Source organism: Nicotiana tabacum, chromosome 1, assembly GCF_000715075.1.
Source record: "Nicotiana tabacum cultivar K326 chromosome 1, ASM71507v2, whole genome shotgun sequence".
Classification (NCBI taxonomy): domain Eukaryota; kingdom Viridiplantae; phylum Streptophyta; class Magnoliopsida; order Solanales; family Solanaceae; genus Nicotiana; species Nicotiana tabacum.
Window position 1 is genome coordinate 148,415,566 of NC_134080.1, and position 72,089 is coordinate 148,487,654.

Here is a 72,089-nt window from a genome sequence, read left to right on the forward strand (position 1 = left end):
CAAATGAAAGGTCTTTGAGTCTAGTTTCCAATGCTTCAAACCGTTTGTCATTCGAACACTCATACTAGAAGTTATGACCAAATTACCAAAAGTAGCGCAGAATTTTATACTACCACGGCTCCCCATGTGGCGCACCTGTGTGAAGGTACAGAGAGCATTCAAAAATGTTTTCTAAGCACATTTTTCACAACCGTGGCGCCCCACGCAGCGCGGCTGTGCAAAAAAATCGGGCTTTTGTTATAAAACAACCTCATTTTGCCAAATAAATGCAATGGATCATTTCTTTAGCTAAAATCAGATGTTTTTAGAGTGAGAGAGTGACCTAGAGTGGGAAAGTGTCCCTCATCAATTTTTCTTCAATTCTTGATCAAATCTTGAAAGATTAACAAGGAAAAATACACTAGGTCTTCATCCTTGAGGTAAGATTCTACACCCTAACCCTTAATTTCGAATTTAGCTAAAGATTGGTATTTATCAAGAAAGTTTGTGGGTATTGGAGTTGTTATCTTACAAGCATGAGTTCTTAAAGTATTTGGTGAGGTTTTGAGCTAAGGATGGGATGAGGGATGGTAGGATCTTTCACAAAATAGTTTTAAAAGCATAATGCACACTTAGTGTTTGAAAATATGCTCAAGTGAGCTAGAACTATGATCACCTCTCTATTTTGTGGTTCGATTTGTTATGTTCCTAAGAGATTGACGTTGCTAAGAGTCTCAGAGTATAGTAGGACTTACAGAAAGCTCAATCCAGGTATGTAGGCTAAACTTTCTCTCTCCAAAGTGAATTCCATATTGTTTTTGTAAGTTTAAGTGTGATTTGTCTACCAAAATGGTATAGCCTTGAGTCACGTTTTAAATAAGGGTTAGTATACTAATTGGGTGAGAAGAATTCGATCTGTTTAATGCTCCTAGTTGCTCTTATATGTACTAAATGTCTTGATTGAATGTGTCTACTTGTTGATAAACTGTAAAGATGTATAGAAAGGAATCGAATGAGAAAATGTGAAACAATTATGAAATAAGCCTTGACCTAACCGTTATGAACTACTTCAAAATAATAGAATAGCTTAAAGGTCTTATACCCGAACTATGCCCATAAGTGGCTGTTCTAGATATCACTTTGCCTTATAAATACATTCAATGTAATGCGAGTTATTACACATTCCGATGCTGAAATTGTGCTTTTGTCATGTTGGAAAAAGGGGTAACTCAAGGATAATTGAGGTGATTGTTTGCTTATAACTTAAGTGTGTATTTCAATTGTTGGTTGGCATGTTCCTCTTTTGGAAGAATCCCTTGTGTTTGATGATTCTATTACTATTGAACTCGAAAATATATGATTCCCGAACTGTTTGATACATTTATATTGATTGGTGATCCTTGGAAAATAAAGGAGATGAAAATGTGGAAAACCAAATGCGGCCTTCGTGCCATGAAAAAGATGAACCTTGTGAAAGGGCCAAGGAAATACTGTTATCGAGAGAGATTGAGAACATTACTAAAAACTATAAAAGGTGAAAGGTATTGAGGTAAGCATGGTTGCGTTTATGCTATATTTGTATACTTGTATTTATACTATAATTGTGTACAATATCCAATCAAATCAAAAATGTTTTTGGGAGTATCATTAGCTAAACCGAGGAAGGGTGGGTCATAAGGCTCATACCTGAAACTACACGTACCGGTGTAGGGGTGGATTGTGGTTATTCCCCTTAATTGGGATGAACTTGGTAATATTTGTGAATTGGTAACGCTAACCCGCACGGCATATGGGGGAAGTCAGCCTAGCCGATCGGGCCGTGATCGGACGCCATGCCGCACACATGGTGGTATTGTGCTGGGAATCAAAAACTAGAAATTTAAAACTGGACATTATGATTGTGGTACATGTCTCCAAAGGGACGACCTAGCCGATCGGGTCGTGATTGGACTCCGTGCTAACAAAGACGGTGGTATAACTCATATTGGTGCTAATGATCTCCCAACTAAAAATTGTATATATTATTTTATTTTCGTAAACTAGAAGACTTGCATGTTGCAAATTGGAAGCTTGTATGTTTTTGACTCGACTTACTGTTTCATGTTTCTTTGTTTGTATGGTTATTTTATTCTGGAAAAAGACTTTTAGCCTTACATACTAGTGCTATTCGATGGAGCTAACATCCCTTTTGCCGGGGGCGCTGTATTGTTTAATGATACAGGTGGTTCCACGGCAGGCGGCATCGTCCAGTGATAGAGGTATTCTCTTCCCAGCAGTCTTGGTGAGCCCCACTCCATCCCGGGGTCATTTCATGTATCTTTTGTTCATTTTCTCATCACATTTTGAGGTATAGCCGGAGCTTTATTGCCAGCGTTTCCCTATTACTCTTCTATTGTATTCAGAGGCTCCGTAGACTATTTGTGGGTGGTGGTTGATGTTGGGAGTCCAGACTAGAAATGTTGGTACTTGATAAGCATGTTTCTCATTAAACTTGTAATATTTTGAAAACTATGAATGAAGTCATTAACGGAAATGAAATAAAAGTTTCTAATGGAAGATTGCTTAATGTTTTGATAAAGTGGGTTAACATTCACTCTTTATTCATGAACTAGTTTCGGTAGAATAAAATCTAATAGGCTTGCTCAGTCGGGTTTACTCGGTTGAGAGCCGGTCGCGTTCCACAGTTTTTGGGGCGTGACAGGTTCATTCGACTATTTGGCCCGGTACATTACTTTTCCTATCGAGGTCCCATTTGGGGTGCCTTGGCTTTCTCGAGCAGGTGACCTTTCGAGGGGAGGCCCCCATGTATTCGAGGTGGATTGTAAAAAAAATCTCGAATACTTGTTGAGTCTCCTTTAGGTGCCGTATGGCATTGACTCATTAAAAACCTTGCCGGTAAAACCCTTCTAGGGACAAAATTCGGTCGAAGGAAAAGAGTGCAATGGGTACTCGAGGATGTTCTTGGAATTTTCCATCGGATGCCCTAGCAATAATATCGTTTTAGCATTGATATGTTCCAGTTGCTTGGAAGTTGTTCGCCATCTATGGTACCTAGCTTGTAAGACCCTTTGACGACTTCTCCGAGGACGCGATACGGTTCTTTCCAATTTTGTCCTAGCTTTCCTTCATTAGGGTTTTGGGTGTTAAGGGTGACTTTCCTTAGAACCAAGTCCCCAACTCTGAAATGCCGGAGGTTTGTTCTCCTGGTATAATATCTTTTGATCCTTTGCTTTTGGGCAGCCATCCGGACCAGCGAGGCTTCTCACTTTTCATCTAGTAGTTCGAGGGCTGTTGTCATGGCCTCGTTGTTCGAGATTTCAGTGGTGTGTTGGAATCTGGCGCTCGGCTCCCCAACCTCCACTAGTATCAAAGCCTCGGCGCCGTATACTAGAGAGAAAGGTGTTTCCCCTGTGCTTGATTTTGAAGTTGTTCGATATGCCCACATCACTTCGGGCAATATTTCTCTCCACTTTCCCTTGGCTCTTTCCAGCTTCTTTTTCAAGTTTTGGATGATGGTTTTATTTGTGGACTCAGCCTGGCCGTTTGCACACGAGTGGTAAGCGTCGATAGGATTCTCTTGATTTTGTGATCCTCAAGGAATTGTGCTATATTGCTCCCGATGAACTGCCTCCCGTTATCGCATGTTATCTCGGAAGGAATCCCAAATTGGCATATAATGTGGTCCAATATGAAGTTAATAACTTCCTTTTCTCTTACCTTCTCGAAGGCCTGCGCTTCCACCCATTTTGAGAAATAGTCAGTCATAAATAAAATGAATTTAGCTTTACCTGGTGTCGTCGGTAGGGGCCCGACGATGTCCATCCCTTATTTTATGAATGGGGAGATAAGACCGAATGTAGTTGTTCACCGGGTTGGTGAATCATAGGGGCAAATATCTGGCATTTATCGCATTTTCGGACGAACTCCTTAGTTTCTTTTTTCATGTTATCCCTGTAGTAGCATGCCCTGATTATTTTTCGGACCAAGGAGTCAACGCCGGAGTGATTTTCGCAAATACCCTCGTGGACTTCTCGGAGTACGTAATCTATATCCCCCGACCCTAGACCTTCTAGGGGGCCATCAAAAGTTCTTCTGTACAGAATCTTATTTTCATCGAGCGAGAACCGGGCTGCTTTGGTTTGCAGGGCCCTCGATTCCTTTGGATCCACGGGCAATTTTTCGTCTTTCAGATAATCAATATATTTATTTCTCTAGTCCCATTTTAGGCTGGTGGAATTAATCTCCGCGTGACCTTCCTCGATCACTGATTTAGATAGCTGAATAACAGCCCCAAGGAGTATGTCATCTTCTTCAACAAATGATCCCAGGTTTGCGAGGGCATCGGCCTCGCTATTCTGCTCCCGAGGTACATGGACTAAATTCCATTCTTTGAAGCGACGTAATGCGACTTGGATCTTGTTCAAATACCTCTGCACCCTGTCTTCTTGGACCTCGTAGCTCCCATTCACCTGGTTCACTACCAGGAGTGAATCGCATTTTCCTTCAATGGTCTCGGCTCCTAGGCTTTTGGCCAGTTCTAAACCTGCAATCATAGCTTCGTACTCCGCTTCATTGTTAGTCAATTTGTAGTTTTTTATAGATTGTCTGATCACGCTGCCTGTAGGTGGCTTTAGGACTATACTGAGTCCGAAACCTCTCACATTTGTGGCGCCGTCAGTGAACAGGGTCCGTACCCCGGAAGACGTGCCTGATTTTAGTGAAAGTTCCTTTTCTACCTCGGGCACGAGGGAGGGCGAGAAATCGGCCACGAAGTTCGCCAAGATTTGGGACTTGATGGCCGTTTGAGGTTGATACTCGATATCATACCCTCTGAGTTCGATGGCCTATTTGGCTAATCGTCCCGATAGTTTGGGTTTGTGCAATATGCTCCGGAGAGGGTATGACGTTAGAACGTAGTGGCATTGAAAATAAGGTTTCAACTTTCACGATGCGCTTATTAACGCAAGAGTTAATTTTTCAAGGTGTGGATACCTAGTTTCGGCATCCCCTAAGGTCTGGCTTACATAATAAGTAGGGAATTGCGTATCTTGCTTTTCTCAAACTAGCAAGTCGTTTACCCTTATCTCGGATATGGCTAAGTATTGATATAGTGTTTTATCCTCTTTTGGCGTGTGGAGCAGAGGTGGGCTAGTCAAATATCACTTCAGCTTTTCTAAGGCGCGTTAGCATTCTAGAGTCCATTCGAAGTTGTTTTTCCTTTTGAGCAAGGAGAAGAAGTGATGGCTCCTGTCGGATGATCTTGATATGAATCTAGCCAGAGCCGCTATTCGTCCTGTTAGCCATTGCACGGCCTTTTTACCACCGTGATTTCTTCGATGGCCTTGATTTTGTCGGGGTTAATCTCGATCCCCCTGTTTGATACCATGAAGCCTAAGAATTTTCCCGATCCTACTTCGAAGGAACATTTCTCGGGGTTGAGCTTCATGCTGTAACTCCTGAGGATGTCGAATGTTTTCTGCAAATGAGTTAAATGGTCCTCTGCGCGTAGGGACTTAACTAGCATATCGTCGATATTAACTTCCATGGATTTGCCTATTTGACTCTCAAACATTTTATTAACTAGAAGCTGGTTTGTGGCACCTATGCTTTTTAGTCTGAAAGGAATTACATTGTAACACTAGGTACCATACTTTGTGATGAACGAGGTCTTCTCCCTGTCTTCGGGGTTCATCTGAATTTGATTGTACTCTGAATAGGCATCGAGAAAGGTGAGGGTTACGTGGCCGGCCATAGCCTCGATCAGACGATCGATGTTAGGCAATGGGAACGAATCCTTGGGACACGCCTTACTTAAGTCTTTATAGTCTACGCACATTCTTAGTTGTATACGATGAAATCGGGGAGACCAATTCCCCGTAATTAAGGCATTTCGGGAAGCCATCTCAAGACCTCGAGGTTGTAGGGTCACGGTCGAATTCCCTCCCTCGATGTCCATTTTACGCCCAACCCAATGACGATGCCAGGGATGGGGAGTTCCCAAGGCGAGTAGATAGCGTTGATAGAGCCTGGTGTCACGTCTAGCCGTCCCATCTTCATACCTTTACAATTAACGCATTTTGTACTATGTTGGGCTTCCCTTCCTATGTAAAGGGGATCTTTGCCATTTTGTAAGCCCCCTACTATGGCTCCAACTATTCTACACGAAATATGCAAGAACTCTTTCTTTCTCTCTAACATATTCTCTCTGTATCATTGCTCTCGTTTATTGCCTTCATACTTGTTCTTCATTTATTGCTTGTCATTGGCCATAAAGAGCCTCCCTCAATTATATCGTAACTGTTAGCCCTTTCCCGAATTCCCCCGATATCTCGAGCCCGAGACCAGGCATCGACCTCGAGGCCCCTCATCTGTCAGTCCGAGGCCCGAGTAGCTAACCCCTCGGCTTGGTTATAACTCTACCTTAGTCCCGCATTTCATCTTTTACCTTCACATATCTAGCATCAACTACATAAAAAACTAGCATAAAAATAGATCAAGTATTTTTAGGGTCCCTTCAACAAATTTAATTGTTATTACAATTTTCACGGTAAACAGTTTGGCGCCCACCGTGGGGCTAAAAATAATAGTAATTATTTTCTTACTGGTTTCGTTACACAACGCAAGTTATCTTTCACACTTTTTCTTGTTCAAGATCTTCGATTTCAGGTCAAAATATCTGGCGTGAATAGAGTTGAGAACGACAACCTTGAAGACCACGGAGAAAACGGTGTGGTTGTTCCAATTATTGGCGCGCCGCCACAGAACCTCGATAACGTACCTGGACCGATTCCAGCAGACGCAGGTTCGCAAGACGAACAACAGGTCGACGAAACCTCACACACCGACAGGAGCATACAACATGGCGACCAACGGGAAGCCCAAAAAACCCCAGCTCGGGAAGAACGGGAAGTTAGTCTTCATGTTATTTTTGAAATATTGCAGGCACAACAACTGGCTATCGCTCAGCTGCAAAGCCATCCGAAGACTCCCGGTACAATAGCATCGGAAGCTACTCCCCCGGCCGAACAGGTACCGGAGAGATCGAGCAACAACAGATCAGTAGCCGATCCTACCATCATAAAAATGCTCGAAGACCAAAAGGATCGAGTCGGGCGAGAAAATGATAGAAGCCAACGATAAGAAAGTCGAGACCTACAACTCCAGGGTCGACCAAATCTCGGGCGCACCCCCGGTCCTGAAATTTGTAGATTCGAAGAAGTTCGTGCAACGGTCGTTCCCAGAGGAAGCGGCTCCGAAACTCATTCCAAAGAAGTTCAGAATACCAGAACTCCCAAAATACAACGGGACCTCAGATCCCAACGAACACGTCACTGCCTATACATATTATTACACCCGGTAAGTTTAAACCTTTTATGCCAACTAACTAAATAATTATAGTAGGACAACATTGTATTAGTCTTTATTTAACTCGGGACACTCCAACCACATCACCAAAACAAATATTGATCATCCCGTGGAAGGTCCTACCTAAATGAGGTTATAAGGAGCATTATGTTAAGATAAATTAGGTACAATGTACTCATATTACAAGTTATACATTAATAATATAAATATTACTCTCTCGATTCTTTTTCTGAGCAAAAGTATGGTATTTTCATTAATATCAGCATATCATATCGAGGCCGCTTAGTAAAATGTATAACAAGATTAACAATTCAATCACTCTTACTAAAATCAATCAGAGAACTTTGAAGGCATATGATATGTTTGTTCAACATAAAATTTCAGCTAATAGTTGCATATCATTTTGCTTTGCCAAGATTAAGTAAATCTGCTCTAAAATAAAGAAATAAGAAAACAAGTACTTCGAATAATTAACCAATCCCTCCATTCAATTTAACTAATTTGACGAACAAAACTACCATTCCCTTTAATAGTTTGCAATGAAAATATTTATTTCGTAGCACTATAATAGTTACCTATTAGGAGGGAAAAAAAGGGTTTGAAAAAAAATATATGATTTTATATAGTTATTAATATTACTACTTTCGAATATGTTTTAAATTATACACATAATATGAGAAAAATTTATGAGATTTTCTTTATTGTAAAGATTTGAATTATTTTTTCATAAGAAAAGAAGGTTATCTTTTTTTAAAATCATTTTAAGAATTAAGCATATGAAAATTTGTACTCGTTATATGAGATTAGGAAAATTAGAAGTTGAGAAAATATATATATACATGGGTATTTTAATGAAATAATAATGTCTGTATTTATTTTGTATGATACCACGTGACTATGATAGTAGGGTATATAAAGTGTATTAAAAATAAGTAAAATTTTAAGTAATTTGGGATAATTTTTAATTATGCGGGTAATTGATTAATTACCGAATAACGAGACATTACCTAATTAATTAATAAATTAGTGGATAAAGATTAAAACCACACCCCACCTGGCAGCAAGCCACTGCTAAGGCTTAGTCATATGGGCTTAGGTGGCTATATATCTAAAATAGGACATTAACGTGTAAGATTTATTTTGGTTATAGACTACTTAAAGCAGTAAAAAAAAGACTTCAAGAGAAGACAGATTTCCATGATGTACAACAGTTCCTTTCGATAACAAGAGAATTTTATCAATGGTGGCAAGAATCTTGAAACTCTTCTGATCAATACCATCAACCAAAGTGATCAATAAAATAGGAAGAACCCAATCAAGAAATAGATATTTGTCCATCTGTGTCTTTCATGTAGTCTTCTTTGTTCCAACACATCACGTCCACTTACCATACATACTTTGCTCTTTTCATCGTACCATACGGAACACTTTGACACAAGGCAAGAATACTCATTGATTAACAAAGCATCTAGGCCATATTTTTACATAGACAACTAAAAATGTTTGATATGGAAGTCTTTTAGATGCTTCTGACTTCCACTCGACGTCTAACAAAAGTATTCTGGCTAATGGGAGCAAGGGGAGACAAATATGTCATGTGAAATTTGTATGACAAGAAGGCTCCAAAAGGTTGCTAGGAAAATGATTATAGACAGCTGAGGTTATGCAGAAGCAAGAGTTGTTTGAAAGGGAAGTTGGCTGTGGGTATTTTTTCTATAGGTAGTTCGCAGTGGGTATCTTAATCTAATGTCAGTGTTAGTTTCACTATGCTACCGAGGTCAATATAGAAACCTTTTTCCAAGAATATCATACGGATTTTTTCCTATTCCAGGTATGTTAAAGTTATCCCTTCTTTCTTTTTGGCATGATCTATACGATACAAGCGAAACGAGCTAATGCACAATTTTCATAAATTACTCTATTTGTAGAAATGCTAGAGATGTGTATATTTTTGTTCTCCCATAAGTCTTATTATTCTATCGTTTGTTCATGGGATCTCAAAAATACGTAAGTTGGTAAAGTTTATTTCATGATATTAATCAGAGGCATAATGGTCTTATGACGTACCGAGAGATTTTATTAACATATTTCATATGCATTTCATGCATTTATACATGCACATTGACCCATGACCAGATGGCGTTATATGGCGTTATATACGCGTATATATGTATATATATATATATATGTATATGGGATATGGGAAAGGTTATGGCGTTATATATGCACCACCACCTGATCAGCTGATATACGTTGATGATTTGCCCACAGTGGCCGAGATGATATGATGGGATGTCCTTAGAGGCGTGATGATGTTATGGCATTATATACACGTATATATATGTATATATATATGTATATGGGATATGGGAAATGTTATAGCGTTATATACGCACCACCACCTAATCAGCTGGTATACGTTACGATTTTGCCCACAGTGGCCGAGATGATATGATGGGATGCCCTCAGAGGCTTGATGATGTTATGAACACATATACCTAAGCACGACATGGCATTCATACGTATATGCATGACGTTATAAGTATTTCATGATTTACAAAGTTATCCAGACTTACAGATCAAGTCATTTACTCGATGTTTCTTCCATGTCCTTTATATACTAATTTACATGCCTTACATACTTAGGTACATTATTCGTACTGACGTCCTTTTGTTGGGGACGCTGCATTCATGCCTGCAGGTATAGATAATCAGTTTGACATGCTCTCATAGTAGACGAGATTAGCATTTAGCGAAGGATCGGTAAGACTCCACCTCATTCGGAGTGCAGCCGAGTCTTTGAGTCATCGTGTCAGAATTTTTCTACAGACTTATGGGTAGGTCGGTACCCTATCCCATTTGATATCAAATAATCTTAGAGGCTTTGTAGACAGAGGATCATTTTGTACAGTATGTCAGAGGCCTTATGGACCATATGTATTCATGTTTTAAGAACGATGTTTCATTGATACAAATTTGTGGCCCACTTATAGTTATACATTACGAGTAATGGCTATGTTGGCCCATGATGGTTAGAAAAGATTGAGTTATAGGGTGGTTTGCTCGGGCCAGTACAGCACCGGGTGCCAACCACGCCTCACTAGTTTTGGACGTGACACATGCACAGTGAAAGGCAACGATATAAAAGACGACGAGATCGAGTCCGTCTTACTGAAGAAGTTCGGAGAAACGCTCTAGAAGGGGGCCATGATGTGGTATCACAACCTAGCTCCCAACTCCATAGACTCATTTGCCATGCTAGAAGACTTCTTCATAAAGGCACACACCGGTGCCATCAAAGTAGCAACAAGGAAGTCCGACGTATTCAAGATTAAGCAGAGGGAGAATGAAATGCTGCAAGAATTCGTATCTCGCTTCCAGACGGAATGAATGGAACTAACCCTGGTCTCCGACGACTGGGCGGTACAGGCCTTCACTCAAGGCCTAAATGAACTAAGCTTAGTGGCCTCAAGACAGCTAAACGAGAATCTGATCGAGTATCCCGCCGTAACCTGGGCGGACGTCCACAACCGGTACCAGTCAAATATCAGAGTCGAGGATGACTAGCTGGGAGCCCCCTCGGGCTCAGTGTATTCGAGCAGACTCCTAGCGAAGTAGTTGAAACCCAACAAAGAGAGGTATCAACTGTACCCCGAAGATAGGAGGAATGCCCCGAGATGCAATCCGCCTCGCAATGATCGATTGGTGAACCGAGGAAAGAATTCTCGGCTACTATCAATAGAAGCAGAATCTACGGGGACACGGGGCCAACGGGGGCACCTCGCCTATCAGAATACAACTTCAACGTCGATGTATCGGACATCGTGTTAGCCATCAGCAAAAACAGGGATGCCAAATGGACCAGGCCTATACAGTCAGATCCTTCGCAAAGGAACTATAACTTGATATGCGGGTTTCACAACTCGCACGAGCACAGAACTAAGGATTGCCAGAAACTCCGGGAGGAAGTGACCCGGCTACTCGATAATGGACACCTTCGGGAATTCCTCAGTGACCGAGCTAAGAACCAGTCCCGAGAAAGTGAAACAACCAAAAAGAACAAAGCAGACGAATCCCAACACGTCATCTGCACGATCTTTTAAGACACGCCCCTGGCTGTATTCAAATAAAGGACCACATCGCGTCCGCCGAATAAACGCAAAAACCCAAGAGTGTCGTCGCCACTAAGGTATAATCATCTTCCCCCCCCCCCCTTTTCTATTTTTTACTTTATAACTTTTGCGTAGGCCATCGACCAAAGAAGTCGAGATGCCAATCCAGCTCGAGGACCTCGAGGTTCTGAAGTGTCTGTTGCACTCTTTTCCTTCGACCGAGTTTTTATCCCAAAATAGGTTTTTACCGGCAAGGTTTTTAATGAGGAAACGTCCATTGAGGGCTCTCTTCAGTTCTCCCCCTAAGCTTGCTCAACCTCTTCTAAGAGATCAAAGCCCTTGGCTTGAATCTCCTAGAGAACTTCCCTCCAAGATTTGCACTTCGCATACTCCTTGCTACTGCTTGTACAATTGAGGGCTCTCTTCAGTTCAGCTTTAGCAACGGCAGCATTCTTCAAATAGGCCGTCGCTTTCTGTCCCGCCCTAGTGCTAATCATCATGACCTCGGCCCGGACATTCACCACCTCGACCTTCACCTTTGAAAGATCGGACGAAAGCCTTGCGATCATATCTGCCCATGTAGAATCATTCGCACGAACGGTCTGGATTTGCACCTCAAGAGCAGAAACCATGGCTAGAGCACTCCCTTTGGCCGTAAAATGGGTACTTACATGCGCCTGCAGCTCATTAAATTCGCATTTGGCCCGACCAACCTCGCCCTAGAGCTGTCCCAACTCCTCCGCTTGTTCTCTAACTGAAATATCAAAAATTAATAGGCCGAGATGAAAAGGGGAGTGCAAGCCAGCATGGAATGTAGGGTACCTATTTTTCTAGGCAGATCTCACAGCTCCGGCTTCGGTCCACCTCGCGCTGCAGAGAAACCAGCTCGCTTTCCTTTTCCACACAAAGAAGCTTAAGGGATTTTTCCCTACCCAAAGCCTCCCGCAACGGGGCCTCACAGCGAAGCAGCTCGGATTTGAGCTGGTCAAAGGCCTACGAAAGAAAACTAAAAGAAAAAAGAGAAGATCCCGGGACCGGAACGATCTCACAGCGATCAAAAACTCACCATAAGGCCGAGCCGCTGAGCCTCGCCAAAGGCCGAGCATATATCTGATGGCTTACTACCTTCCAAAAATGGCCGGCCGATCGAATAGCTCCTTCTTAACCGCTGAGAAGGAGTCGCCCCACTGCAATCCCCTTCACACCTCGGGGCTCCTTTTGGTTTATCGCCAATCCTCAATCCCGAGGCCGGCAGTCTCTCCTCCTCTCCCAGAGGACACAGCCTCATTTCAAAAAAGTCTCTGATACCTGAAGCAATTGAGTTAATGAGCCGACAAGAAAAGCACCATTTTCAGGAAACAAAACACTGAACACCTACCACGAAGCTTCGCCTACCATCTCCCTTTGGACAGATCTCGCCGTCGGCGCCTATCATAAATCGAGCAAGCTGCCAGCTTACAAGACCACTCGGCCAAATCAGGGACCTCATTCGGCGACCAATGAGTTGCTAGAAGCATGGAACGGAAAGATGTCATTACGGAGCCCGCCTCCGGTCAAAACGATGATAGTTCAGGTAAGACACTTACGTGTGAAGTTCCATTTCTTAGGAAATGGCAAAAATTCTCCAGGGATGATATCGGTCATTCGAATCCGGAAGAATTGATTCATCCATCCACAGTGCTCGTCCTCTTCACTACCAATGACAGGAGCTCGGGTGGATCATCGATGCAGAGCGATCAAACCTCGGTAGCACAGTGGCCGATATAACCTTACGAGATGGCTGAGGGTGAACTCTATCCTGGCCATATCGGCGAAATATCTCATCGTCTGCACTATCTTCCAAAGGAAGGGGTGAGCATGCACCAAGGTAACCCGATATCTCCGACATAAATCAAGCACAACTCGATCGGGGGAACCCGACGCGAAAATATGCGTGTATACGCTCAAAATCCCCTCAACGTATGTCATGATGCTCTCATCGGGAGAAGGTACTTGTAATACCGCACCTTCTCCCCATCCGCAATCTTTGCTAATCATTTCGAGGTCTTCCTCTCCCACTGATGAGGCGATCCTCGACACGTGCTTTCGGTGACCCGGAACATTGGGTGGCCTCCCCAACGTGATGGCTCTCCTTGAGCCAAGGCACCCTGAGGCCCGCTCACCGGGCACCAGTGATGCATCACTATCACCAATCGAATACGGAGCATAGGAAGAACTCCCCTCTCCCTGGCAGTCGAACGTCGACATAGCGGATGACTACGATAGAATAGGAAGAGAAAGATATGGATCTGAGAAAAAAATTTAAATTGGAGCAATGGAAGAACTAGCACAAAACGCCAGGCTCTGTGGAAGAGATAGTCTCTCAAAACAGCAGAATCACCATTGGAAAGGCAAGTGAATGAATATATAGGGGCAAAGCAGCAACTGCCCACCTACCCAAAAGGCCAATTAATTCTGGTCGAGTTAACATCACCCTTTCCTAGGGAAACATACTGACAAAATCGCCCTGGGCCCCCTTTACTAGATTGAGCAAATGTCGCTACCCCGTAGAATTTGAGAAACTGCGAGGCCTCGGGGGCTCCTCGATATCGCCGACACCAGCCCGTTAGAAGCTGTCGCTTTAACCCCGGGGCATGGCCCGATTTGATGGCCCCGGTCGCTCCAAGAACGAATTTCGAAAGGCTAACGTCAAAAGTTTAAATCTGCAAAAGCAAAGGAACCAAAAAATAGAAAGAAGAAATGTCTCTCTTTTTACATTGCCAAAAAACGTATCCACAAGAGACTTCTTTACAAGATTCATCCCCCGGGGACTGCATACAAAAGGAAAAAGAAAGGATGCAAAACGACTTAGGGACTACTCTTCATCACCACTATCTTCGCCCTCATCTAGGACAATTAAAAGCGCAAATTCTCTCTCCAATTCACGGGCTTCCTCGAGATCAACTAACAGATCGATGCCCCTGGCTCCGATCTCCTCCAGGGTTTCTCTCCTCGCCTCCGCCTTAGTATGTTTTATAGCCCGAGCTAGCTTCTGCTCGGCCGCTATCGATACGTTACGAGCTATTTTGTGCATCGTGGCTGCATCATCTAGATAAGTGGCAGCATTTCTTTCAATCTCGGACTTGGCCGTAGTCAAGGCAGCAATCTCCGTACGAGCATTCTTGAGATGATCATGGGATGACGCCAACTCCTCAGTTGCTACCTTATTTTGTTTCCTCAACCCGAGGATCTTCGCGTTCAGTCGACTAATCCGCGAACCATTTTGCTCGACCAGCATAGAAAAGTAAGCCAATTTGTGTCAGAATATGGGAGCGAAGGTCGGGTACAAGTAGGACAAAATACCTGCGCGGTGAGATCAACCTTTTCTCGAAGCGCTCTCTCCAAAGTAGCTCGGAGCTCTCCTAATTCTTTCTCTCCTCAGGCAGAGTGAGCCTCCGAATCCCACAGCATTGAGGTAAGTTTCTTACACTCCTTTTCACGGTAAAAAAGCTCCTCGCGGAGCCGAAAGAGGGCATGATCATACATATCCTTGCACTGTGGCATAGCAGAAGAGTTAGAAAAACGAAGAATGATGCCCAAGACCAAAAGAAATATACGAAATATAGCCATCACCTTCTACATGAGTCCCTCCGCCGCCTTGACGGCACCTGGAACGTCAAGACCGACGATGTCGCTAACACTGTCAAAGATGTTGGCGAGGGGGCCTCCCCCTTTGAGAGGAATCTCTGCTTTGACGGCGTTCACTTCTTAAGCGTCCCTCAATTACCCTGACGAGACCTGAAAGCAAGAGATGAAATCATTCATGTCATCGATTTCCCCAAAAGGCAACCCCTACTCTTGAAAAGCTCCAGGCCCCGACCTTTTAGGATCAATGGCAGCGGTCCCCCCAACGGAAACTATGCCAAACCCGATCATGCGATCTGAGGCCACACTAACACCCTTCTCAAGGGTCCCCGATCTGCGGGACCGATCCGAGTCAGCCGTTCTAGACTTAGCAGCCTCCGATCGAGGCACCTGTGAGGCTCCCGCGTGCGACCTCGTTCTCTGTGATAACTGGCACTCATCGTCATCCTCATCCTCAGCTCCGGGATTTGCCCCTGAAGTTGAAGCATAGGTCCTAGTAGTGGCTTAATACTCGAGTGACCTGGGTTTCTTTGTCAGAGGAGGATCAGCAGCCGCCTTACCTTCCCTCTTTTTGCTTTTGGGGCTCTAAAGCCTCTGTTTCACCACCAGGGGTGGCCTCATCTCCGTCTTCTCGCCAAGGCTTGCACAAGCACGATAACCATGATTTATTAGCACAAGGGACGCAGTGAGAAACGCAAATCTAAGACATATATAGCAACAGAGCTCTACTATGATTCTTGGCCAACCATCGCTCCTTGGCTAGGTCGATCCAAGACCGAACATGATACGAGAACGTGGTGTCCAACTGTTTGATCCACCCTAGCAAATCCGAAACTGCCTCGGGGTACCAGGCGACGGCTGCGTAAAATGACAAAGAAGTCATCATTCCGAGGGAAAGGGAAGAAAATTACAAAACATGGTTAAGGGAAAATCGCTTATGCTGTATGTTCCATCTCTTCAGGAAAGGCATCCTTCGGGCCGAAATGATGTCTGAGGTCCTTACCCGGATGAACCTGCTCATCCATCCTCGATCCTTCCCCTCGTCGGTGCTCGATAAAAATGATTTTTTAGATCGATTATGGAGCCTGATCAAACCTCGATAAAATCGAGGGCTGTACAACCTAATTAAGTGGCTGAGGCTAAAAGTCTCTCCCACAACCCCTTTAATAAAATGGCGGAGCATCAACACTATTCTCCAGACAGAAGGATAGATCTGACCGAGCATCACTTGATATTTGTCATAAAAATCAAGGATAACCAGATCTATTTCTGGGGGTGGAGGATTTAGAGGAATTATTAGGGCCCAAGGTGAACAGCCTTGTAGTCCGTTATATTTTCATTGGGGCTGGGAATCTCCACGTCTACTACCTCTCTCCATCGGCAGTCTGTCCTCGTCGCTCCTATTTCAGTCACGACACTAATGTATCGGGACATATGTTCATATCAGCCCGGTGTGGATGAAGTGGCATCGATGGTAAAATGTTTTGACATATCAAGCTTGGAGGGAGTGCACAGTTCCAAAGTGGGTATCGCTTTGGCTCTCTCCTTAGATGAGTGACATGAAGTTGCAACATCATTCCACCGAGGAACCGCTCTAGAAGTCCTATCCATAGCAATGGTAAAATTCTCTCTTAGAAAGCAAGATAGAAGAGTGTAAAAGAAGATGGGTATGGACTCGTGAATTTGAAGATGCTCCGAAGATAAGGATTATCAAACAGTCGATATATTTATAGGAACCGCTTGGGCAGCGGAAAGGACGAGCCCATAGTAGTTCGTAGGTTCCTCGATAATTGCATTTGGTGGCGACCCTTGCACGATTTTCTAGGGCATGGCATTTAATGCTCTTACATGTTGACGACATGGCAATGATGTTACCGGAATGACGAATCAAAATCGTTTCCTATTACTTCGTTCTAGGAAATGCGGAGACTATCTTTATACGGTGAAATAGGGGAGCCCAATTCCCCGTCATTAAGGCATTTCGGGAAGCCATCTCGAGACCTCGAGGCTGTAGGGTCACGGTCGAATTCCCTCCCTCGATGTCCATTTTACGCACGACCCAATGACGATGCCGGGGACGGGGAGTTCCCAGGGCGAGTAGATAGCGTTGACAGAGCCTGGTGTTACGTCTAGCCGTCCCATCTTCATACCTTTACAATTAACTCATTTTGTACTATGTTGGAATTCCCCTCCTATATAAAGGGGATCCTTGTCATTTTGTAAGCCCCCTGCTGTGGCTCCAACTATTCTACATGAAATATACAAGAACTCTTTCTTTTCTCTCTAACATATTCTCTCGGTATCATTGCTCACGTTTATTACCTTCATACTTGTTCTTCATTTATTGCTTGTCATTGGCCATAAAGAGCCTCCCTCAATTATATCGTAACTGTTAGCCCTTTCCCGAATTCCCCCAATATCTCGAGCCCGAGCCCAGGCATTGACCTCGAGGCCCCTCATCGGTCAGTCTGAGGCCCGAGTAGCTAACCCCTCGGCTTGGTTATAACTCTACCTTAGTCCCGCATTTCATCTTTTACCTTCACATATCTAGCATCAACTGCATAAACAACTAGCATAAAAATAGATCACGTATTTTTAGGGTCCCATCAACAAATTTAATTGTTATTACCATTTTCCCAGTAAACATTAGCTTATTTCCCTTTTTGGGTACCATTACTACGTTGGCCAGCCATTCGGGGTACTTTACTTCCCTAATGGACCCTATTTTAAGGAGTTTAGTTACCTCATCCTTGATGAATGCATGTTTTACCTCGTACTGGAGTTTTGTTTTTTGCTTCACCAGTTTAAACCTAGGGTCGACACTTGGCCGGTGGGAGGTTATTTCCGGTGGGTTACCTATCATATCTAAGTGGGACCATGCAAAACAATCGATATTATCGATAAGAAATTGAATGAATTTTTTCTTGAGTTCGGGGGTTAATCCCGTTCCCAGGTATACCCTACGATCGGGGAGGTGTTCGATCAAAATAGCTTGATCCAGATCTTTGATTGTCTTCATTGCGTCCGACTCTTCGGGGGAAACAAAAGTTCGAGGAGCGAGGAAATCTTCTTCGTCATCCTCGGGGGTTTGTATGCTCCCAGACACATCTGAGGTTGGGAGTACGGGGGTCGACTTCTCCTAGTAAGCCGCGAACATTTCTTTTGCCGCATGTTGTTCTCCATATATGGTTGTTATGCCATCCTTTGTCGGAAATTTAATCATCTGGTGCAGAGTCGATGGTAGTGCCCTCATGTTGTGTATCCACGACCTACCAAGCAATGCATTATACCTTATGTCTCCATTGATGACTTGAAACTTTGTGTTCTGAACCGTGCCGGACGTGTCGATTGGGAGGGTGATTTCTCCTTTTGTTACTATGCCAGTCTTGTTGAAGCCGTGGAGGACTCGGGAGGCGAGTATGATCTGGTCGAGTAACCTAAGCTGTTCTACTACCCCTGACCTGATTACGTTGGCCGAGCTTCCTGGATCCACGAGCACACGTTTTACTCGAACGTTGTTTAAAAGAAATGAGATTACCAGCGCGTCGTTGTGTGGTTCTGTCAAGGTCTCGAGATCTTAATCGCTGAACGCGAGGGTGTCTTCGGCCACGCAGTCTCAAACCGGCCCTTCTATTGAGGCAAATATTTTTGTCCGATTGATCATGGGCCCTCGGGGAATGTCGATCCCTCCAATAATCATATGAACGACATGCCGAGGGATCTCTTTTTGTGCCCAGGTTGGAACAACCACACCATTTTCTCCCCGATTCTCCAGGTAGTTTTTTTCATCTCTATCTACTAAGTTAGGCATTTCAACCTGAAATTTGAAGATCTTGGACAAGAATAGGTGTGAACGATAACGTGTGTTACATGATGAAACCAGCAAGAAAATAATCACTATTAGTTTTAGCCCCACGATGGGCGCCAAACTGTTTGTCGTGAAAATGGTAATTAACAATTAAATTTGTTTATGGACTCTAAAAATACATGATCTATTTTTATACTAGTTGTTAAGAAGTTGATGCTATGTATGTGAGACTTAGAAATAAAATAAGAGTTAAGGATAGGGCGATAATCAAACCGTTGAGCCAATTATCGGGGCCTCGGTCTCGAGGTCGATTCCAGAGTTTGAGGTTGATTTCGGAGCTTGGCAGGGAGCTATCGAGGGGGGTCAAAATACGGATAATAGTTATAAAAAAATTAACAGAGACTCTTTATGGCCAATGATAAGCAATAAATGATGAACAAATATGAAGATAATAAATGAAAGCAATAATACCAAGAGAATATGTTAGAGAGCAAATAGAATGTTCTTGTATATTTCGTGTGGAGCAACTGAAACAACAAGGTTTACAAAATGATAAGGACCCTCTTTTTATAGGAGGGGAATCCCAACGTAGTACAAAATGCATTGATTACAAAGAAAAGAAGGGGGATGGGACAACTAGCTGATGTCATGATGCGGGCTCAGACTAGCCTCAGTCTAGCCTGACAGACTTTATCGGCTCTAGCTGCACCTCTTGGGAACTCCCCTCTTTTTCAATATAGCCGTTGGTCCACATTGCCCCGAGGCCGAGCCTCGACAGCCCTCGAAGGCGAAACTCGACCCCAGTCTCGAGCCTTGGGAAGTATGTTCGTGGGGCATCATAAAGACGAGGAAATTGGTTCCTCCGATTTCACCGTGCACACAAATCAAATAGAGTTAATCCTTAAATACACCAAAAATAATTTATTCATGTTTGGTCTAGTTTTTGGCGATCGTGAATTTAATGATCTCATAATGACTTGAATTTTGGTAGGTTCATTGGAATTGATCAGTTAAGAAAACTGCTATGCAAAGATTCACATTGTATTTTGATGATTCGGGATCGTTTAGATGAGTTTTTTGGCGGTTTGACAGATTAAAGCGTTATTTAAATACGAAAAGTCATTCTCGATGCCATTTTATTTATGTCTAATCTGGAACATGATGACATATGTTGATTTGTATGAACTGATATATGATAAGAATGTAGGTCATATTTTAATTTCTAAAAGAATGGTTAAAACAGTAATTCCCCAAATTTGATTGTAGTTTTAGAGATCATGATTTTAACGATCTTCAATTGATCTAAAATTTAGTAGGTCTATTGAAAATAACATAGTGAGCAATACTCACTGTAATGCAATAAAAAAACTTTAATTTTAGCATTTCAAGACTTCTTAAATGGGGTTTTGAGCATTTTTTGAATTGCGAAACTTAATCAACATAGAAAATTTTGTGGTTGTGATAGGAATTAAGCCCTGTAGTCTCCACTATATATTTATAGTGAGATAATAAATTTACGCGTCAACTTTAGGTCTTTCTTCTATTATAAACTTACTAAGTATAATTACTAGTTATTGATTTCTTGTATTGACTCTCCATCTGAGTTTACACGTTGAATCAATTTTGTAATTATATGCAACCATGATTAAGTGATGATAGAATCAATTTTGTAATTTTATGGTCTTCCATTATTAATTTCAAGTGAGTAATAAATTTATGCGTCGACTTTAGGTCTTCCTCTATATCGGATAAAGTTATTATAAACTCACTAGGTGAAATACTAGTAAGTGATCATGTAACTACTCTCCATCTGAGTATACATGTTCGATAAATGGAACTAGATCAATTAAAAAATGATTTTCACTTGACTTACATTAACACTATACTCTTCATCTGAGTTGGGTCTGTTTTAATTTATTGGAGTGAATAATATGGCATTACATATGTATATTTCATGAGTAGTTCTTTTCATATCGAAATCTGCTATTTAAGATGCATGAATATATATGTGTAGTGCGTTAAAAATTTTCGTATTAAATGGTTATATACAATTGGCTGAAAATAACAATAACTCTCTAATAGAATTTAAGAGTCCACCAAACACTTTAGAGAACCGGGTTCTCTATCAGGTTCAACAGCACACATGCACACTGCAGTAAGTAAGTGACACGGAGGAATTTTACGTGGAAAATTCCCAGCTCAACAAGATTAAAAACTACGACCTACCCTTGTAGGATTTCAACTTCATAATATTAGATTACAACCTATTGTAACCTAGGAATTAACCTCTTAATCCCTCACTAACTTGTAACTACATTATTACAAACCACTTCGTAATAACTCTATTACAAAGAATTAATCACTCACTAACTTGTAACAACACTATTACAAGTCACTTTGTAATAACTTTATTACAAAGACTTCACAACTCGACTAACTCTAGCCAAGACACAAACACAAGGGTTTATGAACAAAGGATTTTCTACACAATGCTTCTAAGTAAGCTAAGTAGGAATTACAAGTAAGAACTTCAACAAAGATACAACACAACTAAGGACATATACTAAATCAATATAGGGAACTGGTCCGTTGCTATGTTGTTCTTTTTTCTTGATGCCCTTAAGAATCACTTGCAAGGTGGACACACACTGGAGAGAATGCTAGAGAAGTTTTTGAATGTGCAAGTGATTTGTTTACCTTTGCTTGATGTTAATATCTCATTTGTGACATCACTTGGATGATGCAAGCATGTTAGGTGAAGGGCTTTCCCTATAAAATTAACTGTTGCACTGTTTCTGCACTGTAGCGTGTGCCAGCAACAACTTTACAGCTGGAGAAGTTGACTTGTATAGTCACCTCGGGAACTTGTAGGGACCTGTTCCCTCAGTTGTTCCTTCTGCTATTCCACATTCCCCATAAAGTTAACTGCTGCACTGTTTCTATACTATAGGATGTGCCGGCAGTAACTTTACAGTTGGGGAAGTTGACTTGTACAGTCACCTCGGGAACTAGTAGGGACTTGTTCCCTAAGTTGTTCTTTCTGCTGTTTCCTTTGACTCTGAAGATTTGAATTGTGTCCCCAACTGGAAATTTGTTGATCTTAAGTTCTTGATAATGTGTAACATGTTCCTTATCTAGTTCTTAACAGTAAGTTTGTTATATCATCATAACATAACAGTGATAAACATATAACCTATCAATTTTCCTCTTTTTGATGACGACAAACTTATAATTCAAGTTTAACTACTAGAAATTCGGCAAAAATCGACCAACTTTGGTCGGTTTTTTAAAATATTTTAATTTTTAATTTTTTTTTACAAAACCGACCAACTTTGGTTGGTTTTCTTTGGCGCAAAAATGCGGGAAATTATTTTTGAGTCCCGCGAAATTTATTTTTCAAGAAACCGACCAACTTTGGTTGGTTTTTGCAATTAAAATAAATAAAATTAATATTAAAAAAACGACCAACTTTGGTCGGTAAATTCGACTGGTCATTTTAAAACCGACCAACTTTGGTCTGTGATTTTATTTTTTAATAAAACCGACCAACTTTGGTCGGTTATTTTCATGCGAAAATACAATTAAAGAGTATAAATAAAAAATAAGACAATCTTAAAACAAAATGCACCAATAGTCTAGTGGTAGAATAGTATCCAGTCATAGTACACACCTCGGTTCGATTCCCAAATGGTAAATCTTTTGATTACATAATTAAAATACCGACCAACTTTGGTCGGGTTTTTTTTTGTAATTTTTTTTTTTTGAATTTAATTAACCGACCAACTTTGGTCGGTATATTAAAACGACCATCAAAATACCATTCAAGCGTATTTGTTCGCGTTTTGATCAGTAGTTGGCCATAACCGACTAAAGTTGGTCAGTTTTTTTGGTCGGTATTTACCGGATTTCTAGAAGTGTTCCCCTTAAGAACCATAATGACTTTCTTGAGGATGTGTAACAAGTTCCTTATCTGGTTCTTAACAGTAAGTTTGTTAGATCATCAAAACATAACAGAGATACGCATATAACCTATCAATTTCCCCCTTTTTGATGATGATAAAATTATAATTCAAGTTCCCCCTAAGAACTAGAATATCATTCGCAATTCCTGTATTCCCCCTGAATCTGTTCCCCATCTTGTTCCCCCCTATTATTTTTCCCCCTGTTGGCATCATAAATAAAAATCAGTAGCAAGCATTAAGCAAATAGAAGTCCAGCTTAGTTAATTCATGCCACATATGTGCACACAAACATGACTAAAAACAAAACATAAGAGCAATGCATATACAACAAAAGGAGGAGGCTTTCATTAATATCTGGTTTTTTTAAGCAGGGAGTAGTTCCATTGTTTCCAAACACATCCACAAAATAAAAATAGCAAAAATAAAAGTACTAGTCATAAACATCATCAGAACTAAAATAGATGACAGACACTAAGAATTTGACAATTGGGAAAGGGACAATGTTTAGGGAGCACTGGAAGGGAAAGGCCCAGATGAAGAGGCAAGGGTTCTAAGAAGGATGTCCATTCGAGCATTAGCTGACACCTGCTCGATGAAAAGTCTCTTCTTCAGGTCCTCAACCGATTTTCTAAGGTCGGCATTTTCCTTGTTCATACGGGCAACCTCTATGCTTCGAGATCTGCTAGAACCAGGTGACCCTTGAAGCTGACTTAGCTGACCCTCAAGAATGACATTCCTTACCTTCAGCACGAGGGAGCAAGACCTTGTTCACTATTTCATACAATAATTGGTACACTGGAAGGAGGGCCTCTTCTATGCCCGTTCCCTATGTTGAACTGCCGCATCCTTCAAGATAGCATTTCTAAAGTTCGAAGAGAAGGTTTCCTAAAAAGAAGACAAAAGGTTTCCTAAAAAGAAGACAAACCCTCAGTAGGCACTCCCAAAATAGATCCCAGCACAGCAGAGTCCATCACAAAATCAACATTGTTTACCATCATACAAATATGATCGTCCTTAACTATAAATAAGTCGGCATAAAAACTCTGCACCTCTTCCTCATACACTTTGGCATTGTCACCTGTGAACAGGTGTGTCCACTGTTGAAATTCACAAATTTCGGCAAATTGACACATGCCAGCCATATCCAGAATATCATGGGCAAATGTACGGCCCCACAACATTTTATGATTCTTCAATTTCTCCTTCCCAGACCCTTGGGTTACATCAACCTTAACCTTCTTTGAGGAACCAGGTTCTTCACTAGCACCAGCCTTCCTTTTCATTGATTTTCGTGCACTCTTTCCTTTTTCAGCAGATGACACTTTGTCAATGGACTTCCCAACGATACTCTCACTAGACTCTTCAACCAGATTGTCACTAGATTTTTCACCCTCGACACTTCTCACACTCATGTCACTCTCTTTTTCAGCAGATTTTTCACCCTCAACCCTTCTCAACTCCTTTCTAACCACAAAAGACTCCATTTTGGCCTTTGGAACAGAAGGGTTCTTTGAGGACTTACGAACCAAGGAACCAGTTTCCTCTTCGACCTCATCATCAATATTCACAACTTGTGCAGGAGGCACTGCCTTTTTATTGACAACCTTTCCATCTTTCACAAGTTTCCTCTTCTTCTTTTCCTTTTACTTTTCCTTAAAACAGACTCAAATTCTTTGATGTGGATAGTTATGAAAGTGACTGAGGGGGGTTATTAATAGGGGTAAGGAACCGATTAGGGGTGGGTGGCAATTTGGGTAGTTAGGTCGGTTCATAAAGAGGCGAGACGTTTGGGTTCAAACAACAGGAAAGAAAAGAAACTGACAATTGATGATGTGGCACTGTTTCAGTTGTTTAAAAGTTGTGCATGAAAGTACAGAGGAACTACTAACTTGTGTCAGGGGAACCAGGTTCCCCAACAGTTTTTGCAAATGTAAGCCTCATCCTTTGACCAACGTGCAATGCATTAGTTGCTTATTTGCTCTGTAATCGTCATGCGTGTCTACCTGTAACGGTATAGAGATGAGTCGGACTGTGCCAGAAAACACTTTTTTATCTATTTTGCCTGTACATCTCTTTTGTAGACAATCATCAAGGGAACAAGTTCTCAGTTGGGTTTTATCAACCCCAGTGCCAAGCGATTTATTTCAAAATGTTCTATGCGCAAGGCTTTGGTGAATATATCTGCAATCTGACCCTTTGTGTTGCAAAATTTCATGCAAATGAGCCCTTTTTCAACATTGTCTCTGAGGAAGTGATGACGCACATCAATGTGCTTTGTTCTCTTATGGTGAACTGGATTTTTTGCCATGTTCACTTGTATTATCATACAAGAGGGGTACACAGTTAGAGAGAACTCCAAAGTCTTTCAATTGTTGTTTGATCTATAGCAATTGAGCACAGCAAGAAGCAACTGCTATATATTCTGCTTATGCAGTTGAGAGTGCCACCAAGTTTTTTGTACCCCATGAGATTAGATAGGAACCCAGAAAATGTGTCATGCTAGAGGTGCTTTCCCTATCCACCAGATACACAGTATAGTCAGCATCAGCATATACTATTAAGTCAAAGTTATCTTCTGAGGGATAGTAGAGAACTAGATTGTGCATCCCTTTGAGATATCTTAGGGTTGCCTTCAGATGATATTCCTTTGGATTAGATTGAAAACTCTATACATGGCCGCACTCACAGAGGAGCCAGGTTCATCCATGTCCAGGCGAGTAGCTGTGGCAATGAGAGTATCAATGATTTTTTATCTGTCAAATATCTTCAGCAGCTCCTTGATGTATTTCTGTTGACTTGTCATTGTCCCCTTGGGAGTTTCCTTCACTTGTAAACCCAAGAAGAAATTCAATTCACCCATCATGCTCATTTCAAACTCACTTCCCATGAGTTTTGCAAATTCTTCACATAGAGAGTCAATGTTGCTCCAAAGATGATGTCATCAACATAGATCTGCACAATTAGCAGGTTCCTTCCTCGTTTCTTTAGAAAAAGAGTGTTGTCAATTTTCCCTCTTATAAAGCCACTTGAAGGAATTTTGACAACCTTTCATGCCAAGCACGGGGAGCCTTCTTTAACCCATATAAAGCTTTGTCGAGTTTAAAAACGTGCTTCCAAACTTATCAAGTTTGTTTCTGAATACCCACATGGTTCCTATAATAGTTCTGTCAGCAGGTCGTGGAACCAGGTTCCACACATTGTTCCTCTCATATTGATGGAGCTCTTCTTGTGTAGCTGCAATCAATTCTGCATCTTTCAATGCTTCCTTGATATTCTTGGGCTCTATTTGAGAGAAAATGGCTGAGAAGGCAAGTGAGTTTCTTGCCTTTGATCTGGTTTGAATTCCTGAATCAAGAGGAGTGATTATGTTTTGAAGATGGTGTGAGCACTTGTGCTTCCAGTTGGACACATGGATCTCATTAAGAGAGGATCCAGGTTCTTCTGGATTTGATCCATGTGTCATGTTCCTCACCTCAGCAGTTGGAGTTCCATGTACAACATCCACAACTCTATTTTCTACTTCAGATATTGTGATTGAGGGACCAGGTTCTTCTATGTCGGTTGGAGTCTCATCTTTAGTTCTTAGAAACAAGTTCCATGTAAATATGGAGTAGTCATCCACAATGACAAAAATATGTACCTCTTTCCTCCTCTACTTGGCACCCTTATAGGTCCATATAGATCCATATGGAGGAGATCAAGTGGCCTTGAGATGCTAACTTTCTTTTTGGGCTTGAAAGATGATTTGACTTGCTTTCCTTTTACATATGCATCACATACCCTGTGATTCTTGAATCTTGACTTGGGCAGACCACGAACTAGGTCCTTCTTGACCAATTTGTTTAGCAGCGTGAAACTTGCATGACCTAGCCTTCTGTGCCATAGCTCAACATTATCATCAACAACACTCAGACATCTAAGATCCCCATTTTGCAAGGACTCAAAGTTAGGAACATAGATGTTTTTGTATCTTTTGGCCACTAACATCACTTCACCAGTCACAAGATTTGTGACTGTGCATATTTTATATACAAATTCTACTTTTTTTACCCTTGTCATAGATTTGGGAAATACTCAGCAAGCTATACTTCAACCCCTTCACGTAGTACGCATTTTCAATAGAGTTGGAAAGAGACTTTCCGATCCTTCCAACTCACAGAATATATCCCTTATCTCCATTTCCAAAGGACACACTCCCTCCTCGCAGGCCTTTAGTGAAAGAAAATCATTTGTATATTTAGTCTCGTGCTTCGAGCAACTGCTATCTATGTATCATTGTTGGCCGCTCCCTTTCACTATTCCCTACACAAGTAAATCAAGGGTTAGATTTAGGAACCCAAACAAGTTTTGATCTCTTGTAATGAGGAAATGGGTGAATTAGGGCTCTTTTGGTCCAAGAAGGTGTTATACATTTTTATGTGAAGGACCAGGTTCCCTAGCAGTAGTTATATTTTCAGCAAAAACTTTGTTTTTCTATTGATATTGGACTCTGGCTTACAAGTGCCCGGTATTGCCATAGTGAGTGCAAAGCCAATTGTAAGGTGCAGTGACATACTTACTATGAGGGTTGTAGGGAGTCTTTTCCCTTTGGAACACGATTTCCTAACTGTTTCCCCCACTGTTTGTATACATGGTAGTGATAGTATCAGAGGACCAGGTCCACTTAAGTGATTTTTCTATGTCACTCTTCACTTTTCCTAGGTCTTTTTGAAGTTGTCTGTTTTTCTCAAGCTCTGTACACAGACTAGATTACACTAATTTTAACTTATCTTCAATCCTAAGGTGTGCTTCACTTACAACTTCCTTTCCTTTTGAGTGTTCCGAGACCTACTTTCCCTTTTTAGTTCCTTAGTTGTTTCCTTTAGGTCTACAACCACCACTAATAGGTCATCTCTCTCATGCTCAATGTTCGCAACCTCCTTAGTTAAAACCTATTTCTCCTTTCTAAGACACTCAATGGTCTCTTTTAGATTGACCACAACAACCACTATATCATCTCTCTCATGTCCTATGTTTGCAATTTTTTTCCGTTAAGGTATCTTTTTCTTTCTTCAGACTCTCAATGGTTTCCTCTACGTCTACCACCACAACTACTAGATCTTCTCTCGATTGTTCTGCTTCTCACAGTTCCACAGTTAAGGCATCTTTATCATTTATAAGACTATGATACGCATCAATTAAAATATTTTCCAAATACATAAGTTTTTTCAGAGAATAATACTTTAGATTTCCTTAAACATCTAAGAAGTTTACCTCATCATCATCATCTTCTTCATCCTCATGAGATTTTGCCATCAATGCAAATATGGAATCATATTTTACAGCATTGCTTTCACCGGCCATCATGGATGTGTCTGCCTGTTCATCATCACCCTCAGATTCCCTAGAGGAATCTCCCCAGGCATTCAGAGCTTGCTTTACAATATTATCAACGACATCTCTTTTCTTGAACTTTCTGTCGGGGACCGGGTTCCTCTTAACCATCTTGTCAGCATTGTGTTTGTAATGGTCCTAACTGTGGAGAGGACAATCTTTGATGAAATGTCCAGGCTTTTTGCACTTGTGACAACAATCGTATTCTTTAGTGTTTCTGCTAAAGCTGCCCTTCATGGGAATGCCTTCATTTCTACGAACCATTTTCTGAAATCTTGGTGGTCTGTCGATTGATTGACTTTCCTCAAAGTTTGGTGGAGCATCCATGTAGATCCTTTGTAGGTGTTAACCTTTTAGAAAGAAACTGTTCTGATACCAACTGATAAAATTTAAGGGTCCACCAAACTCTATAGAGAACCAAATTCTCTATCAGGTTCAACAGAACACACGCAAGACTGCAGTAAGTAAATGACATAGAGGAATTTTACGTAGAAAATTCCCAGCTCAACGGGATTAAAAACCATGACCGACTCTTGTAGGATTTCAACTTCACTACTGAGCAATCTTTAGATTACAACCTATTGTAACCTAGGAGCTAACCTCTTAGTCCCTCGCTAACATGTAACTACACTATTATAAGCCACTTTGTAATAACTCTATTACAAAGACTTAATCACTCACTAACTTGTAACAATACTATTACAAGACACTTTGTAATAACTCTATTACAAAGACTTCACAACTCGACTAACTCTAGCCAAGACACAAACACAAGGGTTTATGATTTACAAAGAGTTTCCTACACAATGCTTCTAAGTAAGCTAAGTAGGAATTACAAGTAAGAACTTCAACAAAGATACAACACAACTAAGGACATATAATAAATCAATATAGGGAACTGGTTCGTTGCTATGTTGTTCTTTGTTCTTGATGCCTTTGAGAATCACTTGCAAGGTGGACACACACTGGAGAGAATGCTAGATAAGTTCTTGAATGTGCAAGTGATTTGTTTTATGTTTGCTTGATGTTAATATCTCATTTGTGGCATCACTTGGATGATGCAAGCATGTTAGGTGAAGGGCATTCCCCATAAAGAACTGTTGCATTGTTTCTGCACTGTAACGTATGCAGGCAGCAACTTTACAGCTGGGGGAGTTGACTTGTACAGTGACCTCGGGAACTGGTAGGGACCTGTTCCCTCAGCTGTTCCTTCTGCTGTTCCGCAATCCCCATAAAGTTAATTGTTGCATTGTAGCTGTGCAGGCAGCAACTTTACAGTTGGGGGAGTTAACTTGTACAGTCACCTCGGGAACTGGTAGGGACTTGTTCCCTCAGCTATTCCTTATGTTATTCCTTTGACTCTGAAGAGTTGAATTGTGTCCCCAACTGGAAATTTGTTGATCTTAAGTTCTTGAGGATGTGTAACAGGTTCCTCATCTGGTTCTTAACAGTAAGTTTGTTAGATCATCAAAACATAACAGAGATACACATATAACCTATCACTCTCCATCCGAGTTGGTTCTATTTTTGGATTGTATAATTCTTGCATTATATATGTCACGACCCAAAATCTCACCAAGTCGTGATGCCACCTAACCCAACCCGCTAGGTAAGACAAATAGTATAAGTTACAACTTTAATGAGAAATCATCAACAATAATATTAAAGATTGCAAAAGAATTCAATACAGCTATCCCAAGGACTGGTAGTACAAGTCATAAGCCACTAAGATTCAGATTTACAAAGCTGGTACAAATAATAAATACAATATCTGGTTGAATATAAACAAACAGAAGTACAAATCCTACACTACCAAGAATAAGTGATAATGTTTATCTTAAACGCAGGTACATCTCCAATGCTAGTCTTCGTCATCTACAATAGCTCAGCTCAAAGATCTGCATGCAAGGTACAAGAGTATAGTATGATTACAATCGACCTCATATACTCAGTAAGTATCTTGACTAACCTCGGTAAAGTTGTGGCGAGGCTTTTAAGTAAAAACGGATACTCACTTTGTATAACTTGTGCAACTCAATAACATGTATAATACATAGAAGTATCCAAATGAGCAGCAACAAAATAACGAAAACCAAAAATAAAGGCGCATAACTGGGATAAAGATAATGAGCAAGATTGCCAATTGAACAGATCACGCAAATACAACTTACACCAACTCCGCACATAAAGAGACAAATACCAAGAAGTGTGTGCTCAAATGCTCATACATGACAGAGTGCATGTACATATCAATGACCCAATTTCGTATAATTTTTCAATATTGTGTTTATGAAGCCTTACATGGGTCCAACATATCAATGCATGATGATAACTCTCTTTTTACATCAATCAAATACACTTCTAAGTGTCTAACAACTCATTAACAAGTCTCATACATATGTAAAATGCATCAACTAGTATATGTGGATGATATGCATGTGTAAAGCTAACTCCTCACATAGGATTAAACATCACAATTAACCCGAAACCCATCGATTTCTCATAACCTGCGTGTACACCATCAAGAGAGAAATATGAGAGGGCGATCCCAAAGGGATGTATCCATATCCACACGTTACACGGTATAAGACCTTATGCACTACATGACAAAGACCTAGTACTACATCAATAACAACATCACAATATTCGCATGACAAAAACCTCATGCCGCATTAATAACAATATTACAATATCCACACGACAAAGACCTCGTGCTACATCAATAACAATACCACAATATTCGTACGACAAAGACCTCGCGCCACATCAATAACAATACCACAATATCTGCATGCCAAATACCTCGTGCCACAACCTCATTCCATATCCGATAATCATATGTAGGAATGTATGTATATGAATGGGAGATAAGCATATATAATGCACATAGACTGAAAAGTAACCATTCACAAGGTGTTTGCATGTATATGAGGGATGACCCCTTTATAGGATGTATCCTTAAATGCATGTATGACTACGGACCTAACATGCAATACATCAGCAAATAATCATCTTGTCCGAATAAGCAAAAGTCATTTCATAGTCTTTAGTGGGTAAGGAAACTCAAATAGTCATACATCAATTCAAGGCATAACATGTCACGACCCAAAATCTCACCGTAGGGGCCATGATGGCACTTAGTTCCTAAGATTAGGTAAGCCTATCACATTGCATTGTCAATCAGAATATAACAACTTTAGAATTTAATAACAATTGTGAAATATAATAAAACTGCTAAACAAAAATACAATAAGTAACTTTGCAAAACTCGGTAATACTGTGTCATAAGCTCTATATAGAGTGTATACGAAGTCTCAAAAATACATCTCTGTTTGGAGGACATAAACAATGGAAAAAGAAATAGAATGGGGACTCCGAGGCCTGCGAACAAAACAACAGGCATAACTTGAAGTCTCCAACAGCTCGACACCACTCTCTAGTGACCAGCGCAATCTGTGGTTCCTGGATCTGCACAAAGAATGTGCAGAAGCATAGCATGAGTACACTACAGTTGGTACCCAGTAAATATTAAGACTAACCTCGATGGAGTAGTGACGAGGTTCAAGTCAAGACACTCACTAGTCAAATAACCTGTGCAAAATATCAAAGACCGACAACAAGTTGAATAACAAAAGGCATAACTGTAATTTCATCAGAACAAGTGATGACAATTTAGTGCAAATAAGGCTTAATTTCAACAATAAGTCATCAAATAGAATCGCACAAATATGGAACCTCATGCCCATATTGTCAATCATCCTCGCACGACAAAGACCACGTGCCACAACATAAGTCATACCCCCACAACAAAGACCTCGCGTCATATCATAATCCAATGTTTTATCAATTGCCAAGTAACAAGTTTAAGAGGACTTTTCAAGAATCAAACATAGTAAGGCATGATCACACATTTTCTTTTTTACTTTATTCAATTACGCTAGCAATGTAACAACACAACCAAACATGAGATAACAACTCCACAAAGGTAAATCCATCCTGGCAACCAAATCATCAAGTAATTACAGAGGCATAGATTGTCACATTAAAAATCATACAAGCTCACGTAGAAATGCATGACACATATAAGGAAATCAGAAGCACAAACAAGAATACCCCTTCTTCACCACCATACAAACATCATCAAGAAAATGCCCCTAGGCTATCACATATCATCCCCCAAATTGTCACCCTTGTCTCACCGCATGCGCAACGATAAAATAAATGTTTGTCTTATCTCGTCACACGCATATTAACAAATCATCCCACCTTGTCTTGCCACATGTGGAAATCCGGTATAGCCCGCCTTGTCTCGCCACATGTGCAACATCAATAATAACAATAGCACGACCAAAACCTTGTGCCAACACCCAAATAATCATCCCAACAAGTCTACATGTGTTATAATAGTAACTACACAACATGCCGCAATTGTCATCAAGACACAATCTCACGATCTGCCAATGTAGTGCACAAGGACAAAGCAATAAGGGAATATGGATCAGTGTTCAACATATAAACATGAATTCAGCTAACCCAAAATGCAACAAGCTCATAAACGCCCAACTTGGCCAATTTAAGAAATACAATACTAAAACGTGATCTCAAACATGGAGCATAAACTCAAGTAATTATCCAAAGTGAATACACGTAGAGCAGAGACCTCTCAATAAAAACAAAACGATAAGAGCAACCTCAGGTCAAATTTAGTCATAAATCACACATACTTACACACTCGTCACCTCGTGTACACATCGTTCACACATATCATGACTAGCCAACCTCACAAATGCGTTGACCACCTCTCAAATGCAAGATTCTCAAATGCGAACATGATTTCTATTTGCGAGACCTGCAGCAGCCAGAACCAGCAAATCTAAAACTCACTCAAATTACTCCAAAATGTGTCTGAAACTCGCCCGAGCCCCCAGGGCTCAACGCCAAACAGTCACACAAGTCAAAAAATATCATACGAACTCACTCTCTATCTCAAAACACCAAGATAACATCCGGAACCACGAATCGGATACAAAAACACATAGAATTTATAATGAAACTCAAGAACCGCTAAAATCACAACCAGGCGTCTAGTTCCTATCAAACTAATTCGGAATGACATCAAACTTTGCACACCAGTCCCATATGACTAAACGGACCTATTGCAAGTCCTAAAACTAAAAACCGGATAACCACAAAGTCAACCTATGGTCAAACTTAAGAAATTTCTAAACTTCCAAATTGCCAACCTTCGACGAAAAGAGCCAACTCACCCTAGGAATCTCCTAATCCAATTCCGCATATAAGCCTAAGTCCAAAATTATCATACGAACCTATTGGAACTATCAAAATACTATTCCAGATTTGTTTTCACAAAAGTCAAACCTCGATCAACATTTCCAACTTAAGCTTCCAAATTAAGAACTAAATGTTCTGAATCAATCGAAAACTTCCCTGAAACCAAACCAACCATCCCCGAAAGTCACATAACTACAAATAAACATATGGGGAGCTTCAAAGGGGGGAATAGAGCTCAAATACACAAAACAACTAATCGGTTCGTTACATTCATCCCCTCTTAAATAAACGTTCATCCTTGAACGTGCCATGAGTCGCTCCATAGCCATCAAATCACTGTATAAACTCCCCATACACATACCCACGGGGATCCCACATCACCTCAATCACATAAGTCCGTCAACACCATCTCGACAGATGATTATTCCTTCAGCCTTGTTTCTATCACTTAGCGAGTATATATAAATGCATAAACCTGCGATTTATCTAAAAGACTAAAATTGCTACTATCAATTTGAGTATACAGTTTATGTGCAGCTTATTGACAAAGGAAAATTATTTTGACAATAATTTGATTTGCTGTTAATTCAGATTATATGATTAACATTACCAAAAAAAGAAAGAAAGAAGATTATATGATTAACATAATAATAAATGTGCAACACAACAACTAAATATGAAATTGATCGAGAGAATTACGCGGTTGTTTATTAATAAGTCTAATCTCTATGTTTCAGAGACGAGGTTTGGTTAACCGTGTTCTTTTGAGTTATAGCCAAATATAGCTTTAGTTTCTTAAAATTATTTCGGACAGCAATAAAATAACAACAAAAGAAAGATTTTTTTTTTCTTAATAGGAAAGGGAAAGGGGGAAAGGGAAAGGGAAAGGGAAAGGGAAGAGATCTGAAGAATTCTTTTAACAATGTCTGTCTGTCCCCCCTCGCAGTAAAAGTAACCGTGTCTCTCTCCTCTTTACGCTCACATACATTAAAAAAATAAAAAAAATAAAAAAGATTGGTCTATTGGTTTCTTTCTTCTACATTCATTTTCAGCTGCCATTTTACTTTCAAACTAAAGTAGAACGTTTACTAATATTGTACTAGTACTAGCTAAATAGTTGAAAGATTAAAATGAGAGAATCACTCCTGTAATAGAGGAATGCAACAAATAATTTCTACAGGAGTTTTCTTTGCTTCTGCTGACAACAATACATTTCATTCAGTTCCCTAGATTATTTTTCCTTTCTCTCCATTTCTTCTAGGGTTTCTACCCCATCCCTTTACTGCTTCTCCTATAGGGTTTTGTACCAACACCCCTCACTTTACCCTTTTTTTAGGTCATATTCCTTTTTGGCTGATTTTAACTTACACTACTTCAATTTTCCAATTATAGGAGTAAGCAATTGGGAGGTAGAATTTTTGATGCATTGAATATTTATTAGCCGAATCAAGTTGTAGCAGCAGTTACTGCTCTGCTTTACTGAAGACAGATGAATTGAGATCGAAAGCCGAAATGGTAGATCTTTGTGAGGGTGTTATGGCATTGGAAGTTTAAATCGGCCAAGATCGAACATTTTTTTTAAAAACCTTTTGGTTATGTTAGTTGAGAATTGGAGTGGAAAAGACATACCAGTAGTGTTGCAAACATGCATTTTGGTAAACTGGATGATTCTCCCATGTTCCGTAAACAGGTTTGTTCTTCCTCTTCTTTAGCTGATATCTGATATTGTAACTTTAGGCTATAAAAACTAAGAGAATTATCCTGCTTCTTACTCTTTCGCTTTAATTCGGTTATAAGGATCCACTATTATGAAGAATTTGTTTCTTTAGCCACCAAAAATTACAGTTTCGGTTACATGGAAAATGCAGTTTTTCATATTTTTTTTGATTAATTTATCTTTTTTCCCCTTTTAAATCTTAAATGCTACTCCTACGTTTTTTATGAGATAAGTGGCGAGAAGGGCAATTATTTTTCTCTTGATATAGTAATCTCAAATTGAGTTGGCAATTTCTTAGCTGGAGCTTTGATGAGTCGAATACAAAATGGAAATGCAAGTCATATTTCAAAGTGAAAATTGAGTTCTGGTTACTAAATCCTATGATGAATATATCATTGAAGATGGTGAGTTTAGATGAAAGTATGCATTATGTGCTCCAATGAAGTTGTTGTTACATCTTGGTCTACATTTATTTCAAAAAATTTGCCAAGTCGAACCTCACTGTTCTACTCAGAGAGAAAATTTTGGGCTTTAAGTCGATTCTCACAGAGTTTAGCTTTGTATTGTGGAATGATGTTTGGGTGAAACAGCTGCAATGCTTGGAAGAAAGTGCTGAATCCTTAAGAGAAAGAAGCTTGAAGTTCTATAAAGGATGTCGAAAATACACGTGAGTGTTCTTTGACCATTGTTGGCTTAATAAACTATGCTTTGTTCTTTTTCATTTGGTTTCTTATCGAGCATGTCAAGACTATGAGAGCAATCTAATGGATGTGATTTCATCCCAGAGCACATTCCCTTCAATGTAGTGTGGATATCAATAGTTTCAATGTGGTGGTACCACTTTTTGGTCAAATGACTGCTTGATTTTTATTTTTTCTGTTTTGATTTTTGTAGGTTCTTTCTCGTAATGAAGTTCTTATTCAACTTTGAACTTCTAAATTTAGTTGGTTTACCATAACAAAATACAGTTTAAAAAAAAGGAAAAGAAAAAGAGTGTCTTCTGATTTCTTAAAAGAGGTAGCTACCTGGCGTATGCAACAAATAACTTAATGTTTTTCTTAGATTCTTGTTGAAGTGTCCTTCCCGAAATTCTAGTAGTTGAAAACGATTATTTTGTTTGGATGTTCCAGCTAGAAAGACTGTACTTAATGTTGCATAGAGACCACAACTGTTTATTAGATTAGTGCAGGGTTGTTCAGCTGCCTGTCAATGGGCAAGGTAACAGTGAAAGCTTGTTAATTTTGTTATAGGGATCGAGTATTTATATCAGTTCAATGGTTTGTTTTCTATTAGTCTTTTTGGTTGTTTTGGTGATAAATAGGTGTCCAACCTCTTGTTTTATCCTTGGTGAATTTGTAGTGGTTTTCAAGTATCAGTTTTTCTTTTCTAATTTCAGGGAAGGACTTGGAGAGGGATATGATGGAGATATTGCTTTCGCAAGCGCCCTGGAAACCTTTGGTGGGGGGCACAATGATCCCATTAGTGTTGCATTTGGAGGTATGCAAAAAGGTGGTGCATATATTCATATAATGTTCGGCAGTTTAAAGTCTTTATCTTAGAGTAATGGGATTAGCACTCCAAAATAGCTTCTTGCGCACTATTTTATCCATCCAATGGCAATTAGAACTGTTCTAAGTTTTTCTTTTCTCAAGTGCTAATAACAATTGGCAAAACATGAGATGCACTTTTGTGGGTTCATAGATAAAGAGATGTCTCACAGAGAAATGGATACGTGAGAAATTATTGGTGCGGGAAATATATATTTACAAGCCTCACCCTTCCCCTTAGAAAAGCAGTCCAGCAACCTTTATAACTGTCTCAATGGTCCACCATTTCATGACTTATAAGAAAAAATTGTGATCCTCTACATTATTTGTAGTCTCTATTCTCTAGGCTTTATTTTTATCTTATTTTTTGTTTCTATGCCTCTCTGCCTTCTTAAAGGTAGGGGTAAGGTCTGCGTACACACTACCCTCCCCAGACCCCACTTGCTGGATTACACTGGGTTTGTTGTTGTTGTATTTTTTGTTTCTTTGGTATCTGTCTATTTGGTATTGCCATTTGAGTGTGCTGAGAATGAGTCATGAACGTTGGTTTAACGTGGTACTTGTTTATGTATTCTGGAGTTTGGATCCCATCTCCAATTAGTTACATGCCAAGTTTGACAAGAATATCTTGGGGATTCAGAAATTTCCTGGACCTTTTTTGCTTGTTTTACTAAACTGAATTTACTGTAGTGTTTAGTGATCAGAATTTAGTGAGACTCAGATGAGGATCTTCTACATTGCAACATTGTATGTCTCATAAAGTATCCAGAGGGTATAAGTTAATGTCCGACTGAAAATCTCCAGAACTATTCTCCCTTCATTTTTGGCATCAGCTAAATGGCGTCCTTTCAAAAACTTTTGTATCTGACCAGCATAAAGAGATTGGCTCTATAAATGCTGAAACACCTTTCGATATTCTAACTTAGTGCTTTGACATTTATGAATTCATAGTTTCCCACTTTTACTTCACAAGTTTCATATGACAAAACCAATTTCAACATGTGATCTTTAGTTGAATAATGCCCTATTAAGTGTTCAATCACTTACTCAGTTCTAATTGTAGGCCCTGTAATGACTAAATTTACTATTGCGCTGAGGGAAATCGGGACTTATAAGGAAGTTCTTCGGTCACAGGTAAAGTTTCCAATGGTTTCTCAGTTTTTTTATTATTGTTGCAATATTGTTTCGGATGCTATATTGCTCAACTCCTTATTCGAGGCAGAAGGCAGCACCGATTGCCTTTCAAGAGATGATTTCTAAATCTATTCAATATTACCCTTTTCTTTGGGTGTGCTTCCCGGGGTTATTGTCTTGACCAGTTTCACCTTGATATGAAGTATACTGGCTTCTAAGAAAGTCATTGTGAATGAGCCCCATTCTAAGCTCTATCTTGTCCCTGACACTCATTAGCTCCATTCTAAGCTCTATCTTTCCCTGACACTCATTTCTGCAATATCTGTGTTAAAATCTTGTCGATCATAACCTTTAAGAACACAAAACACCAATTTTCATCATCTGTGACCTAAGAAATATGGTTCTTTTTCCTAATAAGAGAGAAATATGATTCTCTTTTGTGTTCCTCTTTTTTTCCCTCTCCTTTTATGTGAACTTAAATATCGCCTTCTTTCATCAGTAAGTTATCCCTTCTTGTGCTAGTTGAATGATTTACTATTTTTGTTTCTATCAGTAGCAGCAGAATTTTCTGATCTCTTTGATATTTTATTCAAACCTGGCATTCTTCTTGACTTTACTCATTCTATAATTAAATTTCTAGATTTTTCCTCCTTTGAGGCTCTCCTTCCTATGAGAAGAATAAAAATATGACTGTAAGTGATTTCTTCTCATCTGTCTAAGCCTTGGCAGACAGAGTTATCCGGTACCTGTGCTGGTGGGCGGTAGCAGGTACCCAGTGGAATAGTCGAGGTGCATGCAAGTTGGACGCCCCAAAAAGAAAAAGAGAAAAAACAGAACTGCAAGTGATCTGGTTAGTTGATAGTGGGATTTAGCTAACCACCTACTTCTCTGACATTCATACTATATTCTCAGGTTGAGCACATGCTGAATGATCGGTTGCTGCAGTTTGTGAATATAGATCTGCAAGATGTCAAGGTATTCTTTGACTTCCCTTCTTTTCTAAAAGGCATTTCTGATTGCTACTTCAGGTTTATAAACATATACATATGCCCCCAGGACTCTGGTCTACTGTTAAGCGCAACCCGTGATGTGTGGGTTAGGCACACATCACGGACCCACATCACGGTTTTGAATCCCGGGACAAAGGCGTTGTAGTTAAGTGGATAAGGTTAGAAGGACGGACCCATTATTCGCATTCGAACCATGCGCCATTGGGCCTTGGGGTTTCTCGGTTTATTAAAAAAGTTCCACATGTGAAAAACCTGATTTTGTGGGCTTAAATGTTCAAATATAATAAAATGATTTTGTAAGTATTTGCTACAAGGAGTTCTCTTTCTGCAGGAAGCTCGGAAGCGCTTTGACAAGGCTAGTCTTCTTTATGATCAGGTATTCTTATTCCTAATGCTTGTGATACATTTCACCATCTGATGCTTTTGCTGATATATTTATCTGTAGATAGTATTCAGTATACAGAAACCTTTCCTCTATTAAAAACCTATTAAAAATTTCTTTGTCAAAAAATGTTCTAATACATTGTTAGCACGTACCTATTATCATGATATTCTGGTTTACCTCGATTGTTTCCTCAAATGTCTCTTGGTGATATGTTTAGCACTTCATTGGGGTTGAAGGAACTCTTTAAGTTTGCACAAAACAGGCTAGTTGATTGGAGTTCTGAATTAAAAGAACTAGGCATACTTCCACTGTTGTTGATTTAATTTTGGGATTTTCTATTATATCCATTAGTAAACATTATCTAATTCTCATCGATATATGCTCCATGCTGCAGGCTCGGGAGAAGTTTTTGTCACTAAGGAAAGGCACAAAAAGTGACATTGCGAGTGTACTAGAGGAGGTATAGTCAGAAATAGCATCCAGCCATGCATACTGCCTATAACATTGTGAAGTCACACTTGTTTTACATTTCCACATATTATTGACTACTTTGGAAATAAAGGAAGGGAAAAAACACGTAACATGGTTTTAACTCATCCAGGAACTTCATAGTGCGAGATCAACTTTCGAGCAAGCTCGATTCAGTTTGGTGAGTGAATCTGTAGTTAGAGCATCTCAAGGAATCTCTTACATTTGATGTTTCAGAAAGTGTTACCACAATGGCAATGGCATGCTGACTTTTTCCCCCCTTTTTGAATCATAACAAACCAGGTAACCACCCTTTCTAATGTTGAAGCAAAGAAACGGTTTGAATTCTTGGAGGCAGTTAGTGGTACAATGGATGCTCATCTTCGTTATTTCAAACAGGCATGTCATACTGCTGGGAACTATTCTAGCCTATTTGTTTCCAGCTTCTCACATTCTATTTCTATCTTTTAGGGATATGAGCTTTTGCATCAGATGGAGCCATATATCAATCAGGTGTGTCTTGTTGTTGCTTTTCATTGGTGGCAATTTGATTGAGGTCACTACAATTAAAATAACAGATAAGTACAATCAATTTTTGGTTTTTTTCCTAGAGAAAAGGTTAATGATCAAATTTACATTTAGGTAATGGAGAATGAGATACCTTGCATCTTCTGCCAACTGTCCTCAGTTTCTGCTTTCTTTTCATACTTAGAATGGTTCCAACCGGCTCTTTTCATGTCTCCTTATGTCTCATGGATCTTGACATACACGGCAAACACTCTTATAATGACTCTATTTCTCATATGTTGTTGTGTATTGACTCATTGTCTTGTCATGGGACCTACAATGATCGAGAGCTAGAGCACGGCCTGGGGGTTTGGCCGAACCCATTAGCTTTTGTCCAAACTATGTATTTGTCTTAAGAAATTCATCGAATATATTCGATTTTATTAATTTTGAACCCAGTAACTTAAACAGATTAGATTCCTGAACCCATAAACTTCAAATCCTGACTTCGCCTCTACTGGGACTGAGAGTCATTTAATACTTGAGTTGCTGCAAATGTGACATGATATGTTAAATGCATAAATAGTAATTGCCATTTGTTGCTGTCTCATAGGTGGTTGATATTGAAGGGTCATTTTTAATCTTTTTGCAGGTCCTGACTTATGCTCAGCAGTCTCGAGAGCGCTCCAACTATGAGAAGGCAGCTCTCAACGAAAAGATGCAAGAATACAAAAGACAAGTAGATCGAGAGAGCAGGTGGTTTTCGAATGGATCTAATGGATCTCCTAATGGAGATGGTATACAAGCCATTGGCAGAAGTTCACATAAGCAGATAGAAGCTGTTATGCAATCTGCTTCAAGGGGAAAGGTGTTGAAACTATTATATTATCGAGAACCCTTGCGTCAATCTTATTGTATCCTTTATGTATTATCTTTCATGTTTTTAAAGTGTTTCTATCTACCCTTCACACCTATCATCAGCTAAAACTACAGAGATCTTTCAGGTTCAAACCATCAGACAAGGTTATCTCTCAAAGCGCTCATCAAACTTGAGGGGAGACTGGAAAAGAAGGTTTTTTGTCCTTGATAGCCGTGGAATGTTGTACTACTATCGCAAACAGAACACCAAACCATATGTGCGTACTGCCTGCAATATAGGCTGGGATGTCAAAGTAATACCATCCAGCTAACCCTAATTTGTGGTCTATTGAGTTCACTTTCTATTCTGCAGGGGTCAGGTAGTCAACATTCTGGCCAGAGAAATAGTTCCGAGCTTGGATCTGGACTTCTAAGTCGCTGGCTTTCATCTCATTATCATGGTGGTGTGCATGATGAAAAGTCTGTTGCTCATCACACTGTAAACCTTTTGACATCAACTATAAAGATTGATGCTGAACAATCAGATCTGCGGTTTTGCTTCAGGATTATCTCACCTACAAAGAGCTACACCTTGCAGGTGAATAGCTATCACATTTTCATTTTGGATATCTCATGCCAACCATTGCACTATTCTTGCGGTGGATTGAGTGCTAGACTTGTGAGATCAGAATTTATTGGTTTCCCCGTTATTGCAGGCAGAGAGTGCGTTGGACCAAATGGATTGGATTGAGAAAATAACAGGAGTTATCGCTTCTTTATTGAGTTCTCAGGCTCCTGACAGGGTAACTATTAGAAGCTGCTATACATTTTTATTGCCTTAATTCGGTGCATAATCAATAACAATGTCCCAGCTTTATTTTTCAGTGTTTGACTGCCAGTCCTATGGGAAGTGGTCATCATCGATCTGCCAGTGAGAGCAGTTCATTTGAAAGTTCAGATTTTGACCCGCCTGCAGTTGAAGACCATTCATTTGACAGGCTTACCTCTGCACATCATGAGCGCCATTTCAGAAATTCACAACAGCTACGATCTGCACCAAGAACTGAACAACCAATTGACACATTACGTAGAGTATGCGGCAATGATAAGTGCGCTGATTGTGGTGCGGCTGAACCAGATTGGGCATCTTTAAATCTTGGTGTTCTTGTCTGTATTGAATGTTCAGGTGTTCATCGTAATCTTGGTGTGCATGTGTCAAAGGTAAATTTTAGATTTCTAATACATTGTATTTAGTCACGGGCTATACTGCCTCTTGTTGGGATCTAAAATTCATTTATTTCTTGTAAAAAAAGTTAAAGTTGGTATACACAAAAGTGGCTTCTAGCAATTGCATGGATTTACCTTGTATTTAACATACTAAAGATCTGTTGAGACTTTTTGAACTTTAAGCAGTAGAATGGTACAAGATCACCTAAAAGATTGTTTCTTATTCTCTTATTTTTATTTGCTGAAAATCAGTTACTTTGATTGTTTTAGAGGTTCACAACCATGTACTTTGCATGAGGCAAATAATTATGAAATCAGAATTTTCTGCTTGGTTTATGGCTCTCATATATGTGGGAAATTCTTTAGGTAGTTGAATGATCAGGAAAAATGAAATTTCTAGTGTTCCTCTTGATGGTAGCTTTAATGATACATGTGATACTGGTGTGCTGGTAGATTATGAAACTTTAGACTAGCTTTTGAAAGCTATGCATGTTAGTTTTCTTCTTTCTGACAGTTGGAGTTGTTAAGAAAAGACACGTCTGTTGAGCATTTACTTTGTATAAGCCCCTGTGAACATTTTTGTGTTTGTAGTTGATAGGCCTTTCTATAGTTAACGACCAGTTATAACATTTATATTGGTGCATTGAGTTGGTTTCTCCATCTTCTCCTCAGCTGTGGTCGTTTCTTTGCAGGTGAGGTCACTGACACTTGATGTCAAAGTATGGGAGCCTTCTGTTATAGCTTTATTTCAGTCGTTGGGGAATACCTTCGCAAATTCAGTCTGGGAGGAGTCGCTGCAAGCAAGAGGTGCTTTCCAAGTTAACGTGTGTGCCGCCAGGTAAGTTACCCCCTCAATCATTTCTCCTTTGAAGTTTACCTTCAGCTTTCTGATATAAATTGGCTGTTTCAAACTGAAGCTCGTACAGATCTGATAAACTGCAACAGCTCTACATCAGCAAGCCAAGTCATGGTGATCCCATTTCAACCAAGGAGAAATTTATCCATGCAAAGGTCTACTATCATCCTTCAGAATTGTTCTGACATTGAGCATTTTTATACTTTTTAATCGGTCAGATTTATAGAAGAGACATCTTTGGTTGCATGAAGTGTTATTACTATGAAGAAAGATGTCACTGCGAGACTACAAAGATCTCTGAGAATATCAGAGTGCTAGCTTGATAGCTGCAGTCACACCATCAAGAAGATTCCCCTTGTCCCATTTTTGTTTTTGGAACTCTGATTTTGGCAAACTCTATGGATATCATGTGTTTAGAAATGAAGTTTCTTGATATGTTTGGGAGCTTGGTAACTGGCCCGGGGAATCGAATTAGTGGAGAAGGAAAAAAATGGCTTTCAATCTCACCCCGTGGCCCCTCTCTCTTCCCAAATGGGAAAAAAACCATACAATTATAGGAAAAAAAAAAGAAAAAGAAAAAAAGGAAAACCTAACCTGGTTCTCACATCCATAGTCTAGTTTGATTGGGAATGATGTCTTTTAAGTGCGAAGTACTCAAGTGCCATCACATGATGGAAGAATTGAGCTTATTGTGGGCTGGTTATTCAGGCCTGCAATTGGCTGTCTTAGCCTTTTTTTTTTGTTAGCCTAACATATTCATTTCTCCTATAAAATTGACTTTATTTTGACTTTTATCATTTCGCAGGACTTTCCTGGTTATTAATTTAATATTTTCTCCATTATCACAGTATGCAGATAAAACATTTGTCCGGCGGACCAAGGACAGTCACTCTGTAGCACAAATGATGTGGGAGGCTGTTCGAGCTAATGATAAGAAAGCTGTGTATCGCCTTATTGTAAGCTCTGAAGCAGATGTTAATGCTATTTACAAGCAAGTCGCATCCAATTCTTCCTTAACCCTTGCCAAAGTAATGCTGTTACAAGAACAACCATACACTGATCCAAGCTCTACTTGCTTAAAAATGGAATTGGCAAGTCCAAGTGAAAGGCATATAATTGGGGACTTTGATGGGTGCTCCATTCTACACCTTGCTTGTGAAACAGCTGACCTAGGGATGCTAGAGCTTCTTATGCAGTATGGTGCAAACATAAATGCTTCAGATTCAAGTGGTCAGACACCACTTCATTGGTGTGTTATAAGAGGCAAAGCTGCATTTGCTAAGTTGCTTCTTGCAAGGTAATCAGAAGTAGTATACTGTGGTAATACGTATATGTTTCCACATTGGTGTTTCATTGGGTGGGGGTGGTCATATTTCTTAATAATCTTCTGATGGGGGCAGTTGCATGTTCCGTACAAATTTATCCTTTTGTAAACCCAGTAAGCCATTCAATTCTCTGTCTGTTAACATTTGCCCTCTTGTGTGATTAACTGCAGGGGTGCTGATCCACATGCTTTGAACGGGGAAAGTAAAACCCCTTATGATCTTGCATTGGACTCAAATTTTAATGACAGTGAGGTCCTTAGTCTCTTGTCAGACACAACTGCTTAATTTATTCAAGAGAGTATATACCAAATGAGGATAGAGATTGAAGGTGTCGCCTTTGTTGAAACGAAATCAGGGTTCAGTTATTTGTAATTATGTTAGTGAATTTTGTGCTGATGGATCTCTGTTGAAGGACACCACTGCTTCTGCATAGAGGGCTCTCGATGTTGAATGTTGTGGTTGGCAAGATGGCCGGGGTCTACACTTCCGGAATCATAATATGAAGTATAATGCTAGGGGTTGTCTATCAAGCTTGATTTTGGAGGTCAGATGCATTGAAGGATTGCAGTATTTTTGTTGTAAAGTTGCTTTCTCACTTATCAGTTTTATTGGTTTTTGTTTTTAGAGTTCTGTTTTTGTGGCAGGGGCAAGGCATCCGCCTTGCGTGCTGGTGTTTGGTGTACATTTGTCGGTTATCTTTTGTTGGGTAGCCTGTGTATATCTAAACCAAAGTGGTAATTTAACCGAGGGAAATGTATTTGCCTGCCGTGTTCTGCTTAACCTAAAATTTGACTAACAAGTTAAATCAGTTAAATTGGTATTTGGGCTTTAAGAAATTGATTTAGTCCAATTTCGTTGATCTTTGAAAGTAGGAGAGGAGCAGATAAAGTTGATAGTAGCAAGTAAGAACAATGAGAATAAGAACGATGTGAAAATAATAAAGCGGAAAGAAAGAGCTTTTTATTGATGAATGTTTGAGTAATCCTAGTAGCTTAACGTGGCTGAAAGCGTGTAACGATTTAGGTATAATATCAGCAATACAACATTCCAATTAGAGCGCATTCAAATGGGGAAAGGGGGATATTTATACTCTAAACCTTATATAATCGTTTTCCTAATTTCCTACCTAGCTGTTACTTGCTTTGTTCGTCTTAGTGTATGTGCGTTACACGTGTATACAACGTTAGTAAACTAAAACTTGTATACCAGAAATATTAATTATGTAAAATTAAAAATAACGTTAAACTGTCACTTAAGTGACAAAAATAAATGTGATTACATAGATATAGTAATTGGATATTTTTAGAACTTGCAAAAATAAATAGATCAACTAAGTTAGTTATATATTATTTTAATTATAGGTATTTTATTGTATGAGATAATAATATGTTAGTGCATTATTGAACCTAGCCTAATTTCTCTTTCATAAACGATGTTGTCGGTCCTAAAAATTTCAAATTATTTATTTAAGATTGAAACAAAAATGATAACTCTTTATCATTTAATCATTTAGATGCGTATTGTTTACAATAAAATAAATTACCAAGTAAAATATTTAATCAAAGAAACTATGAAAATAGTTTCTTAAGCTATCAACGCATTTAAGTATAATCAACGATCTAAAGTTGTAAAAGGAACAAAAAATTCAAAAGAATAAATTTATAGAAAATGAAAAATATAAATGAAGAACATAATGACTTCATGAGCTATATATAAGCAAACTTATGAACATATAAACATATAACACAAATATTATTAGCAAAAATTCGAGAAGAAAATATTCATTTGTAAAGACCCGGCCGGTCGTTTCGAGAATTGTAGCCTCATTCCCCCATTTCCTGCTTCTTTTGTGTTCTGTAACTGTATTATGCCTTACTAGGTTAGTTGGTTCGGGTCCGGAGTGATTTCGGAATGAATTGAGACACTTAGTCTCTTATTTGGAAGCTTAAGTGGGAAAAGTTGACTGGATATCGACTTATGCGTAAACGACCTCGGATTTGAATTTTAAAGGTTCCGTTAGCTCCGTTAAGTGATTTCGAACTTATGAGCGCGTTCAGATTGAGATTTGGAGGTCCGTAGTAGAATTAAGCTTGAAATGTCGAAAGTTAGAATATTGGAAAGTTTGACCAGGAGAGGACTTTTTGATATCGGGGTCGGATTGGATTTACAGAAGTTGGAGTAGGTTCGTGGTGTCATTTATGACTTGTGTGCAAAATTTGAGGTCAATCGGACGTGATTTGATAGGTTTTGACGTCGTTTGTAGTATTTGGAAGTTTTGAAGTTCATTAGGCTTGAATCCATGTGTAATTCGTGTTGTTGATGTTGTTTGAAGTGATATGAGAATTCGACTAAGTTCGTATTGGGTTATAAGACTTGTTGGTATATTTGGTTGAGGTCCCGAGGGCCTCGGGTTAATTTCGGGTGGTTAACAGAACAAGTTTTGAAGTTTGAAGATTGCTGAAGTTGGCGTGTTGCTGGTGTAATCGCATTTGCGAGGATATTGCCGCAGGTGCGGTGAGGATGGCGCAGATGCGAAGCTGGAGTTGGCTTGGGGCAATCGCAGGTGTGAAGGATAATGCACATCTGCGGGTATGTGAAGGCTTGGCTATTTTCGCAGAAGCAGCTCCGCAGGTGCGAAAAGCCTGGGCAGAACATATAAATACGGGACTTCGAGATTTTTCACCATTTTCATCACCTTGCGCTTGGATTTTGGAGGATTTTGAGAGAGATTTCGAAGTAATTACTGAGGTAAGCTCCTTGTGCCCATTTATCTTCAATAATGATGTTTCTCCACTGATTTTACACCTAGTTGGTGAGTTTTTGAGGTGAAGTTTGGAGGTTTAGGGCTAGGGATTTGGAGAGTGAATTTTGGGGATTTGGATGACCAAATGGTGTCAGATTTTGATAATTTTGGTATGGGTAGAATCGTGAGTGAATGGGCTTTCGGGTTTTGTGACTTTTGTCGGATTTCGAGACGTGGAAAGGGGGGGGTGTTGGGTGGGTTTGAGCCAATTTTGGATTTTGGCTCTAATTTAGTAGTTTTCTGCTGAAATTAATCCCTTTAGCCTATATTAATTGTATTGTACTATTTGTGGCTAGATTCGGGACATTCAGAGGATGACTCGCGAGGAAAAGGCATTTTGGAGTAGCATCTTGCTCGGATTGAGGTAAGTAACAGTTTTAAATCTGGTCTTGAGGGTATGGAACCCCAGATGTTGTGCTATATGATTGTTTTGAAGGTGACGCACATGCTAGGTGGCAGGTGTGCACCGTGAACATTGTGACTTGGTCCGTCCCATGGAACCGTAAATTGGAATAACTTATTATTACTATATATTTCTCTCAGTGTTATAGAAATTGAACTAAAATCCATGTTAGAAATCATACGTAGGCTATATGATATCACTGTTGGGACCTGCAGAGGTTGTGTACTTGTTGAATTAACTGTTATTTGCTGTCTTGTACTCAGTCATAATTTTCTTGCGTATCAAACCTCCATCTCTTCTTGTTCCTTGTTGATACATGTTATTATCTCTGTTTGGGCTGATTTATATGATTTATGAGAGCCCGAGAGACTGGAGAGGTTGGTGACTGAGATAGGGCCTCGGTGTCGAGCTGTGAGCTATGTGTGTATATATGGATCGGGTTGCACGCCGCAACAAGTCCGGTGGATGTATGTATATGGATCGGGTTGCACGCCGCAACGAGCCTTAGGGCTGCATATATATATATATATATATATATATATATATATGGATATATATGAATCGGGTTGCACGGCGCAACGAGCCTTATGGCTATTTATTTATTATGGATCGGGCTGCATGCCATAACGATTTGGGCTGAAGGAGCCCCTCCGGAGTCTGTACACCCCCAGTGAGCGCAAGTACCAATTGAGTGTGAGTACTGAGAGCTGAGAGCTGAGTGATTGAGCTGTTGAGATGAGTTGAGTGACTTTTGCCTTGAGAGGCTGTACTTGCTTTCATTTATTGTTACACTTAGTTGCTATCTATCATTGTTGTGAAATTTCTAAAAGATTTTATATTCGATTTATTTGAACTTGAAACTATATAAAGAAACTGATATGAATTAAACTCCCGGATTTGAAAGTATGTCTATTCTTTACTGAAATTTTTGAAAATGAACTATAACTGTATATCTCGTTACTATCTTCAGTTCCTTATTTATTATTGTTACTTACTAAGTTGGATGTATTCATGTTACTCCCTGCATTTCGTGTTCAGATCCAGCTATTTTCGGACACGGTGGACGTTGATCTTGTGCGTGTTTGAGTATCAGAGATTTGCGAGGTAGTTGCCGGCATTCGCAGTCCTTGTCTTTCCTTCCTTGTTATCCTTTCTTTCCTGTATTGGTATTTTGATATAGACTCTTGTAGACACTATTTCTAGACTGGTTGTTTAGATTCTCATGACTTAGTGACACCCCGGTGTCGAGCTATTTTTCGTACTTATGTTTCGGGTTTACCCCTTTTTTATGAAGAACTCCGGTTATTTTGAATGTCTTAATTCATTTATGTTAAATGTTGAAAGTGTTTTGAAAATGTTGACTTGCCTAGTACCACGATAGGCACCATCACGAAGGGTTAGGTTTTGGGTCGTGACATCATTAGAAAACAAAAATTAAATAGTTAAATTCTAACATTAGTTTGAATAGTAGAAACAGATTTAAAGCTAGGAGCACACAATGTAGTTCAACTTCATTAGGTCCTCCACTAAAATAAATGCACTACAATTGATCGTAAGTCGTAAGACCATAATACAGAGAAAAAGAATGTTTCGAACTTTCTTCATTGTCAAATACAACCTTCATGCTTAATGCATACAATACAAAAGTGTACTTAAAAGATAAATCTGCACTCTAGCTTAACTTGCCATAACTATTGCACAAATAGACATATATTACAAATAACGAAAGAAGCATTGACTTTAGATAATTTTAGCATGTTGAATAACCCATGGAAGTCGCCAAGTATTGGATTAATGAACTTGACAATTACTGTGTAAGAAATTATAATCCTATATAAGAAATTAAAGACTTTGTTTTAGGAAAAAAAATAAATTTACTTTGTAGAAGAGCTAGAAAAAGCAAATTGCACTATTATTAGTATAATAAAAAGAAAGCATATCATAATTAACCAAAAAATCTTAGCACTTTAAATGAATATAAAGGCATACCTGATCGGCTGACACTTCAGATTGCAAATAAAAGCAAGGAGAGCACAAGCAAGAACTTTAGTGAAAAGTTTATGCGGAGTTCTAAATTGAAAGTCAAAATTATTGTTGGATACTAATTCATGAAAATATACTACAAAGAGTAAAGCAAAAATAAAAAGTTAAACCTAAATCAAATCAAAACAAACTATGAAACAAATTAGACAACCATACATATACATTTTCAATTCTCCAAATTTACTTGGAGATATGCTTATATAGTGACCTCTTCGAGATTCCATATTTGGAAACAAATCAAAGGTAATAAGGACTTTCTTTTAATAAATCTGTGCGTAATTATTAGATGAAATATTATAAAAATAATTAAGTAATAATTTGAGGAAAATAGTAAAATGACAATTTTGTCTATTGTGATGTCTATTAATGAAGGAAAAAAGTTCAATCAACATTTCGCTTAGGGCTTTCGTGTTTTTAATATAGTATAGATATGCATTCAACACGGATCTCATCGGTTAAGTTTAGAACGGATCTTGCATATCTTAGGGTCTGGTACCTCCAGGTGAATATCTACCCGGATCCTTATGGCTTCTCGGTATGTAGACTTTGGTTTTCATGGCTCAAGGCATGTCGTGTTGTTTTGAATATGATGTCCGCATCTCGATTTTTCAGCTATGGGGACTAAAGATAGTTGTAGATCCAGTTGAGGAACACTAGTCATGTGTCATCCATCTAGCTAGCCACGTATCATAGTTGTTTACCCGTAAAATGGTACAGTCAAATTTATATGTGGTTTATAGATAAGTGAATTAATTTGATCCTAAAATAATAGATGAATTAGATAAAAATATAATACTTAGCCTTGAGATGGAGATAAAGTAGCAAAAATAGTAATTTCGGGAGTAGGGCTTCGGGGGACAAAAACATCAAGAAGAAAATATTATATTGAGCTTGAATAGAGTATATCGTATGTTTTCCAGAAAATTCGTATCCTTTACAATGATAATAAAGCACACTATTTATAGCTGCACCTAGGGAACAAGGTCCTAGGATCAAGCCTCTCTTTAATGTCAATTATGAGGGCCATTAAAGAATGTGTAACAGCAGGCTGTGAATGCCATATTCCTTGTAACGGTCAGTGTAGTTAATGCTGTAGAATATTCCTCATTAAATGCTACCAGATGACAGACATTTATTTCATCTTTATGAGTATCATTCTCTTTGGTAAAGGACAAGATCGTTTCCTTCGGATTCAACTATCTTCTGTCTTCGGCTCCACGTGTCACTTCCTCATGCGATCATTTAATATAAACATATTTTACCCTATATATATAGTCCCCCTACTTTCCGGTGGCATTACTTTGTGTCACCGAGAAGTTTGTAGAAACACTTCTTTGGCGGGAAATTCACCGACCCCCTCTGAAAAGTATTTGGCTGTTGATTAGACGCACTTCTCTCCGCATTTAATGCCCCAAACACGCGTTATCCCACGATTTAACATCACTTTTGCCGGTTATCGAGGTAGTTATAACCACGATTTTAGCCGCCTATACCTTTACTAATAGCATCAACCTCCTTCATTTACACTTCATAATACTCTAAATTTTCTCAAACTTTGTTTACTTAACTCATACTTTGTCTTTAACCTTTCTTTAACTTTCTTTTTCGAGAGAAAAACTTCCTTCTGATATAAAATGACCTCTTCTTCTAGAAACCCTAGTTCTTCAAAGAACAAAGGTAAAACTGATGATGCTGCTCCCCCTACCGTGAGCACTATCATCCCAAAGAGTCTAGTTATTACCAAAGATTTTTGAAGAGAAGTATCCTTTTGCTCACCCTCGTACGTGGGCTGTTAGTGCATATTCTTCTTCCATCCATCCTTCCAATATCCCTGTTCTGAAGGAAGATTTTCACTGTCAAGATTTGGACATTATCGCTCCTGATCTGTCGGAGCAGATAACCTTACCTAAGAAGGGTTTTACATATTTTTACATGTATCCCTTCACTCTGGGAGCGTTTTCTTTGAGTGGAGAGACTGACTCCGTCATCGTGGAGTTCTGCCTCTGTTATCAGGTGTGCTTGGCACGAGTAAGTCCTTCTGTGTAGAGGACATCTTCGGCGCCTATGCCAGGAGACGGGAGAACAACTATCTTTAGCTCGAGTGATGAACCTCTATTCCCCCAAGATCTTCCGCAGGGGAATGATAAATTTTAGCAAGTGTGGCCACCATGCTCTGCTATCCACCATAGATGATGACTACGATCGTGAGTGGATGGAATAGTTCATTTCAGTCACCACCAGTGACATCATCCCGGCTACGACTCCAGCCTTTCTAGAATTATAGAACCATTTCTTCCGTTAAAGATCATTCCACATTGTTATTGAACTTCTTCTTTTACTTATTTCACGACTCACTGGGTTCCACCTAGGGTTTAAGGCTTTGACCAATGGGTCTAGAAACTTTTGGACGTTATTACATCCAAAACCTGCACGTGGAAAGAACTGTCCCTTAAATACGAGTAGAAGGCCAACAATCATGGTAAGTCAAACTCATATTGGTTTTTCCTTTTCATATAAGGAAGTTGTTTGAACTTTCTCTTTTATTGAATTCAGGTCTGACCCAGGGCTCAGTTGTCGTTCCTGAGGAGGGCGTTTTAGATAATCCTGCTGATGCGGCGAGGCTGCTGCAGGAGGCTTTTACACGGACATGTGTCTCTAGGCCTGCTTCTTGTGTGAGTGCTTCTTCTCGGAGTCCCCGGCTAGAGAACAAACAATCAAAGAAAAGACGTTCCTCCGTGTCCGGGGGAAAGAATAAGAGGGTGAAGAATGTCGCTCCTGAGTCGTCTCTAAAAGTTGTGGTGACAAGCCCCTAGCCTGGGATGGCCATAGACACCGTGATGATTGACGATAATAGGGAAACCAGTGAGAAGGGGGCTTCTCTACATAGAATACGACGACCTTCTTCAACTCAACAGACTGTTCAATCTGTTAAGTTAGTTACACCTATCGAGGACGATGCCTTGGCGCTCTAGGGGGAGGTTGAGATGATGGAAAATGCCAACTCCCATTTTTGAATCCCAGTCACTGCACCCAGTACCATGAGGCTGAGTACCGGGTCCCTGCCGTCTTTTGTTGACGAGCAACCAACAACCAACACTACGATCGCCGCATCTACTTCTCATCCTTCAACGCCATCAGCTTCATCTCCTTACTCACTAACTCTTCCTTTTCCACTAGCATCTACTACATCATCTCCACTGACCGTAGCTGTCCAAAAAGAGTAAGTTCCTCTCCCCCTGTCCCCAATTCATAGGAACCTGGGGAAAATTATGCCGCCCCTTCAGAGGATCTGCAAAGGAAGAGGAGCGTTATTCTCTCGGTCTCTACCGGATGTAATCTACTGTCCCGACTGGTGGAACTTTCTAACTGTTTGAAGCCTTTGGATTCAAAAAAAGATAGGGAAAAAATACAAGCTCTCATGGGATAGTGTTTGTTGAACAATGCTATGCACAACGCCGCAGTGGTATATTCTTCGTTTCCTTTGTTATCTCTTCTATCTTTGATATAGTAGTATTTTGAGTTTGCCGTTTTTGTTTCACAGGCCAATTTTCTTGCTTCCCGAGGGCTTCCGAAGGTTGATTCGAGATAAGGAGGAACTTACCTCCATGCGGGATCAACTTTTGGCCAAGCAGGACCAGCCTGTTACTTGCCTCTCAGAACTTGAAGCTAAAGCTGTTGTGTTGGAGGCTCGATTGCAGCAAAGCGAGAAAGAAGTAGAGACCCTTAGACAAGAGAATTCCCCGTTGAGGGTTCAATTTGAAGAGGTTAGGACCAAATGGGCTGAAGTCTATAGTGTCATTCTTGTTGCATCCGATCATGAGGCTGCCTCTGCTGAAAGATTAAATAAATTGGAGGCGGCCTTGAACTCTAAAACTTAAGAGCTAGCTGCTGCCGGGGTGAAGTATGCCCAATTGGAGGAGAAGTATAAGAAGACTATTGAGCATAATAGACTTTTCAGCTCTACGGTCCGTGATCTTGATGTTAGCTTCTAGTTTGTTAGATCCACGTGGGAAAATCTTTCTGCCTCGGTTGACCAACTTAAAGAAGAACTCAAGCGCTGAGCGGCTTCCCTTGTTGTTGAAAAAACATATGTTATGTATAAAATGAGGAGAAAACCTTGGAACAGGCTAAAGCGGGTGTCATTGACTTAGACGCCAAAAGCGCTAAAGCCCATGAGCTGGTGTCAACTACTAAAAAGGGGTCTTCCGGCTAGGCCTGATGCTACCGATTCTTCTGGTTCCGATTCTGAATTCTCGGAAACTGAAGAGGAATCTAAAGAAGATGATGCTGAAGATCAGAATGATGAAGGCCAAGACATTGAGCTGGTGACAGATCTACCCACTTTTCCTGGGGGCGTGGATGCTTCTCTTCCTCCGGGTTCCGGAGATGCAACAACTTAGCTTTTGATTTCTTTTTCCAACTTTTGTACTTGTGCCTTATGGAACATTTGTTGTAAATAAAAATGCTTTTTTCTCAAGTATTGTGTGAGTTTTCCTTTCTGGATACTTTCGTTTAAACATTTACGCAAGTTTGATCTTTGCGTCCTTTTTTGTTTAAGTGTTTTGCACAAGTTTTATTGTTTACGTATGATCATGCAAGGCTTTGGGTATATTTTCCCGGGAAAGCGTTTCGATTTCGGGCACAAGTTCTTCCGAAATCAACCCTTTAACGCGAGGGTTTTCATAAGAGAGGCCCCTATTATGTTTACGACCCTAGCATTTGAAGTACTTTTTTAATATTCAAATGACAAAATTAATTCCTCATTCAGACAAGAAACAAGATAGAAATAAAAGGACTTTACTTTATTCCTTCTATTTTCAAAAGTACATAAGCATTCGTTGTGCTAGAAAGTAATTTCCATTTCTTGTGGCTAACTTGTACAACCTGTTTCTACGGGGCTGGCCGCGCAGTCCCTGGTCCCGATGATATAACTATGTTTCTGGATTTCGTATTTCGATCGAAGCGGCAGTTGTTATTTTCGTATACCCATATCATTCCCCAAGTGTTCGAATGCGAAGAATGCGAATTTGAACACTGAAAGTTTTACACCTTCGAGGATTTTACTAATGAATTGCTAGATAATCTTTAGTTTAGTAAAAAACTTTGCTTCCCCTTAGGAATTTATGCTATCGAGCCAAAGACTATCTAACAATCCTCTAATGGTTTGCACTTGTGAACGGTCGGGTAATATTTGTTCGATAGCTAACTTAACTTCCAGGTAGGAACTTTGCTATCGAGCAAAAGATTATCTAACCGCTCCGGAGTGGTTCTTAACTTGTGTGCCTTGTTATTAAAAGGTCTTCTTTCTACTATTGAAACTTCCTTCGTAGTATGCTTTCTGTTGTTGCCTCGTTAGAAACCTTGCCAGAAAAACCCAATTGGGACAAAAACTGGACGAAGGGAAAAATAGTACAGCATATACTTTCAGTACAAGTAATGTTCATTAGCAATAGTATCTCTTGAGGTGTGCCACGTTCCAGTTGCTTGGAAACTTTTCTCCATCTTGATTCTCCAACTCGTATGGCCCTTTCCCATTGATAGGGGAAACCCAGTAAGGGCCTTCCCATGTTGGACCTAGCTTCCCTGCATTGAGTTCCTGAGTGTTTTGAGTCACTTTCCTTAAAACCAAGTCTCCCACTTTGAAATAACAGAGGTTGGCTCTTCGATTGTAATATCTTTCTATTTTCTATTTTTGAGCTGCCATCCTTATATGCATCAAGTCCCTGCGTTCATCAAGAAGCTCCAAATTGACCAACATTGCTTCATTATTTGTTTCTTCATTTTCCCTAAAGTATCTCAAGGTAGGCTCTCTTACTTCTACCAGGATCAGGACTTCTGCTCCGTATACAAGGGATAAAAGAGTCTCTCCTATGCTCGATTTGGTTGTTGTTCGATATGCCCATAATACACCTGGCAGCTCCTAAGGCCATTTACCTTTAGATTCTTCCAATATCTTTTTGAGATTTTGTATAATCACTTTGTTCGTTGATTCTGCTTGGCCATTTGCGCTCGGATGATAGGGCAAATATGTGATCCTTTTGATTTTCAAGCCTTCAAGGAACTTTGTGACCTTTGCACCTATAAATTGTGGCCCGTTGTCGCGGGCTATCTCTTTTGGTATTACAAATTTGCAAATTATGTTCTCCCATAAGAAATCCACCACTTCACATTCACCGATCATATGATAAGGACATGCTTCGACCCACTTAGAAAAATAGTCAGTTAAAATCAAAAGAAACCTTACCTTACCAGGGGCCAGCGACAGTGGTTCGATGATATCCATTCCCCACTTCATGAGCGCCCATGGAGACAAAACTGAGTGCAATGGTTCTGCTGGTTGATGTACCAACGGTGCGTAGCATTGACACTTATCGCATTTTTGGTCAAAAGCTTTGGTGTCTCGTTCCATTTGGGGCCAATAGTATCCTACCCTTATAAATTTTAGCGTTAAGGAATCTACGCCCGAATGATTTCCCCAGATCCCTTCATTGATTCTCGATTAACATAATTAGCTTCGAAGGCTCCCAAACATCGGGCCAACGGGCCTTGGAAAGATTTCCTATACAATTGACCTCTGAAACTATATCGCGTTTCCTTAACGTGTAGCACTTGGGATGCCTTGGGATTTTCTGGAAACTTTCTGTGCTTGAGGTAATCAATGATCTTATTCCTCCAGTCCTAGACCAAATTAGTCGCATTTACCTCATAGTAGCTATCTGCGTCCAGAACTGAGTGCATAAGCTGTACGACCGTGCCGGAGCCCGATCCCTTCATTTCCGTTGATGAGCCAAGGTTAGCTAATGCGTCCGCTTCTGCATTTCTTCCTTCAGGAAACACATAATTGACCACTCCCAAAACTGAGCAAGCAGAGCCTGAATCTTCACTACGTATTGCCGCATACATTACTCTTTAGATTCAAAGATCCTGTAGACCTGATTTACCACTAGCTGGGAGTCACATTTGATTTCTATGACCTCAAAATCTAGTTCCCGGGCCAATTCGAGCCCTGCAATCAAAGCTTCATACTCCGCTTCGTTGTTAGTTAGAGGAACTGTTCTTATGGCCTACCTTAGGGTTTCTCCTGAAGGCGTGGTTAATACTATGCCGCACCCAGACCCTTTTACGTCAGAAGCTCCGTCCATAAATAGGGTCCAAACTCTTGATGTCGATTCTGACACCACACTTCTTCTTTGGTTGCCAAGGGTAACAATCTCGAACTGAAATCGACCATAAAGTCGGCCAAAGCTTGTGACTTAATCGCAATCCTAGATTTATATTCTATGTCATATTCACTCATTTTGACGGCCCATTTAGCCAGCCTACCCAAAATTTGAGTTTATGAAGGATATTCCATAGTGGAAAGGTGGTCACCATAGCTATTGGGTGACATTAGAAGTAAGGCCTTACCTTACGAGCATCGACTACGAGGGCCAAGGCCAACTTCTCCAGATGCGGGTAGCAAGTTTATGCTCCCGTTAAGATTCTACTAACGTAATAAATAGGATATTACGTACCTTTGTCCTCACGGACCAAAACGACACTTACCGCACATCCGAGACCGCTAGGTAGATTAACAGTTTTTCGCATTCCTCCAGCTTCGATAATAATGGAGGACTTGACAAGTACCTTTTCAAATCCCTCAATACCTGCTAACATTCTGGGGTCCATTCGAAGTTGTTCTTCTTTTTGAGTAACGAGAAGAAATGATGGCATTTCTCTAACGATTGGGAAATGAACCTGCTCAAAGTGGCCAATCTCCCCGTGAGCCTTTGAACCTCTTTTGCGCTCGATAGCTAGTCTGGGATGTCTTCGATGGCTCTAATTTTATCGGGGTTAACCTCAATCCACCTTTATGACACCAGGAATCCCAGGAACTTGCCGGAGCTGACACCGAATGTACACTTCTCAGGGCTAAGCTTCATGTTATGCTTCATTATGATGTCAAAAGTTTCTTGCAAGTGTTTAAGATGATCACCTGCGTTCAAAGACTTAACAAGCATATCATCTATATAAGCTTCCATTGTTTTCCCTATTTGTTGTCACGCCCCAAACTTAGAGAGTGCGATCAGCTCTCAACCGAGTGAACTCGGTTGAGCAAGCCTACTAGATTCCTTCTACCCAAACTCACTCATGAACAAAGAGAGGACATATTTTCATTAATTAGATAATAGGAAGATCATGTATACAATACTTCATCATTTCATTAGTTACTTTATCTTAAAATCTCAAAATATACATATTTTTCATAGCTGGAAGGATAATAAATGATTCAAACACAACAATGTTTCGTCTGGCTTTCCAGCACCCATATACAACCTACACTATGTCTATGGAGCCTCTAATAGATACAAAAGAGTACAACAAAAGAGCCAGCAACAAGGCCCCATTTATACTCAAGTACAATATATAAGGAACAAAAGATGCATAACCTCGAAACATTTATACTCAAGTACAATACATAAGGAACAAAATATGCATAACCCCGAAATGAAATGGGGCACACCAAGACTGCTGGGAGGAGGATGTACCTCTATCACTGATCAACGCTACCTGCTGTGGAACCACCTGCATCCATTTAAAGATGCAATGCCCTCAGTAAAAGGACGTTAGTACCATCGAATAGTACTAGTATGTATAATTAAACACCACCTCAATAGAATGAACAATAATGCAAGTAAGAACAATCATAATATCAGTTAAAGCATTGAACATTTACCAAAAATCAAACAAGGGATAAGATAGTTTCCAATTTAAATTTCCATATTTCAAGTCAGGGAAGTCTTTACTACCAATATGCCACTATTCACCATTTCTATTTCAATTTCTAATACAGTCACCGCCATGTGTACAACATGGTATCTGATCACGACCCGATCGGCTAGGTCATCTCATATAAGACATCAACCACAATTTTCCAATAAAGTCACCACCATATGTACGACATGGCGTCCGATCACGACTCGATCAGCTAGGCCATCTCCTAAGAGACATAAACCACAGTTGCAATTTCAATTACAATTTCTAATAGAGTCACCACCATGTTTACGACATGGCATACGATCACAACCCGATCGGCTAGGTCATCTCATAAGAGACATCAACCACAATTATATTATTTCACTTGGCACATTGGCCGTATTCCATATTTCACTTTTAGTATCCCTCGCTTTCTATATCATATTTTCATATTTTTCTTTCAACAATCATCTTAGATTTCCAACAACAAGGCATTACTTTTGATAACATTTAAGCACACATATGAGCAACTGAGAGTTTTAGGTACATTGAGATCTCTTACAGAATTGTCATTAGCTTTCATTTGAAACACAACTTCATGTCAAAGAATTTAAACATGCAATCCATACTTTGAACACATTCTTCTAATAAGAGTACAACATAACAAGAGCATTTAAATTACATATTGAACATTGATATCTTTTGACACAAGCTTATTCGGAATGTTCAACTCACAGTGAGAAACTCGGGACTTACGTGGATATTGTGGGGTTCAATTCTAAGAGAAGAGTTTATCCATACATACCTCAATTGAGCTCCCTTAAACTCTAAAATGTTCCGGGAATCTTAGCAACACCAATCTATTTTAGAAATATAATAAATTGAACTAAAATTAGGGAAATGATCATGGTTCTAGCTTATTTGAGCATTTTATCAACCACCAAGTGTGCATTAAGGTTTTAAGGCCCTTTTATGAATGACTTCACCATCCCACACCTTATTCATTATTATTTTTAGCTCACCATCCTCCCTAGACTCTTTTATCACACATGCATGCAAGATAAACAACTCCCCTACCCAAGAATTGTCTTACTAGTTACCCATTTTCTTTAGTTAATTTACAAAATTAAGGGCTAGGATATAGATTCTTACCTCTAGGATGAAGACTTAGTGAGTTTCTCCTTATTAATATTCAATGTGTTGAGCAAGAATTGATGGATAATTGATTGAAGATCACTCCCCCACTCAAGCACTCTCTCTCACTCTAAAAGTATCAGATTTTGCAAGAAAAATGGTCCACAATGCTTATATAACGAGATTGGGTTGGGTTATAAAAGTTAGAAAAATAGGAGCCCTGACACAGATCTGCAGTCGCACGCATAATGGTTCTGCGATCTGCAAAATAGGCCGCATAATTGGCCCTCCAAAGCTAACATTTTTTGCTAGTCTGCGACCAATCTTCGGTCCACAGACCTGTTTTGTGGTTGCATAATGCACCACAGAGCCTCCATCTGAAAAATCTCAAGGTTGGATATGCGATTAGAGTGCGGCCCACGAAATGGTTCTACGGTCGCATAATGGGCCACAAAAATGACATAAAAAATGGCCTAAAAGACTACCTCACTCTGTAGCCATTCTGCGGCCCGTAGAGTGATTATGTAGCCGCATAATGAGCCGCAGAAATGCCCACTTTTGCAAAATAATTTCCTTTAACTTATTAGCGTACTTTTCAACCCATAAAGTCTAAAGAATTTCTACTATTTTTAACACATAATCCTATTTTGGCACCACAAATTTTCGGGTTTTGAGGTAAAATTTACGGGGCCTTACATTTGTTTTTCAAACATTTTGTTTACGAGCCGCTGGTAAGTGGCTCTGACGTTCTTTAGCCCGAAGGGCATCACATTATAACAATATGTGCCGGAATTCGTTATGAACAATGTTTTTCCTGATCCTCTGGGTTCATCTTAATTTGGTTGTACCCGGAGTAAGCATCAAGGAAACTAATTAACTCATGCCCGGCGATTGCATCAATTATTTGATCAATGTTGGGCAATGGGAACGAGTCCTTTAGGCACACCTTATTTCAGTCCTTATAGTCTATAAACATGGGAAATTTATTCTTCTTCTTTGGAAATACTACTATGTTAGCTAACCAGTCTGGATACTTTACCTCTTGGATTGACCGATATCAAGTAGGTGAGTTACCTTTTTTTTTGACAAATTTGTTTCTGGCCTCGACAATAGGGCATTTTTTCTGTCATACCAAAGGAATACTGGGATCCAAGCTTAGCTTGTGTACGGCCACTTCCGGTGGGATACCTGTCATATACGCATGCAACCACGCAAAACAATCAACGTTAAATTTAAGAAATTCAATAAATCTAGACCTTAGTTTGGGGTGCATTCCTGTCTCCAAGTAGAACTTCCTCTCCAAGAATTTTTCAAATAATGTGACTTGCTCAAGCTCTTCCACCATTGATTTTGTTGCGTTCGTCTCTTCTGGTAACTGGAAATACCTTGGCACCTGATAAAATTCCGATGCCTCTCCCCTCTGGTTGACCCGCTTGACTCGGGAGCAGGCGTCGATTCCTATAATTTCTATGCCGCATGCTCCTTCCCTTTGCTACTGGAAATTGAAATTGCATTCATCTCCCTTGCCGCCGATTGGTCACCTCTTATTTGTTTAATTCCCTCGGGATTTGGGAATTTCAACAACTGGTGATATATCTATGGCACAACCTTTATCTCGTGAAACCATGGTCTTCATAGGATAATATTGTAGCCCATATCACCATTCACCACCTTGAAAAGGGTCGCCTTCATCACCCCTTCGGTAGCAGGATCTCTCCTCGGGTTGTCATGCTTGCTAGGTTAAACCCTGCAAGGAGTTTTGTGGCTAGACTAATACTTCCGGTGAGCTTAGCTGCTCCAATGCCCTCCATTGTATAATATTGGCTGAACTCCCTGGATCTACCAGAACACGTTTGATTTTAAAATCTAACATATTTAAAGAGATTACCAATGCATCATTGTGAGGTAGCAACAATCTATCTGCGCCCTCCTCCAGGAAAGTGATGTCCTCTTCAGCGACTTCCCAGAGATTTGCTATGGGTTACTGATACCTTCGTCTTTCCACCGAGAATGTAACCTTGTTAATCTTGTTCCCCTTGAAAATCATGTTGATTGTCAGGCGTGGGGGATCTTTTCCTGCTTCTGAGTGCTTCGTGTTGTCACGATTGCAACCGTAATTGTTTTTAGCTCGATCACTTAAAAATTCCCTAAGATGGCCATTTTTCAGCAGTGTCGCCACCTCTTCACACAGATGCCGGTAGTCCCCAGTCCGATGACCATTGATCCCATGGTATTCGCACCACAAATTAGGATCCCGTTGGCTATGATCAGATCTTATTGGCTTTAGGAACTATGCTTCTTTAATGTTCCTCATAGCCGACACCAACTCTACTGCCATGATGTCAAAGTTATATTCTGAAAGTCTAGGGTAGGAAGAATCTCGAGGACATGACGTTTCTTTGTACTGTAACGACCTGTTGTTTCGGGCGCGATCAATTCTTCTATTAATAATGAACCTATCCGTCGACCAGAAACCTCTGCCGCATCCTTCGATCCATTCATAGGGAAAAAACAGGCTCCTCAAAGATCGTTGATCTTTGTCGAAATCATCTTTTGATTTCTCTTTATTCTTCTCCTGGTCCCGATCCTTAACCGACATCGGGAAATCAAGATGATCATCCTCGATTCTTATCTTTGACTTGTACCGATTGTGAATATCTGCCCAAGTTATTGCTTGGAACTCTAGCAAGATTTCTTTCAACTTCCGAGAAGCATCAGAACTTCTCGAATTCAAAACCTTGGTAAATGCTTTAGCTGCGCATTTATCCAGAACAGCCTGTAGCAACATCCTTTCCTTCTAGAATCGGGTTACAAATTTCTGCTGCAACTTGGACTCTCCTTGTGCAATCCTAAATATATCAGCCTTTCGGGCCTGTACCTTCCTGGACCCGTCATGGACCTTAATAAAAGAAGCCATGGGCATTCGAAGGATTCTATGGAATGCTCTAGCAAAAGCGAATACCACGTCAAGGTTCCCTTCGTGAGAGTCTCTCTAAATTTCTTCAGCAAAACTGACTCGATCTCATGGGGAGCTAAATCGTCCCCCTTCATCGCCATTGTATAGGTGGTGATATGATCCTAAGGATCTGAATTCCTATCTTATTTTGGCACGTCAGGCATTTTAAATCGCATCAGGATCAATTTTGGTGCCCCGCTTGGCTTGTACGGCAATTGAGTGTACTTCTTTAAGTCAGGCCCTTTCAGCACTAATGGTGCGCCCAGAATTTTGTCCATGTAGGCATTTACTTCTCTTATAAACCGTATGAGTTCCGTTTTGAAGGGATCTCTTTCGTCGTTGAGACCGGATCCGCTCCCTCGGTCCTATCGAAGTCGACCACTCCCCTCGGAGTATTGTTGTCAACCCTCCGTGCTATTTGATTTGTGGGAGCACTGGGAGGAACTGGACCTCATCTATTCACATTACTGGAAGCACCCGATAACGCCTGCTTCAGCTCCATCATAACCTTATCCTTCCATCTAAGATGGTCTAAAATGGCCTCCTGTTGCTCATGCAACATCCTTACCGCTTTGATGACGTGCTCTCCTTCAGCATCATAAAGAGTCACCTCTCGAACATGTCCTTGATTACCGCCTTCCGTGGACTGATGTGGCTTCATTCCCCTCAATGTGGGTATCGCTGATTGAATCCTCGTGTTGAGGCTAATTTCCTTGGGCCTCAAAGTTGTATGTGTTGTTGACACCATTATCTGCCATTTTCTATAATATTTGCTAAGAACAAATAATCAAACATGTTAGTAAAATATGCAAGGACCAACTTAATTACGCAACTGTCTAAGCCCCACGATGGGCGCCAAACTGTTTACCCGTAAAATGGTACAATTGAATTTATATGTGCTTTATAGACAAGTGAGTTAATTTGATCCTAAAATAATAGATGAATTAGATAAGAATATAATACTTAGCCTTGAGATGGAGATAAGGTAGCAGAAATAGTAATTCCAGGAGCAGGGCTTCCGGGGATAACCACAACGATATTAGTAAACAAAAAGATAAAATTATATTGAGCTTGAATAGAGTATAACGTATGTTTTATAGAAAATTTGTGTCCTTTACAATAATAATAGAGTTCACTATTTATAGCTGTACCTAGGGAACAAAGTCCTAGGGTCAAGCTCCTCTTTTATGTCAATTATGAGGGCCATTAAAGAATGTGTAACGGTAGGCAGTGAATGTCATATTCCTTGTAACGGGCCATGTACTTAATGCTGTAGAATATTCCTCACTAGATGCTACTGGGTGGTAGACATTTATTTCATCTTTATGAGTATCATTCTCTCTGGTAACAGACGGGATCGTGGCCTTTGGTTTCAACTATCTTCTGTTTTCGGCTCCACGTGTCACTTCCTCATGCAATCATTTAATATAAACATATGTTTACCCTATCCAATAGTTATGTTTCAACAATACAAATAGTCCTGCCACTTTCCAAGTAGTTTTTAGAAGGATATGCGGGAAGTGGAAAGATTCGAGTGGGAAACCCCACGAAACCGCCATTATTATTTTTTATTCTAAAGAGATGCAGGTATTTTCCATTTAGTGCATCGTGCACGTGGCACTCTTCGGTTGGTAGTGAGATAGACCAATGATGACTTTCCCACACCTATAAATACCAATTTCTTCTCCTCTAAGCTTATTTTATCTGAATCTTCTCTTCGTTGACTTGATTGTCGATCTGCTTCTTTGCACCTTATTATTTTTCTTTGAATTTTATATTCTAACTCTTTAACTATGGAATCTCAAAATTCTAGTTCCCATACCAAATTGCCTTCATCTACCACCAGTCCTGAGGGTGTTGAAAGAGTGCCTTTTGTGGTTGTCGGTGGTGAAATTGAAAATGCGGTGAATAATATGCCACCCACCCAGAAGAATAAGGAGTAAGATTGTTTCTTGGTGGATCTTATTCTAACGGTGACAAATCTAAACCTATTCCTGAAAATACTGTATCCGACATAGTCCCTAAAGAATTGGACATGTCATTGGATTTCAAATTTAGGGACAAAACAGATAAGCAGGCTGGCAACCGAAACAAATCTATGGTCGAGTTTTCGTCTTTTATCACTCGAGACCATCTTCCCATAGTTTGAAAGATTTCTGATAGATGGATAAGAACATTAAGTTTCTTTGTGTCTGAAAAGATGAACGACTCATCGGTCATTATTCGGACATTCCTTCATATACACTTATCCTTTCACATTTGAATTCAACCTGCCTGTAGACAAGGTTATAGAGAAGATATGCTGACAATACAAGATTTTCTTGGCTCAAATAGGCCTGATAGTTTGAGGTTTGTTGCATGTCTCTAACATTTATCCTCCATGGCAATGTTCCCTTCACCTTTTGGCATATCATCCATGTTTTTCCCCAAACATCCATAAGAGTAGTGTGTTCACCATAAATCATTGGGGGAAAATATCCTAAATACCGATTGTAATGAAGACCATGATCGGAGAAGTTTCGAAAGGTTCATCATGACGTCGACCTGGTGCTTCATCAGATCGGGGAAATTGCCCTTCCCAAAGAAGTGAAATTCCAACAGTAAATACCCTTTCTCAAGTTTTCTCTTTTTCCCCCCTTTTTTGCTCATATTTAATAGCTTTCTCTAACTTTTGACTTTTAAGTTGCAACAGTTGCCGTGGATTTTTGCAGGGTTGATGATATTGAAGAATAAGTGTCCTAGATTTTGAGGGTTTCTTCCATAGAGTTTCGGACCTGAAAAACTCTCTCCTTCAGGGTCGTTCTATGATTCAAAATGCATGGCCTCCCAACTCATGGCCCTCCCGACAAGAAGCGAGAGAAATGACAATTGTGCCCAAAGGTTGGCTTGCCTGATGCTAGTGGTGCTTCTCAAAGAATTTTGGAGCTATTTGCTCTTTAGGAGCAAAAGTTTAGCGATTCCGACGCTATTTTTATGAAACTATCTTCATCTGATTCCTTCTCGAAGAGAAAGAGGACAGTTAGAAAAAATACAACCTCTTCGAGATTGTTAGATATAGTCACCAAGTTAGTCCTCTATTAGTTTGCTGCCGCCTAGGTGAATAAGTGGGAAGTGATAAGGCTGTGGTTGTGGTTGACTCAGAGGAAGAGACTCAACTCGGAGGTGAGAGACCAAATGTTGCTACAAATCCAGGTGGAGGTCCATATCTTCTTATCCAGATAGCCCGCTTGATGTGAGAATGCCCCTTGTCCTGATTTTATAACCCTGAAGAAAGAGTCCCCAAGTTTGTATGGTACTACCCTCGCATCTTCCGCTTCTCAGGGATAAGAGCTTCATCTGGCTTATGCTGATGTTGGATAGGTACAGGGTGCTCCTACTGGGCCTTCTACTAAATAGCATGAATGCACCCTTTCATTCAAAATTTCAAACAATGTCAATATCATAGCGTAACCTCATCATGCCAACGAGCACTTACAGTAATTAAAGGGCCCCGTTGACAAGGAAATGAGGGTGCAGTACGATAGGTAGGGGTTGATGACTCAATTGATTTATGGGAGCATCAGGATGAGTGTTTACCGTGAAAATGGTAATTAAATTTTATTATGGGACTCTAAAAATACGTGATCTATTTTTATGCTAGTTGTTAAGCAGTTGATGCTATATGCGAGACTTAGAAACAAGATAAGAGTTAGGAATAAGATGATAACCAAACCGATAGGTTAGTAGTTGGGGCCTCGATCTTGTCAATTCGGAGGCCTCGAGGTCGATTCCGGTGCTCTGTTGGGAGCTATATGAGACAGTTAAAGAGCGACTAATAGTTATAATGAAATCAACGAAGGCTCTTTATGGCCAATGATAAGCAATAAATGATGAACAAGAATAAATATAATAAATGAAAGCAATAATATCAAGAGAATAATTTAGAGAGCAAAGAAAATGTTCTTGTATATTTCATGTGGAGAAACTGAAGCAACATAGATTTACAAAATGATAAGGATCCCCTTTATATAGTAGGGGAATCCCAACATAGTACAAAATACATTAATGACAAAGAAGCGAAGATGGGACAGCTAGATGACACCCTGATTAAGGGTTAGGGTAGTCCACTAGGCTCTGTCAGTCCTAGCTATGTGCCTTAGGAACCCCCCATTTTTACTGCGGCCGCGATTAACGTTGCCCCAAGATCGGGCATTAATGAACCTCGAGGGAGGAAACTCGACCATAGCCTTGCAGTCTCGATACTTTGAGGTGGTTTTCTGAGGTGTCTCGATGACAAGAAATTGGACCCTGCGATTTTACCGTATATAGATAGTCCCCGTGTTTCTTAGAGAGGAGCGATAAGAAATGATTTGGACATCCGACTCTTCGGACTTTCCGTGATGGCATCATACCAATGACACAAGCCTCCGTGATTACCGAAATATCCCATGGACTTGTCTTTTCAGCGTCATTCAATGAGTTGCCAATTCCCATTCTTCAAAATGACAGTATCGCCATCAATCCGACTTCTAATAACACATTGATTACACCTGCCGATCTGTTTGTCAAAGGCATTGATGGCATTGTTGGCCATACTATCACCCCTATAAATGGGGGCCTTCCGGTACTATCTTTTTATCCAAGTTCCTTCCAACATCTTTCCATCCCTTTCTTCCCATTATCCTCCTCCATTGCTACCCACCATGTTTGGGGTCTATGGCCTTAAGGTCTTATTGTGGCGTTCTTATCAGCCACACCGTGGCCTTTTGCCTAGGATTTCCTTTGTCAAGCGAGATTATACTGTCTCGTCGTTATTGTTGTTGTTGTCACGGTTGTCACTGCTGTCGTTGGTGATTCGCTGTCGTTGTTTATTTGAAGTGATGAGATAGTGGGATCGACTTCTTCCAACTTAGGAGGGCGCTTGGACTCTACATTGCTGCTTGGGAGAGCGTTCGGACTATATACCGCTGCTCATTCTCCCACCCTGGCCTGGTGTGGCACTTCATCCCCTGGGTTTTCCAAGGGATAAAATGGAACAACCAACCATTAAACTTGTATGGCACAATATCCCAAAAGGCGGGCTCGGAGCGGCCGTGCAAGTAGGGTCGATGCCCGCCGAATCCTCAACCTCTGGCTTCGGTGGGCTATATCTCTTTTTTATGCTTTTTCTGTGTCACTTTCCTCTTCTTCATCTTCCCACTTTCCTCTTCTTCATCTTCTCCCTCGGAGATATTACCCCGAAGGACCGAGATGAAACCCCAAAGGAGGTGGCAGTCGAAGATGTTGCCGCCAAGGATGCACGTCTGAGGAGATAATGCTCGAGGATACTGCTGCCGAGGAAGCACCTTTGAGAGTAGGCTAGGCTCTAGGCTTTTACCATATGTGTACCTTCTCGCTTCTTTGTTTCTGTGTAAGGACCCTTCGTGGGCTTTTGTAATCAAAATATTTTATGAATACAAAGAAGTTTCTTCAATTTTGTCTTTGATTCTTGCTGTATTCCCTTTTATTTACGTTTATGGAGATTCTGAATGTATGACTCTATCGGTTTCTGCCAACATCCAGCCCAGATGCTAATGTTTTTTCCTAATTTTTGATTGATTAGTATGGCTTCTCGTGGAAACCTTCATCGTTCCTTGGATCGAGCCTGGATTGAACTGATAAACTCGGGTCATGGGGACCCTTACTTGGAGTCGAATGAAAGTAACGTTTCGAGCCTTGAAACCGTGATTTATCAGTTAGGCTGCGCGATAACCTTTAAGGGGAACTTTGCTTGGAGGCCCGTGGATAGGTACTGCGTTTGAACTTTCAAGGGCAGTCACCGAGTGGAGGTTCATTCAAATCCGGACCACCTGGAAACTTGCTTTGAACTTAGTGTAGATAGCTTTAAGGCACTGTAGATAGATCATGGAAGAGGGTTTGTCCGAACTCAGATGGTACCCCGGTGCCAAGCCCATACGGGTGGAGTTTAAGTGCTTATTTCCTTGGAGCCTAACTCCTTTTTGACGAAAGTCCCCGAGGTCGGGTACCACCTCGGGACTAGCGATGATGTTATTGGCTTCCTTGAGCCTAACCTTTTTCTAATGGAGGTCCTCGAGGTCGGGTACCACCTCTGGACTGGCGATGATGTTATTGGTTTCCTAGAGCCTAACCTTTTTCTGATGGAGGTCCTCGAGGTCGGGTACCACCTCGGGACTAGCGATGATGTTACTGGCTTCCTGGAGCCTAACCTTTTTCTGATGGAGGTCCTCGAGGTTGGGTACCACGTCAGGACTGGCGATGATATGTGGATTTTTGTTCTTAAAACATTACATGGCGTCGCCTCATGTACGATATGGTTGCCAAGTTGTTGGGGCGATTTGGTGATATCGGCTAGTGTTTTTAATCGGCTTTGAGACAGGCGGATCGTCGCCATTTTTTCCATATATATATATATATAGGGATGTTTCTGCTCTTTTGGAGATCCCACCATTTTAAATAGTTACCCTTCTTTTTCTGCGTTATGGCTTTCATTACTTCAGTACTAACGTACTTGCACAGATTCCTGCTTTAGTTCTCTAATTTTGCCATAGCCATGGCTGCTACGTCGAGGTCTGTCTGGCTGAGAGGGGAGAGCTCCGCCTCTGGCATTCAGGACCAACGAGAGTACACCTTGAAGACAACTTTTTCGATAGGAGAAGAGCATCTTGAGTTAGTGAGAAAAGACTGTGGATGGGGGAAGAAAGTGGTGTTACAGACATTTTCCCCGGGTGAGGGCATTACGGATCGTGCCGATGGGTTCTTGAATGTGTACACGTATCCTTTCACATTGGGCCCCCTTGATAGGGTTGTGTTCGACTTCTGTTTAAAGTATCGGGTTACCTTGGTGCAGACCCACACATCATTTTAGGCGAACAGTGTTGATGATGAGATTTTTCATGGAGAAGGCAGGGCTTGAACTTATGCTTAGCCATCTTATTAGGCTGTACCAACCCTTTCATCACCGAGGTATGCTAACCTTACGATGTCGATCAACCATGCCCTTTGTTGTTGATAATGAAGAAGATGGAGATCAGGAGTGAATGAGTCGCTTCGTCCAAGTGCGGACCGCTGACATTATCCCGCAGAGCTTATGCCATTCCTTGAGGAATGGAACTATACACGTAAGTGGTGCACTTCGTGCCTTCTCAATTTTGTCTAAGGTGAAAGTTGGTTTCGTAACCGTGCCTTCTTTTCTTTTTATGCCGCAGTTTCATGGGCGTCGGGCGACGTTACTGACCTGCCGGATTTGGTGCGGAAGTTCGCGACCCACTCAACCTATGATGAGTGCAAGTGGCGAGCTTTGTCCCGGGGCAGATGGGAAGCAAAACATCATGGTGCGTGTTGTGATGTTTTTTCCTAATTTCTTTCCCTTGCTTCCTTTGGAGAGGCGTTTTCCCTTTATGCGTATTAATATTGCCATCGTAGGCATTGGAGAGCCGTCTGGGGTGAGACCGTGCTCCTCTGGAGAGGGGCAAGGGTTGCCAGCTTCTGGGCTAAAGAACGACAACAATAAGCGAGAGATGCTTTTACAGGGTGATGGCGCTCATAGTAAGGCAAAATGGGACCGAGGCCTCATTGCAGAAGCATCGTCTGAGCTTGCTGCATCCGTGTTCCTGGTTTTGCAAAGAGGGCTTCTCTATTGCTGTTGCCTTCTTTTTCCGTCGACAGTACTTTGGGAGTTACTAGAAACCTGGGGTCGCATACACCGAGCGACCGTGCCTCAACCAAAGTCGACCCTTTCAGAGCTGAGGGAACTAGGTTGGCAGATGTGAGCTCGGCCTTCGAGGAAGCCCAACGGCTTTACTTAGTGGTGAGTTTTGGAACAGGCCTTTCAGGCTTCGCGCCTTTCCTTCCTTATTGGGTTTTCTTTTGCAGGCCTTCGACAAGCTTAAGTCCAGGTTGCTTCATTGTGAAGCCAGGCTGCGGAAAGCTTTGGATGAGGAGAGATCCCTTAGGCTCATTTGAGATGAAAAGGAAGTCGAGTTAGTACGCTTGCTGTATGAGATGGGCCGGAGCTTGAATTACGAGAACTACTTGAAGGAGCAGGTAATTTTGTCCCGGGTGAGCGTGCATTTCGCTTTCTAGCTTCTGAGGCTAACGCTTTGTTTATTTCAGTTGTAGATAAAGACGGAGGTCCTGGAGTGCCTTCGGGATGAAGTTGGCCGGGCCAGACATGAGCATGATAAACTAAAAGCTTGGGAGGAGGCTTAGGCTTTAGAAGGGAAGGGTGTTCTGGATAAAATTCCCACTTTTGAGGCTCAACTTCGTTTAGCTCGTGATAATGCTTCAGTTCAAATAGATACGATTACGAAGCTCGATTTCGAGTTTTCGAAGATCAGGGCTGAGATCGTTGATGCCTGGGGTGAAGCCACAATGAGTTGAGCTAAGGCTGACCAGGAGATAACAATTTATTTAAAGGATGTTGCCGATGCTCAAGCTGAGTTGAGAAGGATCCTCGACCGCGAAGAGAGGATTGAAGAATATGCTCGTTGCAAATCTCGAAGAAAGACCCCCAAGGAGATCCGTGCTAGGGGTTTCGTCCTCTCGGAAGAGTTGGCGCAAGCAAGGGAGAGAAAGAGCGTGATGCTCGGTTACTTTTGTTCAACTCTGAAGAAAGAGAAGATAAGGCCAGCGGGCTGTAGCCCCCAGGGGGCGTAGATTTTGCCATCTGTATATAACATTTTCAAAGCATGTTTGTAGATGGAGATTGCATTTTTTGCATATGTGTATAAGGGAAAACCTTGCTGCTTTATTTCTTTTGAATATATTTTGGTCTTGAATTTGGCTAGGTGAACTGGTATTTGAGTTGGTAGGAATCCTTAGATTCACGATATGACCTTGGGGCTCATAGGCCGGCCGGTAGGCTCTTACGCATTTGGTCGATGCGACCTTTTTAATTAACTATTTTGGGTTCAGTCTTTGAGTCGGGTTTCGACTCGAGCTCGTTCGACCCTCAAATTTTGTATTTGTGTGGGCTGGAGACAATGGCTCTTATGCCTTGGGTCAAAGAGACCTTTTATGTGTGTGGCCGTGAGGCTCATTTGGCTGGCCTGTAGGCTCTTACGCGTTTGGTCGATGCAACCATTATAAGTGGGCTGGCGACAATGGTTCTTATGCCTTGCTCGTATGCATATTTGGTTAACTATTTTGGGTTCAGTCTCCGAATCAGGTTTTGACTTGAGCTCGTTCAAGCCTCAAGTTTTTTATTTCTGCGGGCTGGCGATAATGGCTCTTACGCCTTGGGTCGAAGCGACCTTTTATGTGGGTTGTGTTTACCGTGAAAATGGTAACAACAATTAAATTTGTAAATGAGACTCTAAAAATACGTGATCTATTTTTATGCTAGTTGTAAGAGCAGTTGATGCTAAGAGTATGAAGTTTAACGAAGAGACACAAGCTAAGATGGGACAGTAATCAAACCGAGGGGCTTGCCGCCTAGGCTTCGGACTGGTCGATGAGGGGCCTCGG

The 72,089-nt window shown here is 40.5% G+C and overlaps 1 protein-coding gene and 1 non-coding gene across 3 annotated transcripts; one reads left to right on the forward strand and one right to left on the reverse strand.

Moving 5' to 3' along the window:
- Nucleotides 1-7,673: 7,673 nt before the first annotated feature.
- Nucleotides 7,674-7,752, reverse strand: LOC142165292 (small nucleolar RNA R160). Its single transcript, XR_012696144.1, has one exon. It is a non-coding gene; the product is annotated as a small nucleolar RNA R160 (small nucleolar RNA).
- A 26,577-nt stretch (nt 7,753-34,329) lies between these two features.
- LOC107792712 (ADP-ribosylation factor GTPase-activating protein AGD3) lies at nt 34,330-45,326 on the forward strand. Of its 2 annotated transcripts, XM_075254016.1 has the most exons (20): nt 34,330-34,466; nt 34,908-35,205; nt 35,823-35,899; nt 36,629-36,729; nt 37,843-37,913; nt 38,826-38,888; nt 39,255-39,299; nt 39,703-39,768; nt 39,910-39,957; nt 40,080-40,175; nt 40,248-40,289; nt 40,936-41,151; nt 41,288-41,419; nt 41,515-41,739; nt 41,858-41,944; nt 42,027-42,362; nt 43,061-43,206; nt 43,286-43,379; nt 44,073-44,521; nt 44,720-45,326. In XM_075254016.1, the coding sequence occupies exons 2-20, from the start codon at nt 35,161-35,163 to the stop codon at nt 44,832-44,834; spliced, it is 2,454 nt and encodes an 817-aa protein (XP_075110117.1). In that variant the 5' UTR covers nt 34,330-34,466; nt 34,908-35,160; the 3' UTR covers nt 44,835-45,326. The 2 variants fall into 2 exon arrangements, with proteins under 2 accessions (XP_075110117.1, XP_075110119.1); XM_075254018.1 differs by lacking the exons at nt 34,330-34,466; nt 40,248-40,289 and having other exon boundaries at nt 34,498-35,205; nt 40,080-40,179; nt 40,913-41,151.
- Nucleotides 45,327-72,089: the final 26,763 nt, after the last annotated feature.

Coding starts and splice junctions, on each gene's coding strand:
- LOC107792712 (XM_075254016.1), top strand. CDS start 35,161: ATGCATTTTGGTAAACTGGATGATTCTCCCATGTTCCGTAAACAG. Junction 37,914..38,825: donor AGGAAGTTCTTCGGTCACAG/GTAAAGTTTCCA, acceptor CTATATTCTCAG/GTTGAGCACATGCTGAATGA. Junction 41,152..41,287: donor AATCTGCTTCAAGGGGAAAG/GTGTTGAAACTA, acceptor GAGATCTTTCAG/GTTCAAACCATCAGACAAGG.